Genomic DNA, 72,089 nt, shown 5'->3' on the forward strand with positions numbered 1-72,089 from the left:
AAGTTCCTGCTCTAGTTTGTGATTGTATCTGGCTTATTTTACCCATATTGTGTGAGCTATTTGCCCCATTGGTGTTGGCCCAAGCTCATTTGTATCTAATTATCAGAATTTCTCCTCTTTTGAGCTGAGTTTTGTGTGTGTGTGTGTGTGTGTGTGTGTGTGTGTGTGTGTGGAGTGGGAAAGTGGATAGTCTCTCTCCTCTCGCTCCATCTGTGTGTTTCCTGTCTCGGCCAGGTGGGTTGTTTAAGCCGAGTGGTGCCCCATAGTGTGTGTATGTATCATTCCAAGAGTGTGTGTCGGGTCGTTATAGAGGCGTTGTGTGTGTTTTCATCCCGCTCACAACGCGTATAAAGACTTCTGACACAGATTTGACCCAATTTTGTTTTGGATGTTCCCTACACCCTAAGGAACTCCTAGATACTCTCAGTTTCTGTTTTCACCCCTTTTGGTGTCAGTTATGAACAATTCAAGTTGTTATCTAGTCCAGGTTTGCCTTTTTTGCACTTTCTAGCCCATATGAATTTCAAAAGCAATCAAATTTTGGCTAGGTACTTCTTTTCTGCCTTAGAACACTAGGGAATATTCGTTTGCTCCATTTGAGCCAGATCTGTTCAGTAAGTCTTTATACACGTATAAAGACTTTAGCTGAGTTTTTGGTCAGAATTAGAACACAAGCATCCCCAAGTCTTTAATCACTGGGTTTCAAGCACTTTTATCAATTTTTATGCAAAATATTCTTAGAACCACAAGTTTTTCTCTTTTTCTCGTTTTTGACACTTTGTCTTTTGGATTTTGGGTACTAAGGGTTGGTCAAAACCCTAGTTTCAAGGTGTCCTTAAGGTAAAACCCTCTTTTTGAACACCCTGGTTCAGTCAGAATTGTCAAATTTGGTCTCCAGATGCCCCTTGAGACATTATACGCGTATAAAGTCTCTCCTCACAGAATTTCAAGTTTTCTTCACAGAACTCTTGCAAATGCCCTCTTATATGCACAACAGCAATCAGTCATGAAAAAATGTCGACAAGAACCTGTTTATTGCATTTTTAGCCTCAAAATCAACTTTTCAGATATCGTGAATGCAAACAAACACGTCAGCAAATAAGTAATCGTTGAATAGCTCTAGATCAAAATCAGATCCCTTACCTAAAGCTACTCCTACACATCATGTGGGGTTTTGCATTTATGAGTAGAAAAACGCTTCACTGCCACACACAGACTAGTAATCCCTTTTCTCTCCGATACAACTATTCTAAACTAACTAACTATCAATCACAAAAGACCCAGGCGAGACAGACACTCCCTCGAACCTCTCTTTGATCCTTAGTTCCAATCTAAGATACAAGGAAATTTGGCGAACCAAAGGGGCTTTTACCTCATAGGATTAGTCAAAGGTCACCTACTTAGGGCTCTAGTCCCCGGCAGCGATGGTGCAGCTAAAGTTGGTCGGAGCTAAGTGGTGGTCTGTGTCAGGCAGAGGCAGCATGTGAGTGCAGTGCAGAAGGCCAGGGCAGGTACCAAAGACCTAGGCAGTCAAAGGATAGCGGAGGTGTATGCTCAAAGTGGTTTTCTCAGGCCAAAGGTGTGTTGCAAGGAGCCAAGAAGGTTGATGGCCTGCTGTGCCCAAGATGTGGGTTTTATGTGCTAGAATGTGGTGTTCAGTGTGCTCTAGAAGCCGGTCCAGACGGCTCGTCAAACGGAGCCCTGGTGCTCAAGATATTGCGGTTTAAAGTTGAAGTGTGTAGCAGATCCCCGGCGGATAGGGCAACTGGGGACAGGTGTCCCGGGCTGATGTCAGTGTATATGCGTGTAGTGCTCGAATTGTGGAGCCTGCATGTCTTCTCGGAATGCAAATCGGAGCTCTGGATAGCAAGATATGGTCAGGTGAAGATTTTTCGGGGCCGGGCCGGGAAATGTGCCATCTGGCGTCATTTTAGCCTCGCCAAGATTCTTGGTGGAAGGGTGTACCATGTGGAGTTAGCACGAGTTGACTGCACGTCAATCGGATACTCAGTCCGCAAGATACTGCAGGCCAAAGTTGGGAGCTATCCCTTGAGCAATGATTAAAGGTGTTTTTTGGTGTTTTGTCGGCCTTGTTTGGTGGGCCTGGGAGATTCAGAGTGCGGTGAGAACGGGGGGGTTCGAAGTCGGGAACCAGCTCCATCAATTAAACCTTACGGCCTCGAAGTCCGATTACCGGGTGCAAATTGGCAAGCAGATAAGCAATGTAAAAAAATTGGGTTTTATGGAGTGTTTTCAAAAGCTTTATAAGGCTTTGAAGGCCATGGGCCACAGAGTTGCCACGTGGCGGAGAATTAGCCCACATGCGAGGAGAAGGGCCAAACTGCCGCGCTATATAATGTGGGGTGTGAGCTCCCATTGGTATTCAAAGGGGTGTGGAGAGCTTGGACCGCATGGAGCTATGGCGGATGCCCTGTTGTGGGCGCTGCTGTGGCGGCGGTGTCGCGGGGCAGGCGGCGGTTTTGGCCGGTTGGTGATGTTTGAAGCGGGCGCCCGATGACGGCCCTGCTCGCTGGTGGTGCTGCAGGTTGATGATGTGGCATGCCGAGGGGTCTGGAACCGTTTCCCACTATGTAGGCCTCGGGGTCTCCCCTGCCCAAGTTTTTTGAAGGCAATGTGAGTCCTAGGGGCAACGACGGCGCCGTCGTTGCTCCCTAGAGGGCTTGTATGAGAAGTGGAAAGTGTGAAGGCCTCGGGGTGTTGTGTAAATTGGTCCAAATCAAGTTGAACCTCCTAAGGGGGGTGCCACATGTCGGCAAATCATAAAAAATGCTAAAAAACTCAAAAACGAGCCTGTAAAGGGGCCAAAATTTTTTGTAAGGGGGGTCTTGGTCTTGCTGGACTGTGTACTTAAGAGGAGCAAGCAAGAGTGTGAGAAAGAGAGCTCCATGGAATGGTGTAAGGTTTTTTGAAGCTATCAATGGGCAACCCTCTTGGTCTTTGGCTTTGTGTCGTTCCCCCCTTCCCCTTTTCTCTTCCCCGTCTTGTCTGTTGTCAGCCGCGGTACTGGTGAAGCATGTGTACGCCCAGATCGCTGGTGCTTGCAAAGAGAGAGAGAGAGAGAGAGAGAGAGAGAGAGAGAGAGAGAGAGAGAGAGAGAGAGAGAGAGAGAGAGAGAGAGAGAGAGAGAGAGAGAGAGTAAGTGTATGTGCCGAGGAAGACAGAGCCGGTGCAGTGAGGTGTTGGCTCATTTTGCGGCGGTGGATAGCGTGTGTACGCTTGGAAGCTGAGCAGGTGAAGCGAATTAGGTGTAAATTGTCCTTTTGATGGTGTTTTCGAGTGGATTGGGGTGTTGCGTTGACCCTGGGCTATAGAGTGGCATTTCTGCTCGTGCCGGGTGTCGTCCCCATTCCCCCTCTCCATCTTCTGGTGCCCCCACTGAGGAGCACACTGATTGCTCCTATTTGATCGAAAAGAAGCAGTTTTTGCGTTGGAAGTCATGGCAGGTAGAAGCTATGGACCAATTTTCATAGGAGAAGAGAAGCCGTGATGAGTGGATGTCGGATTTCGAGCTATACATGCTATCATTGCGTATGCCAAACGAGGATAGCAAGATGCAGACTTTTCCTTTGGTGATGCGTGGTAGGGCTAAAGCATGGTACGACGCATTGGAAGGTGAGCCGAAGCAAGCATGGCCGGCTCTACGGACAAGGTTTCTTCACGACTTTCGCAAGGAGACTTCCCCAGTCAAAATGGATGCAAAGCTGAAGGCGCTTAAGAAAGATGTAAGTGAAGAGTTCAATTTGTTTTTGGGACATTTTGAAGAGTGTTGGACAGAGTTGGCGGCAGCCATGCAATTGGCCAATGGAGATTACTTCAAGCTAGACAAATTCATGGCGTCTCTGCATCCCAAGGTGAGAAAAAGTTGATTTCGAGAGCCCAGAGAATTATAATGGTGCAGTAGCCATCGCACGGTCGAAGAGCAGAAAGATAAAGAAGAAGATAGAGCAGGGCGTGTCAGGCTACGAGACGATGGCCCCTGTTCAACCGCAGAGCTCGAGAGAGGCTGGACATGAATAAAATCAGGGAATTCGAGGTGTAGCTGTTGTGCCCCAAAATTGGGTGCGCACGGTGCAAGATTTATCTGAGCAGATGCAAGAGTTGCGGCTCAGTGTCATGGATAGAGGACAACCAAGAGGAGCAAGGGGCAGGGCACGGCCACTGCCTGGTAGGTGTTACAATTGTGGAGAAGAAGGGCATTATGCACCTGATTGTCCTCAACCGTAGAGAGAAAGAGGAGGTATGTACCCGATTTTTGGTAGAGGTCGAAGTCAAGGGCAATACAATGGTCCAAGAGAGCAAGCGGTGGAGAATCCTGTGCAGCCAGCTCACCAAAACGGAGGTGAGGTTCCAAGAGTGAACATCATAGGGGTAGACAAGCAGGATGTCAAAGTTTTAGCCAATAAGAGGGCAAGAGTTGAGAGGGAAACAGAGGTAGAACGGGAAACAAGAGCTCGCAAGGGTAAAGAGAAGGTGTACGAAGGTAGAGAGCAGCCTGAGCCTAGCAAAAGAAGGAGGCGTCGCAAGATCAAACAAGCGGATTTCCAGCTAGGACGAGGCTATCCCGAGTACAATCTGGTGAGTGATGTTCAAAATCAAAAGGCAAATATTACATTTGGTCAGTTGTTGGCTTTAAATCCAAAGTTAAGAAGGCAGTGGTCCACGAGTGTTAGCACCAGGCTGCCAAGAGCTAAGGGAAATGTCCAAGCAGTGCAAAATATGGCTTTGAGAGTGGCTAGCCCCACTGATGTTCTTCCGTTGGTGGATGCGATTATAGAGAAGAGGATGCAGGTACAAGCCTACATAGACGCTAGAGCACAGGTTTGTGTCATGACAGAAGCAGCCATGAAAGAGACAGGAGTCAAGGCAGTAGTCAGGTCAAATGTGCGCATGAGGATGGCTAACCATACTAAAGCCAGGTGTCTGGGTGTGGCGCAGGATGTGAAGGTCAAGGTGATGGGCATAGAGTGCCTGATTGACGTCTTTGTGATGAAAGCAGGGGATAATGCTTACCCTATCATTTTGGGTAGGCCATGGTTGTTGGCAATAGGTGCAAAGCAGGATTGGGAAAGCAAAGTATTCAATTTGCCTGACAAAGAGAAAGGCAGACAAATTGTGCTTGATTTGAAGACCAAGGAGAGCAGTTCTCGTCCCATGGCAGTTAAGGATGAGACTTGCAAATACAACCACAAAATCTACGCACTTCACAAGCTTTCACATATACCTTGGATGTCTACCCAAGGCACACTATTCAAACTATTAAGCAACTTAGCTTCACAGCTTAAGCCAAGAAAGAGAAGGGAAAGCCAACACATTGCATGTTAAAGCTGATGAGTATGTAATTCAAGTTCATACAAACAACATTTTCTAAGTTTGCAGCACACTATACAAATAACATATAAAACCATGAATGCAAACCACTATACAAATAACATGTAAACCCCGACAACATATCAACCCAGGAAATCCGTAAACCTAGACTTATTTGATAGCCGATAATGTAAACCCGGTACACATGTCAACCCAGGCAATCCATAAACCCAGACTTAATTTAACCTGTGAACATGTAACGTGGATAACATGTCAACCCAAAAAATTTGTAACACAAACTTGATTTAACCACCTAGCATAAGCCGAGGAGAGAATGAGAATTTCACATTCCATGTTAGAGCTGATAAGTATGTGAAACAAAGTCATACAAACGACATAGTCACTCAAAACAATCTCAAGCAAGGATGCTTGCAGGTGAAGATAAAATCTCTTGCACCTCATCCTCGTCACTACTAACATCTTGGGCGCCATCCTGCTCACTTACACTCTCACTGTCCCCTTTGCCACTTCCACCGCTATCATCCTCATCATTAGTCCCATCATCCTCACCGTCATCACTGCCACCACTTATGTCACCCCCACCATCGTCATCACCGCCACCACTTATGTCACTCCCACCACTTATGTCATCACCGCCACCACTTATGTCACCCCCACCATCGTCATCACCGCCACCACTTATGTCACTCCCACCAATTATGTCATCACCGCCACCACTTATGTCACTCCCACCATCGTCATCATCGACATCGGGATCATCATCCCCACTCCCATCCTGGTTAGAATCGTCATCCTCATCTCCATCGTCATAACTCCCTCCGCTACTCCCCCTGCTGCTTTCATCCTCGTCACTACGAACAATCAAGGTCCCCACTTTGATCTGGTGCTGCAATAAAACAGATTAATTTAAACTCAGACATAGCATAAACCCGGGCACTTACAAAAACATAAACCCGATTAAAACAGTAAAGTTGGCTTCTATGACCATAGAACTTACTCTAGATTCATAGCCTTGCTCCACATGACTCTTGATCTCCTTTTTCATTGCCTCTTCCCTTTGATCGATCGTTTTCATGTGGTTGGCCACAAACTGCATGATAAAAGTATCTTTCTTCATGGCCGTTTGAGCGTTGCGCGGAAGAACGTCCCAAGTGAGGGCTACCCTATTCTTTGCTCTCTCCTCAATCCTCTTGCGATTTACTGCAAACTTTCGATTCACATCCTTAAAGCGCTGTTGGGCCCGTACCTGATCTCGTATACTTGACTTGGGCACGTTGTTGTTGACACTCCCTCGAGGCCGCCCTCCGAGCCTTTGAGGAATGAAGACATCCAGCCCATGTACTTTCTTTAAGTGTTGAATCATCCGTGATCGCTTCTCCATGAGAGTGTTCCGACTTGCACATGGTGGTTCAGCCCGACAAATCCTCACCAACTTACCCCCATTGATAACCTCAACATAAGGCGTCTACATCCAATACAATACAAAAGGCAAAGCAAGTCAGTGACAGATAAACCCAAGCAATAAAAAATACTAGACAGAGAGAGAGAGAGAGTTGCACACCATGCTGTGACAAATAAACCCCGGCAATAAGAATACTAGACAGAGAGAGTTGCACACCATGCCGTGACAAATAAACCCGGGCAATAAGAATACTAGATAGAGAGAGAGAGTTGCACACCATGCCGTGACAGATAAACCCGGGCAATAAGAATACTATAGAGAGAGAGAGAGAGAGTTACACACCATGCTGTGTGACAGATAAACCTAGGGACTTCTTACCACAGTTGTGGAGGTAGTACAGCTTGCCCCTGATTGTTTTGCTCTCTTTACTTGAAGCTTGGGCCGCTTAGAAGAGCCGACAAGAGCAAGAGCCTTATCCGCCGGCCCTTCATCCTCTTGCCCCTTCTCCACATGCTTTTTAGCCTTATTCTTCACACCATCCCTCTTTAGAGCAATCTTAACCTCCGGCACCTTCTCCAACTGCCCCTTTGCCCGTGTGCCCTTTCACCTTGACCTAACCATTTTATCAAAGAAGAGGAAAACCATAAGATAAAAAGACACAATTCATTGGCTTCTTGCACAACACTTGAGTGGCTTACCTCATCAACAACAAGTTTCCCCTCGATGACCTCACGGACTTCCACCTCTTTCATCCTCTTCAACCTCTTCACATTTTGTTGCTTGGGGACCGCCGTACCTTCTTTCTCTTTCACATCGGCCTTGGCCTTTCTCTTGTTCACCTATGACAAAGCACTCAGACATAAACCCGGGTGCAAGGACCAAAAACACTTGCAAGGCACACTTTCATTGCAATAGTCTGCCTAGGGCCGTTTGTTGCATACATGTGTCTTGGGTGGCTCGGAGCCTGCTGTGCCACTCAACTTCTTTGCTTGACCACTCTTTTGAACCTTCAAGGGACTTGATCCTTCAAGCACAATCATATCCTGCACACATTGACACCCGTGAACACCTTACAGCCGACACAATTTTTTTAAAAAATTCACAATACCCGGACACTGACAGATAAACCCGGGCACAATCCTACATGTTTAGTTTGTTGGTCCTCCTTTGGAGCCCCTGGTTGGGTGCCCGCTGTGCCGCTCACCTTCTTTGACTGGCCGCTTTTTTGAGCCTTCAACGTGCCTGATCCTTTAACCAGATTCAAACCCTGCACATGTTAAACACCTAGGAGCACTTAACAGCTAGCGATACTCGGGCACTGACAGATAAACCCAGGCAACTCGGGCACTGACAGATAAACCCAGGAATTTCTCTTACATGTTTTGTTGGTTGGGCCTCCATTGAGGCCTTTGGGGCCGGGGCCTTCTTCAAACTAGCATCTTGGCATGGCTCCTGAGGTACATCCGATGACAGTGGAGCATCTTGAAGGGCAGGCGTTGCCATCTTCAGACCCTGCACTCCTTAAAACCATACAATAATCGGACAGACAGATAAACTCGGACATTTACATATATAGTCTTACCTGTTTTTCCTCCTTTGGGACCTTTGGGGCCTTCTTCAAAGTAGCACCTTGGCCTTGCTCTCGAGGTACATCCGCCGACAAAGGAGCATCTTGGCCCTCAGACATTGCAATCTTCAAAGGCGTTGCAATCTTCAAACCCTGCACATGTTAAACACCTGTGAACACTTAACAACAAGCACAAATTTCCCTTAAACCACACAAATCTTCGGGGAATGACAGATAAACCCGGGCATCTACAAAAAAAGTCCTACCTGTTTTGTTGGTTGGATCTCCTTTGTGGCCTTTGGGGCCGGGGCCTTCTTCAAACTAGCATCTTGGCATGGCTCCTGAGGTACATCTGATGACAGATGAGCATCTTGACCCTGCACAAATCTTACGTGTTTTGTTGGTTGGGCCTCCTTTGGGGCCTTCTTCAAAACAGAGCCTTGGCCTTGCTCTCGAGGTACATCCGCCAACAAAGGAGCATCTTGGCCCGGTGGCATTGCAATCTTCCAAAGCGTTGCAATCTTTGGGGCCTTTGGAGCCTTCTTTGAAGAAACACCTTGGCACGGCTCTCGAGGTACATCCGTCGACAGAGGAGCATCAATCTTCAAAGGCGTTGCCCTCTTCAAACCCTGCACATGTGAACACTTAACAATAGGCACAAATTTCCCTTAAACCACACAAATCTTCTGGCAATGAAAGATAAACCTAGGCATCTACAGCAAGAGTCCTACTTGTTTTGTTGGTTGGATCTCCTTTGGGGCCTTTGGAGCTTTCTTTGAAGCAGCACCTTGGCATGCCTCTCGAGGTATATCCGCCGACGTTAGAGGAGCATCTTGGCCCTGAGGCGTTGCAATCTTCAAACCCTGCACACGTTGGAACAAGTAAACCCAAACCTCCACAGATAAACCCGGACATTCACAGGTAAACCCGGGAACTATCTTACTTGTTCTGGCTGTTGGGCCTTTAAAGCCCCCTTCTTCCCTTCCTTGGTCACAGCAGTAGGCTTGCACGACTCCAGTTCTACAACCGCCAATGGAGGAACATCGTCATTGTTTGGTCCTTTCCCCGCTTTGTTCTTCCTTTCCCCGGTCACAGCAGCAGTCTTGACGGGCGAAGGCTCCGGAACAACATCGGGCTCAAACACTGCAAGAAGGAGCTTCCCCCCCCCCCACCTCTTTGACCTCCTCAACCAGCGTTGGCCCCACCGTCAACCACGTGGCTCTCATTGCAAGCAGCTTTTTGGCTCCCCTCCCAGCCCTTCCAGCAGACTTCTTTGGCGGAGGTGTAGAGTAGGCGCCCCTCATTCCCTCCCTCCCTCCCTTCTTCGCCTTGCCCACCATCTCTGCGCAATCCTGGACAAAGCTCTCCCTTTCCCGTGATGCCCTTGAAACCCCCTGGAAAGACCTGCGCGATGCCCTGAAACACCCCCTCAAACCCCAAAACACAGTCGGCAATGTTGAACGCTGATCTTGAAAGCTGTACTACCGCGCAAAGTGGAAGCCTCCAGGGCGATGCCACGGATGACCAACAAGCTCCCCTCACCTGCCTGAGGTGAGGTGAGGTGACACACCCCACTTCAAAATCATGGTGGGGATCCCGTCGGATTTCCCCCTCCCCGTCATAATTAATGCCGACGTGGATTTCCGTCACCATGTCACCCCCACCCGGTGGCCACGTCACCCGCCCGGCGCCACGTCGTCCCGCCATTCGTCACTCGGGTTTACCTCCTACCCCGAGCGCCCCCCCGCCACGCGGACGATCCAGATTGTCTCGCCGACCGCGCCTCAGTTCCGTGCCGTCAATCCCATGAACGAGCTTCTTAAATTCACATGTGTATATAGTCCTGAGGATGCACGCCGGAGCAACGTACTTTCGCCATTGGGGGGGGGGGGGGGGGGGGCTGCCCATTTCTCATCTACCATAGACAATAGGACAGACAACCAAATGCTGGTATGATCATACGGAGAATCAAGACAATCAAATAAATCCTTAGCCCTATAATGCCAATTCGATTTTGTAGTGTTTCCTACTGACGTCCTACTATCTCTCAACCTAGCTACATTAATTAAATACAGTTTAGGTGAGCATTGATGGCTTCTTTCTCTCTCTCTCAACTCCATGGATTTGAGAGGTTGTTTCTGAGCGAGAGCACCTCCAATCCTTGCATCAAATTGTGACGATGGAAATGCGACACTGTGCCGAGGAAAAGATCAGGACTTCGTACAAGATCGAGAATACCCTTACGTTGTCTCTTTAAAGCTCCATATATAAAGCAGGGCATTCAATCATGACTCTGTCACCTTTCTGAGCAAGCACAGAAATGTTGGAAAGGCTTGTTAAAAGCTTTCCTCCGACTTCATTTTGTTGGTTCCTAGACATTGCTAGATCAGTTCCTCCTTTCCCTTTGAACTTGCCAGATGAGGCATAATTCAGTTGTTTCCTTCCTCCCTGGCTTCCAGTAAAAGATTTAAAGCTATTACACGCAACTAATGACTGTGTTCAACTGAGAACAACTTCATTCAAGAGCTGTTTTGTGTTAGTTGCAACAGAACTTCTACAGTGAGGAACCGGTTGGAAATTAGCTTCATGCTCAGAACATTTCAACATGGCATCCTATGGGCAGGGATGTGCGGATATTCCTCCCACCATGTGCGGACTTCTGGGCTCCGCATTGCCGAGATCTTAACATGAAGGCTGCCTCCTTCCATGCGAAGATAGATCATGTGAAGATAGGGAGCATGTCCGCATCGGCTTGCCACCACCATATGTTGACATAGGCAACCTGCACCGCTTGTAAGAGCATGGAGAAAGCTTGATAGGTGAAGAATAAGCAGACTCACAGACGAGTCCCTATGACCCAAAATATCGCGGTTCTTTGCAGTGTCGAAAGAACTATGCCTTTCACAGCTCTCCGTTGCTGCAACGTACGCTGATGAGAGCAAGGAAACGCCACTTGGGTGACTCTGCAATGGTGGCAAGCATTCCTGTGGGTGGAAAATTGCCGTCGCCATGTGTGTGTGTGTGTGTGTGTGTGTGTGTGTGTGTGTGTGTGTGTGTGTGTGAGAGAGAGAGAGAGAGAGAGAGAGAGAAGTGTGAAGCGGAATGTGCCTCACATTTCATGAGAGAACACAGAAGTAGGGTACACAGATGGAGAAGCTCTCTTCTGCATGCATGCGTGTGTGTGTGTGTGTGTGTGTGTGTGTGTGTGTGCGCGCGCGCGCGCGCAAAACAAGTGATAAAATCACAAGGCCTGCCTTAACATGAAACAAATGAAGAATTTGAAAGCGAAACAAAAAACTTTAAGCTTGTGAAATAGCACTGACATTACACATTAGAGTATTGGCTATATAGGAGGAGAGAAGATTGTGAGGTTGAGTGTTTCTATGATTATAAGAAGAGTAAATGTGTCGTTACACATTAGAATATTGACTATTAGGAGAAGGAGATGAAGAGAGTTAGAGCTTGAGTGTTTCTATGATTATAAGAGTAAATGTCTCACTTTCAGCAAGGGTAGGCTGAGTAAAGACAAGTGATGATAAATGAGGTGTATTAGTATCAAGGAGAGAGAAAGAAAAAAGCACTCTATTTTTTCCTTTCAAGATTGTACATTTTTCAAGATATTTGAGTTGTGTCATTATAAATAAGTTAGTAGGAATAATAATCATTCATGGATATATTTTATTCAAAATAATTTAATTTTAATCATAAAAAAGGTGAAAAAAATCATCCAAAAAAGAGTGGAAATTTTCAAAAATCATTGTAAAAATTTTGGAATATTATACTCCTACTTTTCAGCACCACTTTGTTTAAAAAGTAAAACTTACATTAGTAAACTCCAACATTAAAGTATAATGACAAGTCAGAGTTCTGTTTTTACCACTAATCCACAAATAACCAACCAGGTGACACGAAGCAAGGACAATGAATAAAATTAAGTTTCACATCATATAAACTCATCCATAAAACCTCCTGCAAAGTTTCAAACATTAGTAGAGTTCGCCATAGCATTAATTAAAAAAAAACAATCTTTTGATCCTTGGCAAAGGATTTAAATTCCACTCCCATTAAAAATTCAAATTTTTCAATCATATAAGCTCAGAAAACAAAACCAAAAAATGGACATGAATCCATAATAGGTATGTATTACTCATCAGAGCTTACACTGAATTCCATATCGCCCAATATCTAAAGCTTTTTCAATCTTCTCTCTTTTCATCTAAGGCATCTAAAGAAGTTCAGGAAACAAATGAAACATCATCCCAATTCTCCCTTGGACACAAGAAACCAAAGCATAGCAAAAAGCTTTATTTTTTTTATTGCCTTCACCAGCAAAACAAATACCGTTGTAGGCACACAAGAAAAAACTTGGCACACAACCAATCGCTTATATCTAACCCGACCCTATTCCACATCAACAAAATATGCAACATAAAGTCCTTTTGCTGCTCATTCTCAGCATATGCGACAAGTCCTAGAATGAAAGCAACAGTTTATATGGGGTGTGGGAGCAAGAAAGATCTTGGAGTCACTACTGCCAAAGATACTCCTCACCATCACCGGCAGAAATGCACCACAAGATCCCGCCTGAGCTCAGCACATACCAACATCGAATGGTTGTCTTCAATCCCTGAACCAGACTACAAACATCAGCCTACAAATTAGTTTCAATAACCTAATGTGCATTCCAATAATATGCAAATGTTATTCAAGCAAATGAAATGGAGAAGTGTTCTTCACTTTCATTGCAAAACAATGCACCACCACGATCAAAGTACTACTTAGTTAACATGCCAAAGCACAAGAGATGAGCAAGAACAAAAATAGCATCGTATACAACATTCACATCATCCACACTGATCTAAATATATGGAAATAATCACAATGTCTCCAAGATAACATTCTCATGCTGCATAAACAAAAAATATTGCCAACTTGACCCTCAATGAGAAGGTTCAATGCCACATCCTACTGTACACACCAATAATCAAACAAATGGGACGAAGGACTAATACCCTGCTATACATAACTGCTCCATGAGTTTGTAGTGTAAGGTTTGCTATATAATATTAATAATGTATAAGGAAATGGGTGTGAAAGACATGGGAGAGCTTCTTCTTCTTTCCACTTAAGAGTACCTGGTAGTGAAAGGATTGCCATCAGAATCGACATCCTTTTCCTCCATTTCCAACGATGAGCAAACTGACAGCGACTCAAAAGAATTATGAGTATTTCACCGACCTTAAGACCCTAGGAATGGAAAGCTTTTCAACTTAGCACAAAAAAAATGTCCCACACACAACCGGCTCACAGCCAAGACCACACCATCTGAGAGGCCAGCACTCAACAGAGCAAAGCACATGGCCAAAAAGTTCCACCATGCAATCTCCAAACAAGGCTGCACAGATTGAGAGAAATTACACTAATTAGCTTGCTTTGAGTTCAAACGAGCTGTATAATCACGAAACTTTAACTGGGCAGTATGAAGGAAATACCCAACCTGCAGGATGTGGAGCCCTATCGCAATGCTTCATGACTTAAGCCTCGCTGTGTCGAGGCTAGGTGCAGATGACGAGATCACCTTGCGCAAGCTGATGATAGAGCGGGGGGTAGGAGGGGGAGGTTTTCTTCAAGCTGTAATGTACTGCCTTGACATCGAGGTGATCTCTCTCCTGCAAGAGATGCAACGCTCCTCCTTCCAACAAGTTGGCCTCCCTTGGCCCTGCACACCACCACCTTGCACACAGCCGAGATCTCTCTCTCTCTCTCTCTCTCTCTCTCTCTCTCTCTCTCTCTCTCTCTCTCTCTCTCTCTCTCTCTCTCTCTCTCTCTCTCTCTGCCCTGCCATGGGTGACTCACGGGCTCCCTCTCTCTCAGCCCCGCCATGGGTGGGTGACTCACGAGATTACTCAACAGCTCCTATGTAGTCCCCAAGGACGGCGCCCTTCCTGTCCAGCCGCGGCCTCCAGTCGACCACCTCATAGAACATCAGCTCGCAACCGTCCCCTTCATGGAGGATATGAAGAACATCACGGGCTCCCTACACACAACCGAGATCTCTCTCTCTCTCTCTCTCTCTCTCTCTCTCTCTCTCTCTCTCTCAGCCCCACCATGGGTGACTCACGGGCTCCCTCAGTAGCTCCTATGTAGTCCCCCCACGGGCAACGCCCTAACCTCTACGTGATGAGTTCAAAGATTGAAAGTAGAAATTATGAGTGGTTTTGTGTAGCCTTTGAAATGGAGAGTGGGTGTAGTATCTTGTGTAGATTTCGTATAAAGAATTGAAGGGAGAGCAAGTAGGATGAAAAATTATGAAAAATGTGAGTTACACACTAAATATGCATTGACATATTCCAAATTGTTGCTATATCAAATTATTTATAGCATCCTTGAAAAGTTTGCATGGCAAGATATTGTTGAAGGTTTCTAAATACGCAATCAAAATGTCCAAAATAATATTTATGCGTAGTACATAGAGATGCAAGCTTTCTACATCCTAAAGTGCAGCCTACGACATGCTCTACCACGGTATCGAACCACCCATGGTCCACGATGTAAGACACATCAACGAATCACTAGGGGGATAGACCCCAAAACAAAAATGCGTAGGGACTAACTACCATGGGTTAGACTTTGAGAAAACACAACATTCATTGGGAGGACTCTTCCTAGCTCTGCAATGGTGATACGTGCTCTGAATCCTCTCTGGATGGAAACTTGGACGTAGCAGAGCAAACTTAGATCATATGAGGCCTCAAAAAATCCCACCAGCAAGAAATGTGGATAATTTTGTAATCTATATCCAATAAAAAATCTATTAGTATAAACAAAATAGAGACAAAATAAAACATGATTACTTTACTACATCAACATTGTTACCTTACTACATCCTAAACCTCGGGTAGATAAATAACCTTCATGGCTCTGATAGGACCCCTCCATAGTAGTGGATCTAAAACATAGTTGGTGATTGTTAGTTTCAAATTCTAGAGAGAGAGAGAGAGAGAGAGAGATAATAGAATCTTTTACCTTGGATGTGCCGAGGCCACCTTCCTAGCGTGTAGGTCACGGAGGCCTTAGGATCTATCTTTATTCATTAAAAAAAAGTAAATGAAAGTCAAAGATTGGTGCTATGTATTTTGAGGAGAGAGAGAGAGAGAGAGAGAGAGAGAGAGAGAAAACACATATCAATTATGGAGATCCCCTATCATATCACTATATAAGGCCTCAAAATGTAATATCCAAAGAAGACACCTCTTGAAATTCATGAGCAAATTGGTAGACCATAAATGTAGGTTTACAAATCTTATAAATGAGATGGGTGAACTTATAAATTATATGTACAAAGCTACTGCGTAATTCAAATCTTGGAAGGTTGAATGGGTCTTTACACTTGCATTTCATTTCATAATGAAGTCAATTGCATCACTTCCTTGTAGAGAATGTTAGAAGTGTATGTCCTTTGGTTCCCCCTTTCCTCACACTTGTGGGGTGACCATCACCAACCACACCCTTGATGGCAGAAGACGATCTCAAGCGAGACATTGCCACATACAATTGACCATGGGTGAAAACAGGTGTTGGCAGATACAATCCAAGCACTCCCAATGTTTGGCCTTGCGCCTTGTTGATTGTCATCCCAAAAGCACATCTCAAGGGAAATTGTCGACGTTTCAACTCAAAATGGAGGCCTTCTCTAGCTCCCATGAGAAAATCAATCCTTGGGATGAACACGACATTTTTTGCATGTGACCCTGTAATGATTTCTGCTTCAATCACTTTGCTGTGGAATTGCTTACAAATCAAGCGTGTCCCATTAGAAAGACCACTTCTTGGATCCAAATTGCGGAGAAACATAATTGGGCATTTTGTTTCAAATGAAAAACATGCGGTGGAAAACCTCCTCCAAGATCTAAACTATTTAAGAACTCAATTGTGAATAAAATGCTATCACAATCTGATTTACACACTAAGTTTGCATTGACATATTCCTTATATGTACCAAGAAATTTTTGCAATACCAAATTGTTTATAGCATCCACATCATTGTTGCGAGGTGCTAAGATTGCCCTGTCCTTGAAAAAGGTTGCATGGAAAGAGAGTGTTTCAAGGTCTCCATATATGCAATCAATAAGTCCTTGCAAAATATTTTGTGGTAGCACCATGCAGGTTGGCAAAGCTACATTACCATGTACCTCCCCATCCCAAACATTGCCATTGCCAATATCAAGTGTCCACTGCACAAATACTGTTTCTCTAACATTATTGCAACAATTGACCACTCGCATGTTCTCTGTTAGACGCATAATTTCTGTACAACACCAAATGTATGAGAGGCACAAAGATGCATCAACAATGTCTGCCCTTCCTCCTCTATGTACAACAGGCAAGATCTGTCTAAAATCACCACCAAGGAGAAAAAACTTTTCGCCAAACAACATGTTATTATGCATGACATCTCTTAGTGTCTTGTCAAGAGCCTCAAAAGCATGTCTATGAGTCATGGGAGATTCATCCCATATGATCAATGAAGCCATTCGCAACAACGCAGCAAGCTGGCTATTTACTTTAATATTGAATGTCGAGTCATAAGTTATATCAATAGGGATCTTAAATCTAGAGTGTGTGGTCCTTCCATTGTCGAGAAGTTTTGCCGCAATACCAGACGATGCGCATGCCAAAGTAACTTTGCTCTCTCCACATATACGAGAGAGCAAGGAATTATAAAGATAGGTCTTTCCTGTTCCACTTGACCCATCCAAGAAGAACACAATCCTGTCAATGGCTTGTAAAACCCAATTCTAAGCTTCCCTTTGTCCAACATTCAAAGATGATTCCATTCGAGCAGACATACCTCTTTGTCCCTCTTCATTATACATCAACTCTTCAGCAAGAACTCCATGATCACTCATAACTTGCAATGTGCGATCCACTTGGGGCATTCCAGAGTAATCTGAGAGCCTCTTTCCATACTGTTGAAGCATTGTCTCTAAGTTTGACAATGCTTGGTTTTGTGCCATGCGTTCACAGACACTAAGATTGGTTGTGCAAGTCCTCATGTGATATACATGTTCCTCGAAAAGCTCCTTACAGAAGTGATTCCATAATGCACCAAGACATATCGGCTCACAAAAAACCAAAATGACTACAAATAGTAGCCGTAATTGTTTTCCTATTTGTTGAAATGAAGCTTCTTCTAAACAAAGAAACCATTCATCATCAACTTGCAATAATCCCCGTGCCCTACATGCTTCTTTAAACGTTTCATATACTTGTCCATTGAAGGTTCGAATAGCCTCAAAAGACCTACATCCTTTACACTTGTTGAGTAACATGCGCAAATAGTACAACTCTCCAACAGTGGGAACGATGTTGTACATTCTTCCAATCACGTCTCCTTTCTGTCTTGGATTCCATGTTCTACTTGCTAACTTCCAAACCCACTTTGTTGGGAAGTCTATGTACAACAAATCATTGGCCTCTGGATATCTTTGATTTGCAACAAACCACTCAGTGAGCGTAGTCTTTCTGTTGGCCTCACTCTCCACCAGACTCTGTATAGTTGCTTTGTCATTAAAGAATACTTGATTTTGATGAGGTAAATGAACATGGGGGCGTTGTATGTCAGGTTTCTCTTGATGCAATTCAAACCCAAATATCCGCCAGATAGCCTCAAATGATGATACATATCGTGCATTAAGATAGTTTGTAGCTTCATCTAAAATCCCTTCAGTGTCTTGTAGAGCAATAGTTACCCTGTCATGTCCCTTATACACATACTTGTAGAGATATTTCACAGTAGATATAGTTGAGCAAACCTCCACATTGATATGCGCACTGTACCTTATTGAAAAAAATGGATTGTATGGAACAATCCATTCATTATTCATTTGCACATTCTTATAAACAGTGCGATTTCCATCATCCCTCCTCATGTATGTTGGGTATCCTTCCCTATCCACAGTAGTCGATCCATTGAAGCCTCGAGGGTATTTAAACCTGCACTTTCCCACTACCATACATGGAGCATTTTTATTCAAGTTTCCACATGGACCATGTACATTACACCAACTGATAATGTCACACAATTGTGGAAACATCACCTTATTAGGAAGATCGGCACACACCATCTTATCATGATGGGATGTCTCTGTTGGTTTGTGCTCGGGAGAAATTATCAATAGAATGTGGGCATAAGGAAGCCTCTCTTTTGGAACTCAATCATAGAAATGTGTCCAATCACCTCACCAAAAATCTCCCCCTTAATCAGCAAGCCCATCAAATCCTTGAATTTATGATAGAAAACACGTGCAGTAAGGTCAAGCCGATCGTTGGAGATTTGTCCAGGAAATAATGCGTCCTCTATCTCCTTCCATCCAGGATTGCATGTGAATGTTATGAAGAGATCATGCTTCCCTCTTTTGCATACAATTTCCATGGCATCCTGATAGAGTTGGTGCATATAGCTTGGACTACCAACATATGTTGAAGGCAATACCACCCTCCTGGCAACATTAGCACCCAATATGGGTTCTCTGTCACCCCTTGTTCCATCTCTTGCTCTGATCATGTCAGCCAAACCTTGATACACCTCACTGCGTAGATCACTTTGATGATTGCGAACCAATAAAAGCCTCAACTCCTCCATACAACTGTATGCATCAACAATATATTGTTGCAATAGCCTACCACCACGTAGAAGACATTGTGTCATGTCATCCCTGATTTGCAATCTATGTAGAAATCCATTGTAGAAATATACCTTGTATTCCTTCCCCCTTGCTCTCTGTTTTCTCGTGGCCTGTCTAATGCCTGTATGTAGGGATTCCAACCTTCTTCACCACTTGGAAATCGAAACACATATAAGAGAGGTATGTACGACCTGTGGCAATTTGAGATTCTTTTTAGACCACCACCAGAAAGATTCAACACAATATCACGATGGCCAATGTTTCTCTCATCACCTTGACTAGGCATGATTGCAGCAACTTCCGCACCTATTGGAGCAAGGTACTGCCAACCATTTGTACGTTTCTCAGTGATGACCATCCTTATGTCAGGAATATTGGAAGTTTGAACCATTGATGCAAACTGCCTGAAAGCATGAACGTAAGGATTTACGCGATGCATCATTGATTGCACAATTTTCAAAACATCTGGCTTGAGTTTAAAAACATGGTGCATCCTATTTTTCAACTCATTCTTAGTGTAAAAAAAATACAATTGAGCAAAGCGAGGGATTTGATCTGGCTGTTCTTCAGGCATCAGTGGACCAATTTTATGATAGATAGATCCATGCACTTTGAAGGTATAGATTCCTTTTCTTTGATAGAGAGATTCATCTATATGAGCTCCTAAAGAAGAAAATTCCAACACACTATTGTATGCTCTAATATGTTTTAGGAATTCTTGCTTTTAATATTACCTCCGTGCATTAATTCTCTTAATTCTAAAGGAGGTTCACATAATGGTGGCAAAGAAACACTCCCTGATTTGCAACAACTTTTCCCCAAAAATGTGCGAATGGTCTTTGCTTCTAACTTCCAAACAAAAGCACCACAAAGGGAACATGAAAAATCCAAGCTGCCTATGTTGTGAAGTGTAGACTTTTTGTGAAAATGTGACAACATAGAGTTATGCATCAAGGGTGTGTTTTCAGGATATATGTAGGTGATGGATAGGCAATGCTTTCAACTTTGGAGTAATCTCCCTCTCTAGAGACAACTATGGGCTCCCCATGAACATCTCCATTATTGGCTTCCAAATTGCTTCTCAATTCAATCTCCTCTCAATTTTGCAGAAGCATTGGATCAATATCTACATCCGTTCCAGCCCTTCCCTGAGAGAAATTATTGCATTGATCCACATTTATCAACTATTGGCAATCTTCCAAGCGAGCTACATTAATCCCCCCTAGAGAACGTCAAACTCTCTCTCTTGCTGCCTCACATCGCGTAGCTCGAGAGGCTTGACAGATCCTACTACGTCTTGCATGTCCAGGAGACAACACCTTTGGACCAATAGCCATCTGTCCCAAAATGAACTCTTATAAGTAACCTTCAATGTGGATAATTAAGGAGAGAGTGGATCTTCTCTCTATCTCCATCTCTAACATTTCATGTACGAAAACTATGAGAGAGAGAGAGAGAGAGAGAGAGATGTATTTATACCTATACACCTTAAAAGGAGTGAGATTACAAAGGAGGAGGAGCTTGTGCACCAAATTAGCATGACCATATTGAGAGAGAGAGAGAGAGAGAGAGAGAGAGAGAGAGTCGGTGCATAACACAACTTTGGAGAGCACTTCATTCAACATGTTATGGACACAATTTTATAGAAAGAGAGAGAGAGAGAGAGGGAGGGGGATACTTATTTCACAAAACCACTCTTGAAAGTAGCTAGATAGATAGATCCATGCACTTTGAAGGTATAGATTCCTTTTCTTTGACAGAGAGATTCTCCTCTTCTCTCTCTATCCCCTATCCCTCCTTTTCTCTCCACCTATCTCTCGATTTTTTTCACCACCACTCTCTTTTTCTCTGTGCCTATCTCTTGATTTCCCTCTTTCTCTCCCTATCCCTATCTATGCCATCCCACCGTTCATTCAACACCATTCAACATGTTATTGCCACAAATTTATAGAGAGAGAGAGGGAGGGTGATACTTCTTTCATAAAGACCACTCCGGAAAGTAGCTGAGAGAGAGAGAGAGAGAGAGAGAGAGTTGACCTGCCAATCAACCGCATCCGAAATCCCATTTTTCTTGTACTATTCACACGATGAGCTTAAATGTAATTAATTCTTTAGGCTCAAGATAATTTTCGGAACATATGTCATTGTATTTGCTACTCAACAACACCCCTGATAGGAAGTAGAATTCATTTTGATGAGATGACACCTCCAAGGCTAAGGTATAAAAGCGAATCTTTTGTAAACCTAAGGGGTCTTTTAATCATTTTTGGGGATTTTATCTGAACGTACGGTGACTGCGTACTGTGTGTGAGAGTGAGAGAGGTCTTCTTCCCTTCCCCTTGCATCCTATGACTACTACATTGTGGAAGTGACTACGCCATCGTGTTAGCAACGGCGAGAGCTACGCTTCGATGCCAAGCTTGAGCGGTTTCAGTCTCTTCACGAAGAGCTCTTCCGTGAGCTTCCGATTGAGTTTTCTCTCTATCTGTGTGTCCGTTTTGTGATTGCTTTATGTCATTGAGTTCACGGCAAGTAGAACTACACTTTAGGACTAAACATTTCCAGATTCGACGACCTGTAAATTTCGGCTTGTCTTTATACGCGATTTCTGCACCATATGTTTACGGGTTGTGGATTAGGTTAGAAACTTCAGGGAAGTGTCCTCTGGGTGTGTAGAGTAGGATCCTTGAGTTTTGTGACGAATCGACAATGTTTGACCATGTTTCGGTGAACGGAAGTGTTGTAGGAAAGATTGCAGTTCAGTATGATTAGAGTGCTTTAGAGTGATTTCCTTTGGTACTGATTGTCTAGAGAAGGTCGAATAGTTGAGTGAAAATCAACTATTTGTTTCCATGCTCCTGCGGATCAACTTCGTCCTAGGTTGACACCTTGTTGTTGGCTTGGTTCTCATTGTATTAGCGTCTGCAAGCAGTGTTTCTGCATGACAACATTGGTGCCGTTGGAGAGGGGGAATGGGGACGACACCCGGCACAAACAGAAATGCCACTCTATAGCCCAGGGTCAACGCAACACCCCAATCCACTCGAAAAAACCTTCAAAAGGACAATTTACACCTAATCCGCTTCACCTGATCAGCTTCCAAGCGTACACGCACTATCCACGGCCGCAAAATGAGCCAACACCTCACTGCACCTGCTTTGTCTTCCTCTGCACATACCTTTACTCTCTCTCTCTCTCTCTCTCTCTCTCTCTCTCTCTCTCTCTCTCTCTCTCTCTCTCTCTCTCTCTCTCTCTCTCTCTCTCTCTCTCTCTCTCTCTCTCTCTCTCTCTCTCTCTCTCTCTCTCTCTCTCTCTCTCTTTGCAAGCACCAGCGATCTGGGCGTACACACGCTTCACCAGCACCGCGGCTGACAACAGACGAGACGGGGAAGAGAAAAGGGGAAGGGGGGAACGACACGAAGCCAAAGACCAAGAGGGTTGCCCATTGATAGCTTCAAAAAACCTTACACCATTCCATGGAGCTCTCTCTCTCACACTCTTGCTTGCTCCTCTTGAGTACACAGTCCAGCAAGACCAAGAACCCCCTTACAAAAAAATTTGGCCCCTTTACAGGCTCGTTTTTGAGTTTTTTAGCATTTTTTATGATTTGCCGACATGTGGCACCCCCCTTAGGAGGTTCAACTTGATTTTGACCAATTTACACAACACCCCGAGGCCTTCACACTTTCCACTTCTCATACAAGCCCTCTAGGGAGCAACGACGGCACCGTCGTTGCCCCTAGGACTCACATTGCCTTCAAAAAACTTGGGCGGGGGAGACCCCGAGGCCTACATAGTGGGAAACGGTCCCAGACCCCTCGGCATGCCACATCATCAACCTGCAGCACCACCAGCGAGCAGGGCCGCCATCGGGCGCCCGCTTCAAACATCACCAACCGACCAAAACCGCCGCCTGCCCCGCGACACCACCGCCACAGCAGCGCCCACAACAAGGCATCCGCCATAGCTCCATGCGCTCCAAGCTCTCTACACCCCTTTGAATACCAATGGGAGCTCACGCCCCACATTATATAGCGTGGCAGTTTGGCCCTTCTCCTCGCATGTGGGCTAATTCTCCGCCATGTGGCAACTCTTTGTCCCATGGCCTTCAAAGCCTTATAAAGCTTTTGAAAACACTCCATAAAACCCAATTTTTTTACATTGCTTATCTGCTTGCCAATTTGCACCCGGTAATCGGACTTCGGGGCCGTAAGGTTTAATTGATGGAGCTGGTTCCCGACTTCGAACCCCCCCGTTCTCACCGCACTCTGAATCTCCCAGGCCCACCAAACAAGGCCGACAAAACACCAAAAAACACCTGTAATCATTGCTCAAGGGATAGCTCCCAACTTTGGCCTGCAGTATCTTGCGGACCGAGTATCCGATTGACGTGCAGTCAACTCGTGCTAACTCCACACGGTACACCCTTCCACCGAAAATCTTGGTGAGGCTAAAATGACGCCAGATGGCACATTTCCCAATGCGGTCCAGTGGGCTCAGACCCGGTCCCCAAAAAATCTTCACCTGACCATATCTTGCTATCCAGAGCTCCGATTTGCATTCCGAGAAGACAGGCACGCTCCACAATTCGAGCACTACACGCATATACACTGACATCAGCCCGGGCCACCTGTCCCCAGTTGCCCTATCCGCCGGGGATCTGCTACACACTTCAACTTTAAACCACAATATCTTGAGCACCAGGGCTCCGTTTGACAAGCCGTCTGGACCGGCTTCTAGAGCACACTGAACACCTCATTCTAGCACATAAAACCCACATCTCGGGCACAACAAGCCATCAACCTGCTTGGCTCCTTGCAACACACCTTTGTCCTGAAAAAACCACTTTGAGCATACACCTCCGCTATCCTTTGGTTGCCTAGGTCTTTGGTACCTGCCCTAGCCTTCTGCACTGCACTCACATGCTGCCTCTGCCTGGCACAGACCACTACTTAGCTCCGACCAACTTTAGCTGCACCATCATTGCCCAACCCCCTCGTCGAACATTTATGTTCGACCAAAAGCATATGTACAAACTTTAAAACTGGCACACCAAACTAATGATTAAAAGCATTGACAAAAGCACAACTATATGTACAGGCTATGTACAAAAGCTTCATCTCCTTTCCCTCGCACCCCGCATGCTTTTAGGTGGGTTGTCCACCCCCCTTGACCATAATCTGCTGTACTTCAGGCACTAAATCCCTCTCGAAATATAATTTGAGCCGCACACCATTCACCCTGTTCCTGAGAAGCTTTCCATTTTCCCTTACCAGTTGATACGTCCCATTTGGAAAGGCCTTCTTCACTTTATATGGACCCGTCCACTTCTTCTTGAACTTCTTCTGGTATGTGAAATCTAGGTAGCTCTCGTACTTCATGACCAAGTCTGCTTCCTCTATCTTCTTGTCCGATAGGTTTTGATTGAACTTGGCAACCCGCTTCTCTCTCTGCTTCACATAATAATCTGCCGCTGCCTCTCTGTCCATCTGCAAAGCTTCTAAGTTGGCTATTCAATCCTGTAGAACTTCTTGTTGAGTGGCACTGACACGCCACATACCCTTCAATGCACCTAGTTGTGCATGCACTGGCAAAACCGCCTCTTTACCATAAACCAAATCAAATGGAGTGAAGTTTGTGGCTACTTTGTAAGATGTGCGGTAGGCCCACAAACACTTCTCTAAGTTCACCTCCCACTCTTTCGCCTGCTTGTAAACATATTTGGTCAACATCTTCACAATCTGCCCATTGGCACTCTCTACCAGACCATTGCACTGCGGGTGATATGGCGAAGAAAAGTGGTGTTGGATACCCAGCTTTCCCACTAAAGCTCGCATCAATTTGCTTCGAAATCCTTGGCCTCTGTCCGAGATCAGCACCCATGGAACACCAAAACGACAACAAATGTTGTCAAACACGAACTGAGCTACCACATTTGCATTTACCTCTTTGACAGCCTTGGCCTCAACCCACCTGGTAAGGTAGTCAATCGCCACTATAATGTATTTTTTACCGCTTGCCGACTTCGGGAGTGGACCAATGGCATCCAAACCCCACTTCTCAAAAGCATCTTGGGCAATGATAGCTCCTTGCGATTCGGCTATCAGCCTCCTCTCGCCCATAGTCTGACATTCATGGCAGGTTTTGCACCAATAGTGCACATCCTTCACAATGGAAGGCCACCAAAAGCCTGCTCTAAGCACTCGAAACAGAACCTGATCCTTGCCCTGATGTCCGCTCTCTTCATGGCATTGCTCCAGCACCATTCCTATCTCCTCTTTGTACAACACCCTTCTAAGCACTCCGTCACGCCCGTAATTCATGAGATCTTCACCTACCAGTGTGAATTTGCGGGCCACTCTTCTCTTTTGCAGCTTGGATAAACCTTCTGAACATTGCCCTGTATTCAAAAAGCCTTCAATCTCCTTTAGAGTCTCCCTACCTGCATAAGTGGCTAGGGCCACATATAGACCTGCAGCATGTACATGTACTTTGCTGCTAGCTAGTCGATTTGCCTCTTGATTCTGCTCTCTCCTCACATGCTTGAATTGGACTTCTTCAAAATACTTCAACATCTTCTTGATGGAAAAGAACCGATGCTTCAAAGAATCGCACTTTACCTGCCATTGGCCTAACAGTTGCTTGATGACTAGCAATGCATCTCCCTTCACCACCAACCTTGAAATGCCAAACTCTGTGCACTGTTTTAAACCCAAATGCAGAGCGAGATATTCTACCTCGTTGTTGGTGTGGACATCCTCTAAATCATACGCCTTTTAAAATATTGTTTTGCCGTGTGGGTCGTGTATCACCACACCTCCTCCTGCTTTCTGCACTACCCTTCGATATGCTCCATCGAACCACATAGTAAAAGCATCCTCCAAGTCGGGTTCCTCCTTAGCTTCATCTCGCACCACTCTCGGATAAGTCGGAAAATCGATAGCCTTGCTGACAAGAATGTCTTCCAGGTGAGACCGACTTGTGTGATCTACTTTGAACTCAAACTCAAACTCCTGTAGCTCCAATACCCACTTCATAATCCTCCTTCCTGGCTTCAAATGTAGCACTACCTCTGGCAATAGATTGTTAGCCGTTAATACAAAAAACTTACGCACAAACAAATGGACTTTGAACTTCCTGCAAGCGAAGACTAGAGCCATCACCCACTGCTCCGCCTCAGTGTAGGTAGCCTCTCCTGGGTTAATAACCATGCTCTCAAAGTATATCGGCTTGTAGCTTCTCCCTACCTTTTGCAAAAGAACTGCTCCAATAGAAACTGTGCCCACTGTCATAGACACATAAAAGTTGTCCTCTCGATTGGGAGGACACACCGCTGGCAACTGGCATAGAATCTCCTTGACTCTATCAAAAGCCTCCTGAGATTCTCCATCCCATTCATAACCATGTACTTGTTGAGCCCTCTTTTGAAGAGGATGCACATATTGCGACAACATCCAAAAGAAACGTGACAAATACTTCAACTTATGAACAAATGAAGCCAAACCTTGAGCATCTGATGGCGGCTCCATCAACACCAATGCCTTCACCTTTTCAGGATCTGCCTCTATACCGTTTTGTGACACCACATGACCTAACAGCTACGCTCGAGGCTGTGCTAGCTTACACTTTTTGGGATTTAACTGGCCTCCTTCTTCATCAAGCCTTTGAAAGCATAGTTGGAGCTTCGATAGGTGCTCCAACCTTGAACTGTAGCAGCCGATATCATCCATGAAGACCCTAATAAAACGGCCCAAGTATGGACCAAATACCTTGTTCATCCAACCTTGGAAGGTAGCGTATGCATTCACCAGTCCGAACGGCATCCTACGGTAAGCAAAACAGCCCCATGGAGATATGAATGTGGTCTTCAGCTGGCCTTCAAGTGCAATCCCTATCTGAAAGTACCCCGAAAATCCATCCATAATCGAGTACCTTTCATGCCCAGCCACCTGGTTTAAGATTTCGTCTTGAAACGGCAAGGGGTAGTGATTCCTCTTGGTCGCGGCATTCAATGGCTTGTAGTCGACACACACTCTCCATTTCCCATTCTTCTTAGGGGTTATGACCACTGGCGAGTTGTAGTTGCAAGTTGTGTTGTTTGGTGTCATGGCAAATGTCACCATATGGTTTGAAAGCCTCTCTCTCTCTCTCTCTCTCTCTCTCTCTCTCTCTCTCTCTCTCTCTCTCTCTCTCTCTCTCACACACACACACACACACACACACACACACACACACACACACACACACACACGAAAACTCATCCAATGGTAGATTTACATTGATTTCTAACCTTTTTTAGGCTGGTTCACTTGCCTCTCTCCTCATTTCATATGCCTCAAATCAAACATTGTTTTATGAGGCCTCATCGTGTTTTATGTTTTGGTGCGTTAGTCATGCATTTGGTTTTCCTTGGACAAGTTTCAAAAAAAACATTGACATTGCCATTGTGCCTAAGCAATCTCTATCAAAGTTGAGAAAAACTATACACCTAATAGTACAAATAACCAAACATGGGATACAGATAAACCCGACCAAAACAGCAACACAAGAGGAAGATGTTTACTGCTCAGTTTTACAAAAGTACAATTCGACGAGCTGATGCCAATACTCCATGCATGGTTTCCCCATCATTGAACTTCAGATCAAACAAACTCTCATCGTCATTGTTTGGTTCACATACCACGAACGTAACAAGGAATTCATAAGCATTAGACCCATGAAACAACAAGGCTTGTCGGCCTATCAATGCTCCTAGCTTTTCTTGAGCTCTTAGCCGTGGAGTCATAGGTAACAATGCATTGCAAGTGTGGCATGTATCGACCCCCTCGTCCACCAAGAAAGTCTTTGTGCAACAATGATGACAGTAAACCCGCCTTTGTGAAGCAAACCAAACTCGCTTACGACCCCTTTGATGCTTATGTCGCAAGGCACCCGTTTGCCTAGCAGGCCGTGTGGGCACCGTGATTTGCATATTTACTCCTTCTGGCCTAGGTTGGCCATGCCCAAGTTGAGTGGCAGTTACATGTGCCTGTACTTGTGTTACACTTCCCTTCTTTGGCAAATAGATCTCCATGGGTGCTCTTGAGCAAAGAGGCCAACATATGCTGCTCGCACTTGCCCCACCAATGACAAGATCTTTGAGTCACTATATGATGGAATGCCCTCTTCCATGTTGTGCAAGAGTGATTTTAGCTTGTCAATGCATTGGGTCAAAACTTGTGTTGGAGGAGGCCCTTGCCCATCTGCATCTCGTGTGGGCTCTACATCGATGGTAGTATCCTCAAACTGTTCAGGATCGTGCTCCATGACTAGCTCTCTGGCTGTGTCAATGATGGGTAGAATATGGCTAATATGAGAAAATAAGTCCCTTAAGATGAGTCGCATTCCATACAAATGCTTGCAGTTGCTAAACCAATCTGGGCAGTCACAATATGCCGACTGTATACTAACTTGATACCATGTCCCTGTGGATGACATGCTCAAGACCTTAAATAAGAGTGCAACTTCATCGATAACTTGAATCGTCGATGGGTCATTTGCATCTCCTTAAGATTTCTTCACCTCGTGCAAGTCTTGTGGTCTGCAGCCGATCATTTCCATAAATGTTGTGCTTTCCAGATTCAACTACACAAAATATACAGTGATCAGCTTCAGAATGCAATCTAGACACAGATAAACCCGGGCAACCATATAAACCTATACCATACTATAAACCTAGGCACAAATGCAAGTCTTCATGCAAACGAATAATCCTACTAGGCAGTCATAGAAAAACCCATTGCCTTTGCTTTGATTAATATGAAAAGAAAATATTATACCAATCTCTTGCTTCTGACGAAAGAACTCGATAGCAGTGCCACCCATTTGTGTCCCGGTGTTGGAGTCACCCACCAGGGCATGCAATAGATCCAAGGCTGATCGATTGATCCTTGCATCTAGAAGCGTGTATTTCACATACTGCCATAGTCTCTCGACCAAATTGGTAGTGTCCACATGCCCATGTGGAAATAAACGACCATATTTTGGCCACATTTGTTGCCAGATGCATGTCTTTGCGACCCAACCATTGCAGATATACCTTACAATATTAGGGTGGCCTTCACATTCTATCAACAACTGGGCATATCGAGCCTCAAAGTTGTCCTCTGTACCACATTGCATTAGATTTTCCATTGATGCATATAGGGTTTCACGCATCTCCTTAGGAGCCTACAAAAAAAGTGGGTAGGCATATCAAGAAACATATACGAGATAATCTATAGTTCACCCATATCAGCACAGGCACACACAGATAAGCTCTGTCACACACAAAAAAACCAAGGCATTGACAAATAAACCCAGTCACTGACAGATAAGCCCAGTCACTGACAAATAAACCCAGGCATTGAAAAATAAACCCAGTCATTTATAAATAAACCCAGGCACTACCAAAAAAACCCAGGCACTAACAAATAAATCCAGGCATTGACAGATAAACCCAGCCATTTATAAATAAACGCATGCACTACCAAAAAACCCCAGGCACTAACAAATAAACCTAGGCACTAATAGATAAACCCAAGCACTAACAGATAAACCTCTGTGACACGCAGATAAACCCATGTACACCTATACAAAACCATATTACAAACCTGCGGAAGCAACTGCTCCACCCATGCTTTCTTGGTATGGAACCAACATAGCAAGATAGTACATGCAACTTGTTGAGTTGTCCCATCTTTGTCCACCTCCCAACAAGATTGATCAGCATGAACAACTTTATTGATGGCCAATAATGAAGTCATACACTTGTCAATCACCAATGCTCGAGGGCGAATGTTGTACATTCTGTGGAACACAAGCCTTAGTGTCACTTGCAAAGCAATGCTTTCTTGAGATGTTCCTACATCATGTGTGCACAACATAAACCACAAGGGTAAACCAATTCTATTTTGATTTGGCAATACGGATGCATATAGTGGCATCCCAAAAACATTTGTTTTGAATGTGGAGTCTATTGCCCAAGCATTGTTTGTTGAGAAACGCAAGCACATGCGGAGCATCCAATCATCCTGAATTATGAGTATGAATGGCCTTTCCATCTCATCAAAGGCATCCAGGTTGTAGGGTTGACAATAGAGAACTTTGTTTTGCTCTTTTAATTTTAGAGCCTCCTGGTACATTGAAGACCAGTCATCGCTTCCTAGCCTCCCTAAACAAAAGCAGTCAATTAAACTCAAGTCTTAAATGAATCTGACAGATAAACGCAGATAGCATTATGTAGGCCAAAGTGAACTTTCACCTTGTTTTGACTCCTCAATAGTTGCGTCTTTGATCATCAATAAACAAAGGAGTATTGTGCAAGGCATGTGCCTTAGGGTTGTCTCTATCTTCAATCTTGCAAAAAGCATTGTCTTCCATGTGTAGGGTCCTGCCTATATGTTCCTAAAATTTTCCAACATAACATTATTGACGAGTTAACATTATTAACTAAAATTCCCTTTGAGGTAGGATGCCACTTACAAACCTTGGAAGCTTTTGTAAGTTTGCCTCCCAAAAAGGAGGTGTCAAGCTATGAAGAAAGGAGAAAACTCCATGGGTATCTCGTCCCCCAAAGAACTATCAAACTTGATCCTCTGGCCACCCAAAAACTATCAAACATGATGATCTAGCCACCAAAAGACTATCAAACTTGATCCTCTCATGACTAATGTGCTTATCTCATAGGGAGGACATGCTTTTCATCGAAACTAGAGTTGCTCAATTCTGGCATTCAAAGAAGGGAAGATCCATCGTGTCAAGTGCAGCTCAGCTCAGTTTATAGAATATCTTCCTCTTCCAAATTTAAGTCTAAATAGAACTTGAAGAGGGAGAGCAATTGCCTAAGTCTCAAAAATACGTCCGTGCTATGAATCCATGCCTCTACAGAGACTCCTTTCCGCATCTGTTTGATTTTGGAAATTGAGGCTGGGTTCGGTGGAAGAGGGAAGATTGTGAGGAAGGCCATTCATTTAAAAGGAGTGGAAGGCTAAATGCTTTTTTCCATGTCAGCACCAAAAGTGTGGAGGGTCCTTTAACCCCTCCCTTTTCATCTTCTGACGTGGGACTCAGAGCGTGAGCTAGAGTGCAAGTCAGAGTGTGAGGGTTAATGCCATGTGGACTTTAAAGCTTGGGATTTATCCATACGCAAGATGTGTTTGAATGTGAAAGGGTTGTTTTCCATTGGTGTGCACCTCTTGGCAATTTGAATGAAGCATATGGGAACTAAGAGCTAAGTCGTGTCTCACGCTAGTGGTAGTGGGGGCAGCAGGGTATTAATACGTTCAAAGAAACCTAGGTATTAAGCTATTCTTTCGGTAGATGTGCACTCCCCTCATTTCATGGGGTAGGGAATGGACACTAAGTGTCCATTCCTCATAATATCTGTGACCCCTTGGCGACCGGCGGAGGCCGGGAGCCATGGGGGAGCGGGAGCAGGTATTATGAGTGAATGGACACTAAGTGTCCATTCCCGACCGTCAAGGGTCGTTGGGAGGCGGGCCAAGCTCCTTGCATGCTAAAGGACATTTGCAGAGCCGCACACTAGTTCTGAATTGATGCTTCGCTTGCTGATGCACCTCAATGTGTGTTGAACAACCTGCAACAGTGTTTAATTTCAGAGGACACACACAGACGAGGTTCATAGATTACGGGTGCTAACGGGCCATAAAATTATTGGCGATGATCGAAAAGAGATTGATGATTAATTACGGCCGCTAATGGGGCATATAATCATTCGCAATGATTGGGAGGTTGATGATGATTAATTACGGCTGTTGAACTGTCGTCAATCCGTCGATTGCTGCAGTGATTCCGCTCCAGAATTGACACTTGATGCACGGCCAGGATCGCCTGCCCGCCAACCAGCAACCTTGACGGAGGGTTCTCTCTAATCAATATTTACAAGTCTACAATGAAATCAAATCATCACTTATTCCCTCCCCATTTCTTGTGTGCAGCGCAACTAGTAGTGTGCTTCATAAACCTCACTACCCCTATTGCGGCTAGGTGTGACTCGGCTCTAAGAGCTACATCCCACCTTATGACTAGAGGGGCTGCAACGCCATGTCTTGGCAACCCTCATGCTCTTAGAGGGGCTATAGTCCCTAGAGCACACATGTGCTGGAAGTGTCAAGAAATAGTCACGTAAATTGTTGTGCATACTATGTGCTGCAAGCCTATTTATGGGTAGATTATCAAGAAGGTCACTAAAGGATGCTAGCCTTCCAACCTTTTTAAAGTGTTTAGCCCATTGACAGGCTGGACAATAGCTAACATTTTGTAGTGCTTGCAGCGTAATAGCAAAGCGTTGGGAGAGCTGCAGCCACTTCGTGGAACCCCTTGTGAAGACGGCATTGAGGGATTTGGGCCCCTTGAACCACTGAGTGGGATGCAGTTCTCATTTTCATGCAGTGGGGATTTTGAGCCCTTATTTAACCATGTGGTGGTAAGGGGCTCTAACTCTATGTCGACTTCAAAACTGGTCCTTAACAACACTGTAACTATAGTTTGCATGATTGGAGGGGGGGACTGTTGAACCACAGCACGCACCAATTTTAATAGCATTGGGTGCAAGGAGAGAGAGGTCTTTGGCTGCTTGAGAGAGAGAGAGAGAGAGAGAGAGAGAGAGAGAGAGAGACCCCTTTTGGTCTATGCACATGCACGTGCGCACACACACACACCTTTTGGTCTACGCACACACACATGCACGTGCGCACGCGCGCGCGCGCGCACACACACACACACAAGCAATTTTCCTTGTTGACAGAGGTCGACCTTTGCGAACAACGAAAAGTGCTTCTCTCTCTCTCTCTCTCTCTCTCGTACAGACATGTATATCTTTCCCTGTCTGTCAAGCTCCCTTTACCTCTCTCTTTCTCATACCCATAGGTGGATGCTTCTCTCTCCACACACACACACACACCTCCTTGTGTATCTCATATAACTTGCTACTTGACATCTCAATAATAGAGCAGCTTATGTTTCAAATTTAACACAAGCTTATGTTTTGAATTATGAGACTGTGAGTCTGTTTCAAAAGCTCATGTTTTAAATTTTGAGACTTTGTGTGACAGAGATTGAATACTCCCACCACTATTCTCTTTCTTTCAACATGCATGCGTGCACACAAAAAATACGTAATAAAACTTAACATTGTAATCTATTGTTGTCCAGCAGAGATTATGAATGTGAAATCACACACTTAGTTATTGGAATGTTAGTTTGGCATCTCAAGGGACTAATCCTTAAGATTCTAAAAAATGTAATAGAGAGCACAGCAGTAGGCCCGGCCAATTTTGTTTCAGTGCTTCATTAAAGGGTATCTGACGAGATGCTCTTGTGCTATTTGAGGTGAAAAAACCGGGAGCTGCCATGTGGAACACACACACACACACACACACACAAACAAAGAGAGACATATGGGGCATGTGCGAGCAAAGGCAGGCAGAGAGGGAGGGATTTTTTTTATCTCCACGATTGCGAGGGCAGCTTGGTCGCAACTTTGGTGAGGGCAGGGTAAATGCAGCCGATTTTTTCTTCTGGCTTGAGCTTGTTGGATGTCTGAGGAGTCTTGTCCTCTTACTGTACAATTAGCAGTGGTGGGTGTGCGCGCGCGCGCGCGCGTGTGTGTGTGTGTGTGTGTGTGTGTGTGTGTGTGTGTGTGTGTGTGTGTGTGTGTGTGTGTGTGTGTGTGTGTGTGTGTTAGACAGACGTGCAAGTAGGAGATGGCGATGACCTATTGTGTTGGGAGAACTCAGAGAAGGAGGATGGGGATGTGGCGAGGCAGGGATGGCCGGAGCCCGTCACTTGAAGGGGAGGAAGAGCAACTCGCATGGAGGGAGAGAGAGAGAGAGAGAGAGAGAGAGAGAGAGACCCAAAGGGTCTTAGCTAAGGAGACGAGGGCGTACTGCAGCACTGAGTCAGTGTGTGGCTATTGGAATATTCTGAGGGCGTGCATGAATAAACGATCCGGGTTCTCTTGCGTTGTGCACGAAGGGTAGGCATTGATTGTGGATGGCGATGGCGCAGATGCAATGATGGACGCATACCATTTGTTTTTTGTGCTTGGAGATTTCTTGATTCCTTGGATTCCTTCTGAATCTAAGTGGAAAATTAATTAGTTCCATGATCGTAGACCCAGTAGTAGGTGTACTTACTTGTGGAAAACTTCACATTTGAGTGGTCTATGTGACTTGACAAAACCGAGACATCGTGACTTGAGAAAACCCAGACATCGTGACATGTGCAAACACTAGCGAGCATATCCCCATATGGAGAGCTACAAAGATAGAGAATCAACACTCAAGCATGAGAAGATCGAACTCATTTCTTAATGATACTTACAATGGCGGCTAGGAGATGACACCAACATCCAAGAAGAGAGAGAGAGAGAGAGAGAGAGAGAGAGAGCTCATAATGAGAGGTGTACATAGTGGAACGTGGATAGACATATGGTGCATGGAAATCTCCAAAGTTAGCAGGTTAGTGGATTAGCGACAAGATTAGTATAGGAAACATCATGACAATGGGGACATCGGTAGCATCATGAGCAATGACAAGTGCTAGGAGTGCCCAAGAGTAGAATGGAGTCATTGCATGTTGCCATAGAGTGCTCATGGTGCTTGCAAGTGCTTGCCTACTACCTTAGTGCATGATTTTTTTGTGAATGCATGTGGTGTGTGTGGTCGTACATCCCACTATGTTGCCATGCTTCCTCTCTCGTGTATCATATCATGCATGGTGTCGTTGTGGTGGTGTCTTCTTTGGTGATGTCTCTCTCTCAAAGTGGTAGTGTGATGATGATGGTGTGTATCTGATGATCTCTTGGATAGTGACCTCTAACCCTCCTTATATAGGTGGAGAGGAGGAATCTTCCACAATTTTTAATGCCAGACAATGACGCATGGCTCAACCCCGCTAGGAAGACCATTTCCCTGGTGTTATTTAGGGATGATGATGCATGCTAGATGCCCTCTAGTGTGTGGATGGTCACCCCTAGAGAGAGGAGGAGAATATACAATGAATGTTTGGTTTTAAAATTACAATAAAAAGTTAAGCATGATGATAGATACAGTAAAAAACAAGAAATCTTCAAGTGGTTGTGCCATTGAAGACGATGCAAAATGCATGTGTGAGCTGGTTGCAATACGCCCGTTGATGCTTGATTTGGTAATGCGATGCTTGTCCAAGTACGCCTCTAGCTTCGTTGTGTTATCTGCAGCCGTAGTAGCGTGCTTCAGTTGATGTCATCATGGTCATTGTCGTTCTTGTGGAGACCTTTGTCAAGGAGTGTGTATGCATGTGAGTGCCTCAGTTGCTGTCGTCACGGGCATTGTTGTTCTTGTCGAAACCTTTGTCAAGGAGTGTGTATGCATGCAAGTGGGTGCAAGTATACAAATGAGAGATGACTGAGAATCTAATTTTTCTTACTAATGGGCTGATCTGGGAGGTTTTTGGAGGTGATTATGCGAGAAAAAAATGTGTAGGTGTGTGTAGGTGGTGTGTGCCCATGTGTATGCAAGTATGTATGGTTCAAAAACAACTTTTTTCAACTAATGTGATCCAAGACGGAGGGGAGGGGGAGAGGGAGAGAGAGAGAGAGAGAGAGAGAGAGAGAGAGAGAGTGGGTAATTGGCCTGAGGGAGAGGAAGAGAGAGCTCACCATTGTGGGAGAGAAACTGGGAGAAATGTGTGTGTATGTGAGAGAGAGGAAAAACAGAGAGAATCATTGTTTTTTGAAAGGAAGAAAGAGAGAGATAATTTTCAGCCATGGAGAGCATGGGGAAGACATGAGAGTGAGAGAGAAGTGTGTGTGTGTGTGTGTGTGTGTGTGTGTGTGTGTGTGTGTGTGTGTTTGTGTGTGTGCATGCGCGCGCGTTCTGTGTGTGAGTGTGTATGTGCTAAAAATTGATTGTTTTCAACTGTGTGTGTGTGTGTGTGTGTGTGTGTGTGTGTGTGTGTGTGTGTGTGTGTGTGTGTGTGTGTGTGTGTGTGTGTGTGTGTGTGTGTGAAGGAGGGAGATAGAGCTTTTTGTTGGTCAAAGAAAGAGAGAGAGAAGGGACGAGCTGAGAGAGAGAGAGAGAGAGAGAGAGAGAGAGAGAGAGAGTGGGGTGAGGGAGAGAGGTGGTGGGGTGACAAGGAGGCCCCTCTCTCCTCCTTTGTTGACTTTGGCTTCATTATTGGCCACCCCATTTTCAAAGTATAGATATTGTGTTGCTTAAATAAATTAGGAGTGGAGCCCCATGGGAAGAAAAGCATGGGAAAGTAAGATTCTCTTGGCCCGACTATTGCTTGACCATAATGCATCCTCTTGACCATCCATCCCATGGAAAGCTCTCGTGATAGATTTTACTCCAAGCTTCAAGTCTTCAAATGATCATTCATCTGCAATGCCTGGAAGCCTTGCCGTTGAGTGCATACCAAGAGAGAGGACCAAAAAGTTCAAAAGTGATCCTCATTAGCCCTCCGTCTTTAGCTAGAGGCATTTATACCTCTAGCTTTGTACTTGATTCTTTTCGGTTGAGGTGGAGGAGTTTCCCTCCTCATGAATATCCATCATTGGTGCTTGATCAAACATGTATTGTTGCAGCCTCCATCCATTGGCGCCTGTTTTGTGAAGCCTACCATCTACACCATTAGTCAGTAACTACCATTATTGTAGCGCATTCTAATGATGAATGGCCCCTCCCATCTAGGTAAAAACTTCTTATCCTTCTTAGTGTCAAATATGTTGTCATATCTTAGAATCAACATACCTTTCTTGAGACCTTTTGCCTTAAGCCCCTTGTTGAAGATAATGCATCGGTGCTCTACCTGTGCTACGTAGTAGTTGATAAAATCTTCTTTGTCTAGTTGAAGCCTCTTCAAATCAATAATGTGGTTGCAAAGATGAGTATTAGGGAAATTCATTTTCCTAGCTAACACTCTAAGACTAGCTAATTGAACTTCGATGGGTAAAATGGCCTCCTCGCCATACACTAAGCGATATGGTGTGAATCCCAGAGTGATGTCTTGAGTGATGTGTGATAGGCCCAAAGAGTAGCCATAAGGTGCTTGTCCAATCCCTTGCATGATTATTTACCTTCTTAGTGATGATTTTGCAAACCATACCATTTAGCTTTTCCACCAAGCCATTGCATTGTGGATAGTAGGGAGTTGAGTGTCGGTGTGAGATGTCCAGCTTCTCCATTAGCTCTCCTACTAGGTCCCCTCTAAAACCTGGTCCCCTATTAAACATTATCTCAAGAAGAGTGCCAAAATGGCGAAAAAAAATCAAATATAGACTTTCCGATTTCCTTACTATAATCCGAGTGGTAGCTACGGCTTCAGCCCATCTGGTCATGTAGTCCACATCCATTATAATGTACAATTTACTTGGTTGGGTCCTTGGCAAAGGCCCAATAGCATCAATTTCCCATTTCTCAAATGGTCCTTAAGAGATCATAGGAGTTTGTGGCTCGTAGGTGAGCCTCCTATCGCCAACCTTCTAACACTCTTTGCATGTTTTGCACCAGTGGTGAACATCTCTTTGCAAACTAGGCCACACAAATCCAGCTTGTAGAATTTTCCTACTAGTGATGTCCAATGCAAAGTTCCCTCCACCACAAGCACCATTATGGAAATTTAAATTTATTTATGTGATCTTTTTAGAGAGAGGTACTCGCCTAAGAATTTGATCCTTACCCTTGTAGTAGAGGTTGTCATTGATAAGGCTGTATTTTTTTGTCTTATGCACAAGCCATTACTTTTGGCCCTTGGTAAGTTCTTTAGGACACTCTCCTATGTCCAGGAAACTCATAATGTTAGGCATAGCATCAATACCTTAGAAGGGAGGTAGTTTTAATTTGACTGCTCCCACTGGAACATCTTGTATCTTTTTTTTAGCCAAAGCATCTGCCTCTTCATTTTCAGCTCTAGGTACATGATGTAATTGCATAGTTTGAAAATTTCCTAGAATCTCCTTAGTTGGGTGTAGATGGCTTAGCAAGCTATGATTTTTACAAGCCCAAGTTCCTTCTACTTGTTTTATTAAAATAATGGCATCACCAAATACATTTAACCATTGAATACCTTGTGTCCTCCTTGTGTCACACATCACTCTAACCCAAGAGTTATACATATTCTCTCTCATTGTTGGAGTGGGAATCCAAGAGATGCCCAATGGAGAATACCTTTTCCCCTTGCTCGTTGAAGACGACAACGCCAACTCCAAATTTTTCCATTGTCCTCTTATAGGCTCCATCAAAGAAAAGAGAGTGATCCCCTCTATCTTAGGGACTTCTAACACAGGTGTAACTTCTTTATCATTTGTCTTGACCTTCAGATTCTTTTCATAGTGGCGATGAGTGAGAATGCCTCCCAAATTGGCTCTTGTGGAGCTCTCTACTTGCATTGTGTAGTCAAAATCTTGCCACCTTGTGAGCCATTTGGAGATCCTAGAAGAAACATCTATGTGCTGCATTACATAAGAAAACACTCCTTCCATGGTTAAAATGATGAATGGTCTAGATAGTAAATAAGAGTGAAACTTGGTACTAGCAAACATTAATGCAAGCACCATGTGCTCCAATATCGTGTATCCCTTCTATGATGGATTCATCATGTGACTAGAGAAGTAGATAGGATGCATGAAAGAAGTTTGAGGATCCTTTTGCATCAAAATAGTCCCAAGTGTATCATCGCCCACACTAGGATTTACATAAAATGGCTCGTCCCACTTTGGAGGTGCAATGGTGGGGAGTGGGGATATAATTTGTTTTGCCTCATTGAACTGTTGCTCATTTTCTTCACTCCAAGTGAAGATCTCTTGATGGGTAACTTGCTATAAAGGGAGAACTACTTGAGAGAGTAGGTGAATGAACCTACTCAAATACCTCACCTTTTGAAGAAAAGAGACCAACTTCTTTGTTGTGGTAGGAGAGGTCAAAGACACCAAAGCTTGAACCTTACTTGGGTCAGCTTCAATTCCCTTGGCAGAGATTACATGGCCAAGGAGACTAAACCTTGCTTTCACCAATGTGGTATTTCTCCACGTTGAGTTGGCCACCCAAATCCTACAACCTAGCTAGACCTGCATAGACTTTCTCCAAACGAAGAGAGCGGGAGCTATAGATACAAAAGTCATCAATAAAAACACGAATTGACTTTCCAAAGAATGGCTGGAAAAAAAATGTCACATATCAATGAAAAATGGCTAGAGTATTAGGGAGACCAAAAGGCATAACTCTGTAAGCAAAACATCCCCGTGGTGTGATGAAGGTTGTCTTCTTTTGATCCTCTTCAATGATGGTAATTTGAAAGTAGCTTGAGTAGCCATCACATACCATGTAGCACTCATGTCTTGCTACCTCATTGAGAATTTCATCTTGGAAAGGAAGAGGAAAATGGTCCCTCTTTGTGACTGCATTAAGAGGCTTGCTATCAACACAAACCCTACACTTACCATTCTTCTTTGGTGTGTGACTACCACTAGAGAAACCCACTTTCAGTCTTCAATAGGGCAGATGAAACCTGCTTCTAATAGTTTCCTTACCTCTCTGAGCAAGGCCTCTTGTTGAATTACTCCCAACCGCCTGATTTTTTCAACTACAAGTTTACTTCCCTCCTTGAGCTTAATGTGATGTTGAACTACTATGATGCCAGTGATTTTATCATACTCGTCAATAAAAAATATGGTAAAATTACTTAGCATCAAGATATAATCTTCATGCTCTTTGTCACACAACTCACTAGAGAGCATCTGATGTAGCTTACTTGCTTCTACCAAAGATTGTATACTTGGTGGCTCCCTTGGGTTGATGATGATGTATCAGGTTGCTCCATCCCCATCACTTCAATTCTATTTTCACTTCTTTCAGTCATTGTTTACTCCTCCTCTAAAGTGGTTGAAGAGTTGCTACTGGGAAACTCATCCTTAGAGGTTTCTAAATCCATGTCACGTTGCCAGCCTCTCTTCATTTGATAGAGTAGTGGCTTTCCTTTGGCATCCTTCATTCGGATTATTTCAGTTTCCCAATCATGCTTAGATTTCATATCCATAAATGATAAGCCAAGGCTTCCTTAGAATGGTATCATATCCCTCCCCCTTGTGTGGAATGACAAAGATTTCTACATCCACTTCGATGTTGAACGCCTTTACCCCAGTTGTATTTACAATGCCAACACATCAAGCTTTGACATTATTTACCATCTTGGTTTGGCATGGTGCCGGCCTACTGATGTATAAGCCCAAACGCTGCATCATTTTCTCACTCATGACACATATTTATGTGGCACCATCAACGTAGACATTGGAGATGTGTTGCCTTTTGATGTGAACATCCATCATTGGTAGTATTCCATCTAGATTCCCCCCAGAGATATCCCCAATTTCTTTGTCTTTGTTCATCTTGTGCTAACCATCTTTGTCCATTGTCTCCTCACCCTAGGTGCAAGGTGAAAAAATTGGGGCCAGGTGATTTTAGGACCCTGCACAGAAACACTTGAACCAAATCATATGGTTTATAATATTCACCCAGAGAAAAATCTACAATGTCAATTTTACTTCGTGACTTGGACGGTTTTTTGCTAGATTCTCCCTTGGTTTTCATCTTTTCTTCCTTTTGGGAAATTTCACCATGCCTAGCATGATTTACTCCCATGGCATACACCTCTTCTACCTTGGTCTCACCTCTTGCCACTTCTTTGATGTTTTCCTCCACTTTTACTTTTCCCTTACCTTCAAGATTGATAACACTCATTGCCTGGTTTGCCAATTAGTGTTGGGGGTAAGGATGGAATGAGAGGTTGCAGTGGTGGTGGATATGGTTGAACGGTGGTTGTAGGATTTGCATGGGTGGTGCTTGTTGAGGTGGTCTTGCTGGTGGTGGTCTTGCTCTTTGTGGTGAGAGTTGGTTTTTTCTTGTTACTCTGTTGAAATTTTTCCTCCTTAGGTGTGGACAATAATACATAACATGGTCATGTTCTCCACCATTGTAGCAGTGGTATTCTTGGTTCTACCTTTGTTGTCCTCTCCCTTGCTCTTGATTGCGGTTTTGTGCATGCCCTTGTTGCACCAAGTGCACAGACATATTCTCCAGTTGAGTAATGTGTAAGGCTTGTACCATTGAATTTTTAGTATTTCAGAGCTATGGTCTTCTTGCCCAAAATATGGCTTTGTGTCCTTTTTGCCACGATCTTTTTAGGCCAATTTGATGCTGATGATTCCTACTTATCCTACTCCTATGTGCTGAGAAGAAACATGCAAAAAAATAGATTAAAAAATAACGCAAATAAAGGTCGTAACAAAAAATGAAACATCACTCTCAAAGCAATTATAAAATTCAAAGAATGAAATACTTTTGGTTGTCTCACTCACAACTCTTTTTACCTCTCAAGAATAGATCTAGCCAGTCCCTCAACTCTAGAATTTATCATGTACTAAACCCACGTCTAGCTGCTTTTCTGTTAATGTGTATGCAATAGATGAAAATTATTTGGATAACGAAAACTCTAAATACACACTACATCACTCAACACCTAAGGATCATTCCCTGGTAACGGTGCCAATGTAAGCAAATTGTTGTTCTGATGTCCATAGCATAGCCTTATGGCACTAGCAAACTCTAGTCAATACTCAGGGAAGTGACTCGGATGGGGCACAAAGACTCTTTAAGGGTGTCAACCTCAAGAAGTGAACCTAGCAAGCAAGGATGTCATTCTCTATAAGCTAATCAACAACTCAAAGACCAAAATATATGTATATGTCCTTTCTCACCGCTCTTGGTCATCATGCACTTCAATGACTAAACAAATTTAGATATGCACAAAACTTTAGGGGAAGGTATATTAGGTCTAAGGAGACAAGTCTACAAAATTTGGCAACATTCCGATAAGGTACAAAAATCACGATCCATCATGAACTAGGTCATCCTCATCAAAACTACAATAGAAATATCCAAACATGTTGCCCTAAGGTCTAATAACATCTTCCTATAGTCAAAATGACATAAAATGAAGTTTTAAGCACTCAAAAGTGAAGATATGACTCACAAAAACTTAGTCACAAACCATCAACTTGATATGATTACAGTTGAAAGAGAGAGCAAGAGAAGAAGAACACAATGCAAGTTTGTAAATTTGAAATAGTTTTGTTAATTACAAAGTAGAGCTGAGAAGTAGCTTGACAGTATGTACAACGAGAGCTCTTTTGTTATCCTAAAAGTTGTGCTTTCAAACTAGAGCTATTGTCTTATATACCTCGGGCTTTAAAAAATGGCCATTGTCTGGCTACTTTGGGCATACATACATAATAAGACATTTACAACTCAAAAATTTGTAGCTCTAGGATCAAAATTACATCAACTCATGTACATATCTCTCAAAAAAATAAAGTAAATGTATAAAAAATGTGGCTTTAAAATCTGTGTCCGGCTAGGAGGGTGCCCATAAGCTATAATGGCCAAACAGCTTTGAAGGCAAGGGTGGTAGAGAAAAATTTCCAAGTAAAAAGAATGAATGAAATTTTCAAGATCAAATTATATGGAGAACATAATCATGTGAATATGTACAAGGTTCAAATTTGCAAAGAGCCAAATATATGCGTGGATTTTCAAGATCGTATAGTACATAAGCAATCATATCTTTCATGTAAGCACAATTCGCAATTTAGGAGTAGCCTGCACATAAAAATCTAGCAAACTTAGAACGTTGCATTTTTTCCAAAATGCACCATCCACATACATGTTTCAATGGCTCGGCAATGTAGCAACCATATCATGTTCTGCAAAAGCATTAAACTAGTAAAATTTAGATGGCCAAAATGTGCTTGCCAATGTTTTGCATCTAAAACGACCTTTGAATAAAAAATTGTACACGATGAAACTTCCATACATTTATTGTAAGAATTGACCTAATGAAGTCCTCAAAACAAAGTGCTAGATGCACAATAGTACCAAAATTGAGATTATGTGCAATGCACCTATCATCCATAAAGGCCCTGACCACAAGGCCAAGCTTTGAAAGTGAAAATATAGACAAAAGTTATCTCTTGATCCCACATCCATATAAAGCATCAACAAGTGGGAAAGGATAGCCACCCATAGTAGTAAGCACAATCTTTGCAATTCTGCTAACCATATCTTTTTATTTTTAAAAGTGAATTGGGTTTTGGGCCTTTTAAGCCTCTAGATATTCTATGTAATATTCCATATAGACCAATGGGAGAAAGGCTTCTATAACAAGCCTTTTAAGGTTCTTTCTAGTGGGAATTCCATAATTTTTGCATATAAACTCCAAACTTGTCAAACTTTGGCATGTTTGAATCCTCGTATTGAGATCCTTCCAATGATATGTTACATGTTATAGTTCTGAGCAACCCAAAGGGTAGTTATCCACAATCCCCGTTTGTGAATAGTTTGATGACTAGGAATTTCTTACAATGCCCAAATTTTAGTCTAAATTTTTCCTAATGTAAGAGACATTGTTGGTACATGTGACAATATTCATGTTAGGGACAATCTCAAAAGAAGTGAACAAATCACGATGAGACATATTCTTTTTTGGACTATTATCAAATGACCATACATGATCCATAGATTCTTCCATACATGCATCATAAACGGATGAGTTTTATTGACACTACACATTCAAAAGCCCATTCTGCATCTTGCACAACATTTTTCAAATTTGCATGAAGAAGTATTTGCAATGGCTTCATTTTCCTCTTTCTTATGAGTATTTTTAGCCTTAAGATTAGGACATTTCTTAAAGAGATTATCATTTTCCTTACAATAATGATGGAAACAATGTAATCTTATTTTGTTATGTGGCCACGAATGCATGTTAATAGCACAAAGCTTGGCCCTATTTTTTCTACATTACAAATATGACAAAGCATCAAGATTATCTGCACAAGAGAATTGTTAGGAATGATCTCACCAATTGGTAATTATTAACTCATTGAGATCTCTAATCTTTACAAGAAATACATTCATATCATCCTCCTTATGCATATCCTTTGACTTTAACTCCTTGCACATGTTGGCAATTTTAGCCAAATTAGGACCTACATACAAAGAAACTAGTCTATCCTATGCCTAGTTTTTTGTTTGTGCTCAATGAATGCATGGAATAATGGAATGCTTAGAAAAAATCCCAATTAATGCATGAGCTTGCATAAATTGATCATCCCAATGTGCCTACTCAAGAATTGGCAATACAACTCTAAAAACATAACCACTAGAATGTGCACCACATTCAAAGAACTCGATCTTGGATCATAACCATGCACAATGTTCCAAACTTTGTATACAATAAGGAGATGTTGCATGATTTATACCCAAAGAAGGTAGTTGTCCCTATCCAGATTGTCCTCAAAAGAAACAATCATGGCCGATGAATACACCTCATGCAAAACTTTCCATTGTAGAGGTAAAGTTGCAGAAAACATGTGCTATATAGCACAAGCCACAAAAGACTAGAAAGTTCTTATTTCTCATGTTTTGTAAAAACATTGTACTATCAAAACATGCACGAAAGGAAAAATTGCCTACACAATACTGCAAATAATGGAAACAAAGACTGAAATGAGCCCAAATCAAAATTTTCATGATACCAATATCTATGAGCAACCTTAAAGGCTATATTTTCATACAAATGCTTACCAAAAATCATCTCAATCCTAGTAGAGTGTTGGTGCTACTACCCAAGATGTTGAAGCCTGCTCTAATATTAAGTTTTGAAAATATGACTACAAAAGTGCACGCAAAGGCAGAAAATATGAAGGAGAAGATCAAGAGCACACAAGAATAGAAGTAGTGTTACTCATTGTGCCAATGGGAAGGTAAGGATTGTTCCTATAATGATCGGAGAATATACAAGGTGGGCATAAAACCCTCCTAGTGCAGGAAAAAAGTGCCCCGCTAGTTGTAAGTGTGTTTTCACACACCACTACCATAATATGGTAATATCAATGACTCAATTTTGCATTGCTCAAGATGGATAAACTTTGTTTTTGCAAACCGGCATCAAGTTCTCCATGCCATTCTTTTTAAGACAGAGAACATTGCACCCCTATATGCCCCATCTTCCACTAAAAGCATGTACCCTATCATTCATTGAGTTAGTCACACTGAGGTTACATCTTTTGGTTTGCAAATACATTAGAGACTACTTATTGTCAAACTTTATTAAAGTCATCCTAGTCTTTGGTGATATTTTTTATATTTCTTCTATAGATTGGGATTAGACACTACCTTGAGCAAAGGTAAGAGCTTTCTACCAATCACCTTCACTATGGCAAAGAAAGGGTTAATCAAGTTCAGGCATATGAATCTTCGTGCATGGAAGGTAAAGACAAGGGGATTTCTTGTAGCTATGGAGTGTTGTCTTGAAACAAATGATCCAAATGTAGAACATCCAAAGTAGGTCCTTTACTATAAATTTTTAGCTGAAGGATGAACATGCCTAGGATTCTCTTGATTGCCTTAGACAGCAAGTTCATCCCACCTATGGATGACTCCTTCTATAGCTTGGAAGCATGGAAAAGGCTTGAGAGGCTCTTTAAAGGTGGACGAAGAACTCTAAAATCTCCTTGAAAGTTTCTTTCTTTGGTCCTATGATACAAGAAGGACAATGTTTCGCTAGCCTTATCAATAACCTCAAATATATAAGCACCAAAGGGCTTTAAATATTGTACTAGCCCTAATGATGTCGAAGGTTGCTATCTTATTGAAGGCTCTTGTAGATCATGAATATTTTTAGAAAAGTATCATTGTGCTGAAGGAGAAGAAACTTGTATCAAGTTTTGAGAATATCATTAACTTTTTACAAGAAAAGAGGAAAAATTTGGAAAAAAACTCTCAAGGACAACAATCTCTTAGTGAAGAAGACAACAAGGAAAACAAGGCTTGCCAAGAATTTTCCCTAGAAGACTACCATGAAGAAGGCTTATCTTGTTTAGCTTATTTTTTCCCTTCAAAGGGAAGAATTGCCATGCCATATGGGCAAAATTGGACATTTTGTAGAATATTGCTTCACAAAGAATCCTTGCCCTCGTTGTGGCAAGACTAATTACCCGGCTTCCAAATGCTATTTCAAGGTTGACAGGGGTAAACGCAGAATCCATGTGGTAGAAGATTCCACTTCCAACTTTGTGTATGGGAGTGATGTGTCTACCTCTCATTAATTCTACTATACCTCTCATTATTGTTTGGGTAGTCTTGATTAGTTTTGTTCTTGTTGTAGTCTATGTTTGCTAGTCCCCATGCTACCACTACAAAACGTATAAAGTGCACATGTAAGTACTTGTTAAAAAATTTCAATGGGGAGGCATGTTGTGTCACTAAGTATGGTCAATTGTTGTTGTTGTTGTAGATATTCCAAACAGAGTGAGCCCTCTTTTGTTCATGCCCATGTTTATGGAGAAATCCTCCTAATGTGTTTTTTGCCACATGTCATGTTATATGTATTTTTTCAAAAACTATGATAGGCACTATATTAAAACAAAAATTTATAAGAAACAGTGCAAGATTTTCCTTACCCTTCCTATTTTTTATGGTTGTAAAAGGAACCATTGACCATCCAGCTAATTGTGGAAACCACATCATTCTTTTAAGTCTAAGGTTAAGTTCTGTGTTTAACTGATCAATTATTGGTAAAAGGACCATGTAGAATACTTTTATTTTCACGTATGCATTCTACATGATTTCTACCTTGAGTCCATGTGCATGTGCAGAGAATGTGAAAATCTTATTTAGGCATATTCCTAAATTATTATAAGTCTTCCACCTTCATAGAAAAGAAAAATGTATTTTGTTCCTATTTAAAAATATTAGGTTCAAAAATTGGTAAATCCTTATTGTGAAAGTAGTCCCTCTTCGTATTTTTAGAATCCTAAGCAAAACATTTCTTCAGCTAAGAATTTTGTGAATCGGTATCGAACATAATAGATTCCTGAATCACCCTCCAAAGTTTACATGGTTCTTTTAAATAAATAAGTAATTGGAGAACTTAGTAGATATTATAACACATGGCTTAGATAAGGTGTCATATGACCCTAACCACATGGGCTTTTATTCCTAGTTATAGCAAGGAATGCAACCAAGATAGCATGGCTTCATCGGGGTAGGTATTGGGGAGTGATAGCAGATCATGTGTCGCTTAAATTTCCATGGTAATTTTTATAAATTTTAATCTTTTACCTAATGATTAAGTATTATTTTAAAAAATATCAAAAAAGAATAGTAGATATTGTTCTGAAAAGGAGGCGTTCGCGTTTCCATTTGGAGGAGGAGGTCACTTCGAAGAAAGCCACTGCCCCACATGAACATGAGGCCAGTTCGAGGAGTGTTTCTACCAACGAAATCATTCTTGCACTAATGTTGCAGCAAATTTCCGGTATTAGTTTTTAGAAATTTTGCATTTAATGTAAAACTCTCTAAAGTTGTAACATTGCATCTTCTATACAACATATAAATACCTTAGAAATGATAAAATTGGCTAAAAACAAAAGGGTAACTTCCAAGAGAAATTAGGAAAGAATTGCTTTAAAAAATCTGAATGGGCTAGGAAGGAATTGCTTTTCTTATTCCTCGTTACATTTTTCTCCTCGAGTTAAAAGTGGTAGTCGGCTAGAGGCCCCTACTGATGCCACCAACCCCATGGATGTTGAGCCTTTGCTTAGTTCATGTTTATGTTTCTACAAATGTTAAAATATTGTTTTTATTATAGGAGAGTCAACAGGTTGTATAGGGAAGAAGTAGGGTGTATGGATGCTCAAATTCTTTGGGTAATATCTTCTTCCATCCCGGTTTTTAAACAAAGGAATGGATCTCATTTTTCACCCCCTCTATAGGTGTTTTAAAACAAGTTAAGTATTGATCATTGTTACTTTCATTGACAGTATCTTGTTTTAAGTTTAAAAATGCATGTCAGAGAAAGAATAATTGCAATTATGTTTTCAAAGGCTGCTTCAAAGAAACTCCATTATGGGAATAAAGAATGAGTCATTATTTTACGTGTCGAAAAGAGTGTGATAGTAATAGAAAATGAAAGATCATGTGTGAGTGACGAGTGGAAAGTGATAGGGAGGCTAGGGTGGATGGTGGCAAGAGAAAGGCATGGCAAAGAGTACGTGGGGAGAGAGAGAGAGAGAGAGTGCGAAAAGAACAAGCTATATTTTGATTAATTTGAAACCATTACATATATGTAAAACTTTCCATGCAAGAAACTATACTTAAACTGTGTCCTTCCCTGCATGCTATAGAGTGTGTACCCACGGTGGAGGTGGAAACCCTGACACCACTTGGGATTTGAAACCCATTACCCCCCCCCCCCCCCCCCCCCCCCCCCCCCCAAAGTCCAAACTATTGACAATGGACTTGGTGTAGACCATGGCAGAGTTCAATCACCTAAAACTATGAGTAGAAGCCCGCCCGTTGACAACAACATAGGTGTGTGTGTGTGTGTGTGTGTGTCCACTTCCCTCAGACATCTATCACAATGAGACAACCACAACTCAGAATCAAACATAAATGGATGGTATTACCACTTATATGTGGCAGTGTCTATAACCCGTACAATTTATTGACAAATGACTGACATAAAAAGCAACATAAAAACAAATTGAAAACTACAGGACATCACTATCTATGAGAAGCATTGGTGCTTCACCATCATCATCACTGTCAACCATGTTGAGTTGTTGTTTATTCTTTTTAAAACACTTATCCGAAGGATGATTTGCCTTTCCATAGTGGATGGAAGGATTTATGCTGAAACAATTCTTGTTTTGATGATTGTTGCGGCCACAGATCGCACAAGGTCTAGTGCTGGTAGTAGGTCTGGTTGAAGTTGTATTCAAAGTGCAACCACGGGCTACATATGCAGTAGGTATGGCAGAACTAACACGTGGTACTCGTTTCTCTTCTTCCTACACGGGCTACATATGCAGTAGGTATACCTACATATGCAGTAGGTATGGCAGAACTAACACGTGGTACTCGTTTCTCTTCTTCCTACAATAAATTAATGATGCCTTCCAAAGAAGGCAGTGGATCCTTCTCCTTTAGAATAGTTACAATCTGACAAAATTCTGCAGGTAGGCTATTAAGGAAAACAGCTATAAGATCTTCATATGGTACAGGGGCTTCAACATAAATTAACTGAGTGCGGATGCTTTTCAATCTGTTAGCTAAAGCTCCAATATTCTCGTCATCACGAATGGAAATAGAATACAACTCCATTTTAAGGCTCATTTTGGAGTACTTGACTTTAGGACCAAAAACTTTCTCTAATTCCATCCAAGCAGCATTTGAAGATTGCACGTCATCCAAATAATGAATAAAGTCATCTTTGAGAGATGGAAAAATAATACTAATGCTTGCTTGTCCGTGCGTTGTTGCTCGGTAGACAGCGCTCTCGTAACTACAGCGGATGTGCCAGCTTTGTCGGCTGATAGAGGCTTGACCACGCTCCACAGATTCTTTTGCATCAAATAGCCTTTCACGTTAATTTGTCAAGTATGAAAACTGAAACCATTGAATTTATCAACCTTTGAAGCCATAATACATTGGCAAAAGAGTTTGATCTTGAAGACCACTGTCAAATACGATTGGGTTGGCCACACCACCATTAGTAAAAATACAAGTCATTTTAAGATACCTTTTGATTTGATGTCGTTCGAATTATGGCTTTTAAATTCTAATCCAAGGCTTGTTGATTTTTTGCAAATCTGGAGCTCAAGATTACTTGTTAATCTAGGATTTAACACCGAGCATCGAGCACCAAACCGAGGGTTGTGAATGGGCTCTTGAAGGGTTTAAATAAGGTTGGACAATTGAATAAATAGTGTGAAATAAAAAAACTCTGTAATGTGCATATGATACCAGACAACGTCGATGGCGAATTTGCCCGCAGCGAGCTATAGAGGGCGATGCCGCAGAAGGTGTTGTATTGACAGATCAATAGCATCCCAAGGTGAACTGTTTGCGGGTAGCTATGAGAGAATCACAAGGTTGATGGACATCTTCTCTCCTCTGCAGGCGGCGGTTCCCGCAAAGCTCTTCGAGCACAGGCCCTTAAGGTGATTGAGCTTTGATACCAGTTGATAGGGAGGCTAGGGTGGATGGTAGTGAGAGAAATCCATGGCAAAGAGGACGTGAAAAGAGAGAAATGAAATGAAATGAAATGTTACATTAACATCTTCAAAAGGCCAAAATGACCTATGAGACCAAACTGTTACAAAATTGTGAATCTGATACCATGTCTCGAAACAAAAAGACTAGAACAAAAATACTACTACTACTAGAATCCATCCTCATCTGCACTCTGGATGTCAAGAGAGTATGGCTCGAATCCTTTGCTACAGTCTCCATCGATGTTGTGTAGCCCCTCTCCTCAATCGTGGGGCTGTCTGTATCTTTGTAGCTCTAGTGCTTGATCGATGAGAGTGCCGCTAGTGGTCGAATGAGTGTGGGTCGAGCTTTGCAGTGATGGATGCTCCTCTGGTTGTCCCATATCTAGTGAAAAGAAATATGTAATTCGTCTCTGGGTCCGTCTCTCTCTAGCTCTCCCCAGTAAAGTGTCTCTATATCTGTGTAACTCAAGTAGATATAGCCCAAGACATCTCTGATCCTCATAAGTCATGACCCTAGAGAAAGGACCGAAACCCTCTCTGGATAAGCAGTGGAAATGGCCCCGAATCTCATAGTACACTGTGCAATGACATATGTAATGTAGCTCTGTCTCTGGCTCTAGCTGGCATAAGCGGTACATCCTGTTGTTTGCTAGTATCCCTCTGAATCTACCATTCTCAATCTCCAGGCGCTGATGTGAGGATGTGCGTATCTGACCAATGGCACACCACAAACCATGAGACATATGTGTATCCATGTAGCTGGGTCAAATCACAAACCCATCTCCTGTGAGGTGGAGAAGATGCTCTCTATAGAAATCCATCTTCAGGCCCAACTGCAGTGGGTGGCTCTATCCATGTCCTCATGGTATCCAGCTGGATCAGGTCCTGACGAATGAGTCTAGTAATCTCCACCCGTGTAAGAGACATCGAGGGTGCCTAAAGAGAGTACTGGAAAGGGGGCAGCCTGTCCATGGTGAAGCCATGCATCTGAAACCATGTCGTCATCTGTGCATACCAGCATGAAGTGTCCCCCTGAAGAGCTAACTGTCTGGAAGACTTAAGGGCCAATCTAGCATATCTGTCTCTAGTAGTATCCCACAAGGTGTGCACAAAGGAGATTGACCTAGTAAGCGCCTCAATCTCCATAGGAGGGGCAGCTAGCTCTGCTCGAATGATAGCGTGGGGTACGGAGGCCTTGGCTCTGATCAGTCGAGAGATCATAGATATCAAGGGCCTCTCCATACATCTCCAACCATCTTGGCCTGCAGAAGGTCCCCATATCTACACCGCATACAACATAGTTGAGTCTACTAAAGTATCAAAGAGCCATAACTTTGTCCGAGGTTCCTGCAATTGAACCCGCGAACACATCCTCTCCAAGCCTCCCAAGGCCGCATAAGCTCTAGTCAGTCTAGTCTCTGCTGCTCTCCCCAAAGAAAACCTCAGCCCAGTGAAGACAACCCCAAGGTAAGTGTATGCATCTGTATACTCTACAATCTCCTGACCATATGTGAAAGTCGGTGTTGATTCCTGATCCAATGTGGTGTGGTGTTAAACACCATAACCTTGGTTTTACCAAGGTTTACAGACAATCCACTATCCTCTGCAAAATTGCGTAATGCATCCAACTGTCGATGCATACCCTCTGGTGAGTCAAAGATCAACACAATATCATCATCATATAACAACAATGGGATCCACGTCCCTGCCAGCTGGGCACCTCTATCACCCTCTCTGTCAATGTAATCAGACACCTCATCAACATACATACCAAATAGAGTAGGAGACAATGTGCAACCCTGTTTCACCCCAATGGTGGAGTGAACTAAATCAAATATCCCCTTCAGGGTGCGTACATGTCCCATCACTGATCTACCATAATCCCCCAAACCAACATTATGGGCACCCCCATCTCCTGCAGTCTGTGCATCAATCGAGCTCTCAGTACCATGTCAAATGCTTTGCGGAAATCCACAAAGCTACAATAAATCCGTCTCCCATGTGACCTGGCCTCCTCAATGATGGCTCTAAGTTTCAGAATGTGATCAAGAGTGGAGAAACCCCTCCTAAAACCGGCATGGCCCTTTGCTCGTACACCCTCACCCTCTGCCCAATTACTCAGCTCCTGCTCAAGAATGGATGCATACAACTGTGCCAATGTGTGCCCAACCATAATAGTGCGGTAATTCCCAAACTCTGTAGGATCACCTGCCTTGAAGATAGGCACAATAGTAGACAACCTCCAAGTCTTAGGTAACCCCTCACACATGGCACGATTGAACAACACTGCAAGAACCTCTACTAGCATATCTCTAGCATGTATAAAGTTCTCTGCTACTAGACCATCATGATCATATGCCCTACCGGTCCTCATCCTGTCAATGGCTCTCTTTACCATCTTAGTGGTAAAGAAGGTGCTGGTAGGTGGGCATGGCTCTGTAGGATCTGGAAGGGGGTCCTGTCAAGGGACTATATATAACGATGTCGCATACTGGCCCCACACATCAGGAGAAGTAATCATTGGGGGAGGGAAGTGCTCATGAAAGAATCTCCATGCCTCTCCTGAGTCTCTACTCAAGAATAATCGATACAAGTCTCCCTCCATCTGGGCCAAATAAGCTCGTTTCTTCCGTCGCACAAGGCGGCGGGAAGCAATTTGAAAGTATCTGTAAGTGATGACTCCTAAAAGAAGATCTTTCTGGATCTGGGCTCTCATGTCTCTGCACTCCTCATCATACCAACTATTCTAAGGCATGATCCCAGAATGTCGCCTCCGACTCGGTTGAGTGTGTGGGTATGCCTCTGATGTTGCACCATGCAGTGTCTCAGTCAATAAAGTAGTGCACTCCTCCACTGAGAGACCAGGACTAGTTGTGCATAGACGGCTATAGATCTCCTCTATATAAACTGAGTCAGTCTCTGGTGTAAATGTATAACGGGTCTGTGACTTGCCTCCTGATGTCTGGGTTGTACTATACTGAAATGAGACAGACAATGTCAAAAGAGCGTGATCCACTGCTACACCCATTGGTTTGGCTCCCGCTATGAATTCCTGAATACAAGGAATAAAGCTTGGATGTGCCATAACATAGTCCATTGTACTGGCCCCGTGTCTGTGTGGAAAGCATGTGAAACTGGCTGCTCCAGGAAATCTCTGTAAGCCATGAAGTATGGCTAACCCATGTGTGGTCGCTATCTCCGTGAGCTATCTCCCATACTCCGTATGCTCTCTATCCTGTGAGCATTTGTCAAGCCCCAAGTCACCCACAGCCAACTCTCTAAGCATCTCATCGGAAGTGTCATAGAAGACTGTTTCTGAGAGTTGCCCGTTCGGGCATTGAAGTCCCCTAGGAAGATGATATCACCATCCCTAGAAAACTCCCATATATCATCATCTAGTATAGAGAAAGGCGATTGTCCTTTGGGTATAGCATATACTGACATACTAGGGGGGAAGTAACATATGGCAATGTATAGGAATCGGCATGTGTCAGCTCTCAACCTCACCCACATGTATCTAGCATGATCATCTCTCAGTACAATTTGTAGTAGTGGTTGCAACTCCTCCCTAAATAGCATTGCTACTCCTCCTGAACCTCTACTTCCATGCTCAGATCTCGTGACTGTCCTATGGGCTGTCTCCCATCTGTATCCCACCACATGTGGCATAAGCTGTCCAGGGGCCTGATGAGTCTCTGAGAAGAAAACAACATCCCTCTCTCTGAAATTGTCCTCAAAGGCACCAACACCCAACCTCATAGATCCATTACAATTCCAAGTAGCCATCTTCAATGTGGTCCCATAGGTCTCACACAGTGCCGCTCTAAAATCACCACCCGACCATCTCTGTGAAAGTCCGTCTTTCCCTTCTCCCTTGCAACCGTAATCTCTGGCATTACCTCTCTCATATGTGCAAGCTGTGAGAGAGTGAGATCATCACCGAGGAAAATACTTGTCTTCTTGAGAGTGGAAGCATAGTATGAGAGCTCTCTCTTTTGAAGATTCTCCCGGGCCACCACTCTTCTTGCCCACTCTCCATGCCTTTGTGTGTGAAGGCTTGTCCAACCCCATCATGGATGTGAGGATTGTGACCTCTTTTTCCACATTGTTTATGTCTTTGAGGCCGGTTACCCTCACATGCAGAGCCCACATCCTCCTCCTTTGTTCCTCTTTGAGGGACATGCTAATAAGAGAGAGAGAGAAAGAGAGAGAGAGAGCTCAGCACAGTGCAAAAAGAACAAGCTATATTTTGATTAATTTGAAACCATTACATATATGTAAAACTTTCCATGCAAGAAACTCTACTTAAACTATGTCCTTCCCTACATGCTATAGAGTGTGTACACCACATGGGCTTGAAAACCCAGACTTCCCCATTGGAAGCAAAGGAGAGCCCATCGACGGCTATAAGGAGAAAAATCCGTTGGAAGAGGATTCCTTGGCCCCCATGCGAAGGTCATAGAGCCAAAAAAAAGTTACTTTTTTGAGATTTTTGTCTTGTTTTCACTAGCGAAACAAAACTAAGTCGTTTTTCTAGGGTTTTGGACTCAATCCATTGTTAATGACGAGAGCCTGTTTCTAGATTTTTCCTTCTTTTAACTCTGTTTCCATTAGGTACAGAGACCTGCCAAGGACCCCATCACGGCTTTTGCATCAGTAGGTTGGGGACTTCACAATTATCAGGGCCTCCTACTAAGCAAAGGCCCTTAAGAATCAAAAAGCTTGTATGCAACCCGCCTCGCACCAGTTGGTCACTATTAACATTCAAGTGTCCTTGTACAAATATTTGCTCGTTATTTAGTGGCATAATTCGACATCGAGATTATAGTTCAAAACTATCTTCTTATCAGAAAATGGAACTTAACAAAAATTTATTCTTATGTGTTTGTGATATGCTTCCATCACAGTTACCACATTTTCTTCCTATATAAGGCCTTAATAGCATGGAGCTCTTGGAAGAAATTGGGGAGAAAGCTTGTCGATCACTACCACCTGGTAAATTGATGGCAACAATTACATTCTTTCTATTTCTTATAAGAGAGGCATTATCGGATGTAGGCCATTGTGGCATATGCTTGACACTTGTCTGGATGGCTGCAACTTATTTAAGACTCTACTTAAGATAATAGAAAACTATTTGACCACCAATGTACTTGTTTTACTAACCCTTTATAGCATATTTCTTGAGATATTCAGTTACTAAAATCCAAAAGTCCAATGAATTAGAGATTAAATAGCTTTTTTGGCCTAGTATACATGTGTTTGGAACTAAGCTCAAATATATACATCACAATGAATTATATATGCTCAATGAAAAACCTGGCTCATCACATATATACATCAACATAGAAAGCAAGAAAAGCATAAAGATTATCACTTTAAGGGCACTTGGGACGATACAATACTAAAATTATCTACATTTCAGAATTATCAATCTTGTATAGAATTAGCTTGGTTTCAGTAAAGTTAAAGAACAATTTGAATGTCCCAAATAGAGGAAAAATGGTGTTGCACTATCAAGTCCATGTATAATATGCCTAACTTAATAGTAAGTTTCCCTACGATACAAAATTTACCATTAAATAGACAAAGGTTAATATTTATATGGAAACCCCGTAATATGTAATTGAAACAAAAGTGTGGAAACATGTAGTAATTGGCATTATAAAGCACCCTTTAAAATGGCCTCTATTGATAATTCATGGAGAAAACGCACCATTTGTTTTTGCTAGTTTAGGTTAAGGTTACTTAGTTAAGAGGGCATAAAAATTTGAACTAAGGCTTTTGGAGCCAATTATGCATTAAAGGAAAAAAGTGGTGGTATTTTCATAAATGAATGAGTGACACACACACACACACACAAGAAGAAGAAGAAGAGAAATTAACGTCGTAGGAAGCTATCCCAAGGAACCTAAAAAATATATCCGATGAATGTTGAACTGAAGACCTGTTATTCAAGAGGGTAATTGTATAACCAATCTACCACACTTGGGTGATAGATTGGAGAGGAGAGGGGGGGGGGGGGGGGGGGGGGGGGGGGGGGGCTACTATTGATCCTAGTGACCACCATCTCGAGAGACTTTATCACAAATTTTCTTGCAATAGGTGCCTCAATGCATCTTAATTGAAGAAATCTCCAAAAGTGAATTGATGAAAGGTTTGGAAGGAAAGTAATAAGTGGAAAGGTTGAGATCTTGAAAAGGTTGAACTACAGCCTTCTATATTCAATGTATGAAATGATCGGATTCCCGCATGCACACCCGTGCTCAAAAAAAACTTTTTTCCAAAAACTTGGCAAACCTACATATGTGAAACAACATAGGTAAATTGACAAAATTTGAAGGTTTTTTACACCAAATTACACTAATTTTTTCAAAATTTTGTAGGTTTTCTCACCTTCAAAAATAAAATTTAGAGGTAGATTTCAAAACTTGTAGGTGGGATAAACCTAGGTTTTTTTCGAGCACTGATGCACACACATGCATGCAAGAGATTCCGGGCACATACCCCAACTACACATGCCTGTAAGAATGGTCTAATTGCCATGTCAAGAATTATCAATATCAAGAATTAAATTGTTTTAATGTCAAGTTTATAATTAATTTTGCTGCCATGAATCTCACCTAAATGTGGGGCTTGGGACAACAATTATAGCTAAAATTTGTGGTACAAGACAAATTCATCGGTGTCTTTGTAACAGAGATGGAGGGAGCCTTCTCAGGAAGCTCCTTTAGCTTCTCTCAATACTTACGTTTGTTGGGTTGGCATGCATGTTTACTGGGCTTCATTGCTGTTATTCAAAATTTAATTTCTTCATGGATTGTTTCACGATGGCGGCTCTGTTTAAAGCAACGTGGTTAGACGGCTCATTCCCTGTCTAGATTGCTGAATGCATGACATTCCTCACTAAGACTACCACACTTGCTTCATGAATTCCGAGTCTGGGAATTCTCCTTTTGTAGGAATCAAGCTTAACTACTTGTCATTTGCTGGCTTCTTGACATCCACAATCTTGATAACGGAGCTTGCTCCAATCCTGTGCAATGCCACAATGGCATCTCCGTGTTTGCAAAGACCTCTTTCAAGGATGTGAGAGATGGCAAAGCTCAAAATCTCGTCGGAGGTATCGGTTTCCTTTCCCTGTGATGATGCCTCAGCTAAAAGTGGGATGATGCCACGGCATATTAGGCTATGCCGGTACGGACATTCTTCTCCAAAACTCCAAGTCAAATTGTTGGTTTTAATTACAGGCACCACAACAGAGACAATGGGTACCGAAGGCCTATACTTGGCAACAAGCTTTGCAGTGACTCCTACAAACAAAAAGCAATCAAGCTTCTTAGTGCAAGTGAGCAATTTGACAATTTTTGAAGAGAACATGCAAGTAAAACTTTTAAGAAGAGGATAGCCAGTCCTCTCTGTTTGAAAATCTCTCTCTCTCTCTCTCTCTCTCTCTCTCTCTCTCTCTCTCTCTCAAACACACGCACACACACACACGAGGTAAGCCAATTTGCTTTCCCAAGTAACAATGCAGGTTGGGAAAATCAAGCTAGAAAAACTAACAATCAACAGAAAGACAAGCTTGATCACAGGAAAAATTAGAACCATTTGTACGTGTGAGCACCATGCTCAAAAGAAAGCAAAGCTTGACCATAAAGAACATGAAAACTACCTGTATGTGTAAGCACCATGATCAAAGATGCTCGTACCGTCCATGCAGCCCTGACCGCAGAAGAAGCCAAGCTTTCAAGAGGACTCAGGGGCATCTCTGCAGACCTCATTCGCTGCTTGAATATTCTCTCATAGTCAAGAGAGGCTTCTGCCTCTACACAAAGATGAGCCATTACCCTCACAGCATCCTCTGGGAAAGCCCCAGCTGCAGTTTCCCCGCTCAGCATGACTGCATCAGTTCCATCTAAGACGGCATTTGCGACATCTGTCGCCTCCGCTCTGTAGAATTTCAGGAGTCAGCATGCATGCAGGTGATCAACGTTACATAAGCAAAAAAATATAAGCATGTATGGTACACATGTGCACATGCAAGTGCAGATGTGGGTGTATGTACATGTTTGGTTTTTGATGTGTGCGCGTGCACCCGTGCGCATGCATGCATGTGGGTGGTGGTGGTTTCTTTTTTTTTTTTTTTGGGGGGGGGGGGGGGGGGGGGGGATTGAATGTTGGAGGGTGCAAGAGGAAGGGCAAAGGTAATCCACCTTGAGGGCCTTGGAAACTTGATCATGGATTCCAACATCTGAGTGGCCGTCACGACAGGTTTGCCAATAGCATTGCATTTGTAGATCATCATCTTTTGTGCAAGAAAAATCTTTTCGATGGGTATCTCCATGCCCAAGTCACCCCTCGCCACCATCACGCCATCTGTTTCCCTCAAGATTTCATCGAAATTCAGTAGGCCCTCCTGATTCTCAATCTGATCCATAAACGCACATGTCCATCAAATTTACATGCACCTCGCACTTGAACCTACCTGTTGCACAAGATTTTTCACCTGTACCTAGCAAAAATAATCTCTTCTCGTAGGTCGAACAAAGATGCTTTGGTTAATTTTTTGTTGACTAAATAAGTCCAAGCAGCAAACATGCATTGAATGAGATGGGCAATTTTTTAATGCACACAGACACCAATGAATGCTTTATTAATGGACAGTCATCCAACAAAGCCAACAGTAGCAAGGCGTCATATTTGAACTAGACATGTAAGAGCACCAGGCCATAAATGCAGCATTTTCTACATGTAATAGTCAATACCTTGGAGATAATCTGTATGGTCTTTGCATGCTTTCCAAGTAGGTTCTTAATGTTGATAACATCCTGCCCCTTACGAACAAAGGAGGCAGCAATAAAATCAATCTTGTTGGGGACACCCCATTTGAGGATGTCCTCTTTATCCTTGTCAGTGATGGTGGGCAAGTCCACAATAACCCCAGGTAAATTCACATTCTTTTTCTCACCCAGAAGAGCAGTATTTTCACACCGACACTTGATAATGCCGCGTCCCATATCACACTCCAGCACTGTCAATGTGATAGTTCCATCCGAACACAGAATTATGTTACCAGGTATTACTGCTGATGGCAGCTGCTTGTAGCTCATGCTTATCATGTTGCTGTCACCCTTTACGCTGTAGTCATTTGTGACCACTATCACCTGCCCTTCTGTCAGTTGTATTGGCTTGCCGTCCTTCAACAACCCAGTCCTTATTTCGGGCCCCTGTCAATTAAATGCCAACTTGAAAAGAATAATGTCAAGCTTGCATCTTCCCCTTCCATCCATAACATAAACAAACAGCAAGAACAAGAGAACTTTTTACAAACAGCAAGAGCTGAATGTTTAAAACGATGACAGGGATACCTAGAACTCAAAAAAAGCATGCAAGCCCTTTCTGGTCCACTTACTGCACTTGCTCACAGAGAGTGAAAGTGCATGGTCAGATACGTACACAAAATGAAAAGGCTCTCTCCATATGCAAACAATCATAAGCACAGAAATATGACAAAGCTGATCAGGAGTACTATTCAGGTTTGAGCCCAGGCTTTTAATCAGCATTATCCATAGAGGTATGAAACTGCCTCTGATAGAAACCTTCTATTTCACAAATGTCTGACGATTGATGTTTTTAGTTATGAATCATTGATGGGCTTATTTATATCAATCCTTTAAGCATGTTAGCCATGATGCTAGCTCAGACCCCTGCACAAATAAGGAAAACTAGGTCTTCCAACCTATTGATTGGCCCCATTCTTTGAATGAGGCTAACCTCTTCGAGGAAACTCTGATAAGCCAGTATAGTATCCCTTCATGGGCCTAAGGCACGGTGTAGGCTCCTCTTGAGAGCTCCCTTTGTACCCTAGGAGGGATGTCTTTCCACACCACACGATTCAAGATAAACTCACCTAGAGAATCGAGGATCAGACTATTGAACCTTGAGTCCAATTCATTGTGACAAAATGTGCACTAGATACAAAGATATGTTGCCTATACAGCACAACTTTATCCGTGTGTTTCAATGTGTCACATTTGAGGATACCCAAACAAATCTGTGTACTTGATCAGCAAAAGTCAGCTACTTCTATCTCTATCCTGCAACAGAAGATTGCATGCATGGTTCCCAATAGTTCCTCACAAGCATGAGACTATGGTTTAGTTACATGCACGTACATTTCAGCAACCACAATCAGGGCTGTTCATGTTGTGAGGGGCAATGGCAACCACAAAGTACATGGCACACACATGAAAAATGACATGCATACATAATATGGACCTTGGTGTCGAGCATGACGGCACACATTAGCTGTGTATTCTGCATGGCAGTCTGGAGATTTTCGAGAGTCTCTTGGTGGTATTCATACGAGCCATGTGAGAAATTGAAACGGGCAACGTTCATGCCAGCAGTGAGGAGGCGTTCCAGCATGGCAATGTCGCGGGAGCGGGGGCCAAGAGTGCAGACGATTTTGGTCTTGCGGCAGCGAAGAGCATAAGCGACCTCCTCATCTTCCGCTTGTTTTTTCTCATCTGTGGGAGATTCACATTTGCGAGCAAGCTTCTTCATGTCTATACCTGCTGCTGCCGCCATTGTCAGTTCACTTACCTGCAACCTAGTCAAGTGACATCCTGATCTGCTTCTCGCAGATTCCTGCCCTCCTCGTGTACGCCTTGAACAGACGCGAAGAGCAAGCAATCGGTGTTTGTTCGTAATGAAGCATATTAATCGCCCCCAGCGCACATGCGCCGCTTCCGATGGTTCAAAATGTGAGAAACAGAGACCGACCGGTCATCACTTGAAATTGAACTTTGAGGGTATTTGAACCTATTTGAATGGTCGTGGAAATGATTCCACAACATTTTGCTTGTTTGTTTAAAGATATGCTAATGAATTCGCGAACATTTTTCAACTGTAATTGTATACATTTTTGTCAAGTACGAAAAGACATGAGGTTTTTGTTTAGCTGAAAGTTTAGCTTTATTTTGATTGATAGCTTTTCTTCATGTTCACCAATAATGTTGCACTTAATCTTCTCAGGATTTCTTTCTGTACTACTGACTAATCTTACTACGGTGGTGTCTTTGAGTTGAACTTTTTCTACATTTTACCGGCTTTGACCACCTGCTTCAGTCGATGTTGCTTGTTTGGTTGTGATACTGCACATTTTGCTTGCAACTCTTGCGCATTATTTGCTTGCATTTGAGTAATTTTTTCCACTGTATTTTTTGATAAAATTTGTCTCTTTGGAGGAGATTTTGGTGTTGATCTTTCTGTAGCTTTTTCAGCTTTTACTTCCATCAATTTTGAGCTTTTTGTCACTTGTTCTGGCAGTTGGAGGTTCTGCATCATCTCATGGAAATCTTTGACTTCGGTCTTGCTATCTGAAGGGGTTTGTACAAGTCCACAGACTTACTAACACTCATTGTCGTCTTCATCTCGATATGTCTAAAAGACCTACCCCACGAGTTGTTGGAGGTCCCATCGTTGCAATAGCTTCAATGACCAACAAAATTATCAATCCGGAGGGATGAGCTACCCGGCTATGGCATGGAAACACTCACACGGTTAGTAAGCTAATCGTGGCAACACAAATGGTTAACTCTACGAGGTGAGCTTCTCGGCCTATGGAGGAGCTAAGCTGCAATGAAGGGAAATCTCCACATCCACTTCTCTTCACCTCTAATCAACCCAAATACACACACTACGATTGCAAGACGCACACAACACTAATCCTCATGCAACACACTAATCGCAAGCACACACACATAGATCTATCGAGTACCACACTCCAATCAAACCTACATGCACACACAAGCAAAAGAGGACAATGACACAAGATTAGAGAGAGATTAACCACTAATTAGTTAAGATCTAGTTAATCTAAGCATCATAGACAATCATAAGTAAGAGAGACGCATAATGAGAGAGAATGAATCATTGATTAGTGTTAATCAAGTCTCATGAGCAAGGAGAAGCTCAAAGACTCCATAGCCACACACTTCAAGAGCTCTCACCAAAGAGTGCTCTCAACAAATGAGCTTGAGAACTCTAATTTCTTTTACACACTGCCTTATATACCTAGGTTAAAAATATGCAATGTCCGGGCGCCCAAGGCCTTTAGGGCTCCACTACTTAGTGAATCTGCACTCTAGGCACAGTAATTGGCCTATTCTTTACAGCTTGGATGTCAGGCCAAGGGCCAAACCAAGGGGTCACGGACTCGGCCAAGGGCCGGCTGCCAGTGGGAAGGGGTCCGAAAGGGGCTAGGAGCCTATTAAAGGGAGGCTGGGCGGATGGACCAGGCATGGCAGTCCCTTGGTGCTTACACTGGTATCAGAGCTTCAGGCTATTTTGGGACTGAGGCACATTTTTGGAATGCATGTTGCATGCAATCTCTAGTGGAGGGGAAAGAAGCCGAAGCCGAAGAGCTAGGGCGCGTGCAGTAACCCTTTGTCGGGGCCGAGGCTACGCGGACGACCTGCACCGAATTGGGTGTAGCTGGGCTCAGTAGGAGCGCAAGGGGAAGGGCTGCAAACCTCGTCACTGGCCTGGCCTCAGCAAGCATCGCCATCGCGAGGTAGAGCTTCAAGAAGCAAGGCGTAGGCGGCCGTCGTCTGCAGCAGAGAACTCCACGATTTTTTTTATAAAAAAAACCCTTAAGGGTAGGCGGTTCACACCCGGCAAACCCTAGAGGGTTTTCAACAAGGGCCATCCCTTGCTAAGTCTGTTGCTCCAAGGGAGTTGTCTCCGCATCGATGGGCATACACAGCACACAAAGGCTATGGTACTGCATATTTTATAGCCCGCATCTGCTGCAACTCGGTTTTTCAAATTTTGACACGCCAAAGCTTGGTCGCATATATTCCCGGTTTTGGTTTTTGCGTACGATGTACGTCAACTTGGTGGTGAAGGTACATTGCTTCGTGTTCACGACCTTCTCATCGGCTGCACCAGTTGTAGGAAAATTTCAAGTTCCTTTGGCGTAGTGCATACGATGCAACCACGCTCGTTGGCAACGCCAACTTGATCAAGGCTTTCAAGACCATCATCGGCTGCAAACTTGATCATTATTTTCAAGTTATTCTTCGTTTTGGATTGCCGTTCGCTTTCGGATTCAGCATTTTTTCCCATCCAAGGCGTAATTATCCGATTATTTATAGCAACCTGCTACAAGCTCATTGGAATTCAGGTACTCTTCTTTCTTTTCTCGCACAGTACGTCCACAGCATGGATTCGGACATAGATATGCATCATGCATTTGATTTCGAGCAATCCGCACTCGTTTCGTCTGCCGATGCCACACGGACGGTTCCTCTCATGGAGAGTAATCGTGCCCCAATGGCAACAGACGATACGTATGAGTTGCTGGACATGCAAGATTTCCGTGCATTGCAAACACGCATGACTGTGCTTGAAACGAATTTTTCACAATTAAATCAGAATGTCACAGCATTATCCGATTTGATTAAGTTGCATATGCGGCAGAAGGCCACGGGCCCTGCTACTCAGCCAATTCAGGAGCACGGCTCCACACTAGGCCAAGGGCCAGCTGCTGGGCAAGGCCCTCCTTCGGGTCCGTTGCACTCTCTGACCCAAAAAGAGGTGGACAATTTGTTGAAAAATACAAAGCCACCAATTTTTCGGGGAGAAGAGCGTGAGCAAAACAAGGACACCGTGAATATTTTTCTCGGTAAGTGGGATGGTATTCATGACCTTAGACGTACCCCGGATGCAGCCAAGGCACTACAGACAAGTCTGACTTTGGACGGCAAGGCCTACAAATGGTGGATGTCTCTCAAGCAGAAGGGCATGCTACCACAGACTTGGGCAGCTTTTGAGACTGTCTTCAGGAAGGAATTTCTACCTACCAATGAGAAGGATAGAAATTGGACCGCCTGGGACGAATGTTCTATGCGCCAGCATAAAACATTATTGGAATATATTTCCCATTATCGGGATGTGATCCTCAAGCTGGAAGGGATGGATACCTTTTAGCAGGTGCGTGGGTTCATCCGTGGGTTAACTCCCGAGCTTAAGAAGCACGTTAAAACCCAGGATCCACAAACACTTGAGGACGCAATAGTGCAAGCTCACATCCATGATGATCCCGATGATCGGGCATTGCATAGTTTGCATGTGCACGGCACTACACCTGTTTTAATACGTCTACAACATGTGCATCATAAAAGAAAAAATGTCTCTACTCCATCAGAGACATCCAAAAAGCCCAAGGGGTCTAGAGGTCCTCTCTCAACGGAAGAGTTTGAGAAAGCCAAAAAAGAAAAGTTGTGCTTTAAATGTTTGGGAACTGGACATAGCAAAAAGGATTGTCCCAAGGGGAAATCTTCTACTCAAGACAAGGGGAAGGAAAAAGCAGTACACATGGTGCAGTTTTTACCTCTTGAGTCATCTTCCCAGTTTGCTAATGTGGAAGTAACACACACCGAGGCGGTGCATGAGTGCTGTATCACGGTCTCCATGTGGCAGCAAACTTTCGTACCACATGAGTTGGTGCATATGCATGGCTCTATCCAAGGGCACAGGGTGCGGATCTTGGTAGACGATGGTGCATCGCACAATTTCATTAATTACAAATTGGTGAAACGACTCAAATTGCCCCAAACCCCGAGTTCCCATCGCTACAAGGTAGCAATGATTAACGGTCATGATGCTGAGATATGGGAAACTCAGGTTAGAGATGTACCTCTGGAAATTCAAGGATACCGTACCTCTTTGGATTTCCAAGTCATGAATATGGAGAGGGTGGATGTGGTTCTTAGTCGTGAATGGTTGCATAGTTTAGGATCATCACTTAGACGTAGCTATGAGCATAATAGTCTAATGTTCGAATCCAATGGTGTGCACGTACTGCTGTTGGGGGAGAAGGATGTACCTTCCTCACCACTTATTTGTACAGTTGAGCTTATGAAGCTCGCTTCTGATGATGCAATAGAAGAACTCTTTTTGTGTTATTCACTGTGCCATTTTATTTCCAATGTGGATGATGTTTTTAATGATGCTAAAGTTTTGAATCAAACTTCCTCAACGCTGCATTCTTCTCTCTCTCCTCTTCCAGCTATGTCTACTAATTCAAAACAAGCAAATGTTGCTAATGAATTGAAGGAACTTTTAAGGGAATTCAAGGATGTGTTCCCAGATGATTTGCCACCAGGGCTACCGCCGACACGTTATGTGCAACATGGCATAGACGTGGTTGCAGGCAGTAAGCTAGTGAGTAAACCGCCTTACCGAATGAGTCATTCGGAGGCTGCTGAGGTGGAACGTCAGCTTGCTGACTATCTCAGTAGAGGGTTTATTCAACCGAGTTCTTCACCATGGGCCTCTCCCATTCTCTTGGTGAAGAAAAAGGACGGTAGTATGCGCATGTGCGTAGATTACCGTGGATTAAATGCGGTTACTGTTAAGAACAAGTACCCATTGCCACGAGTAGATGAGTTGTTTGATACGCTCACCCACGCTCGTATATTTTCAAAGATTGATTTAAGATCTGGGTATCATCAAGTATGCATCAGGTTTGCGGATATACCCAAAACAGCGTTCCGAACAAGGTTTGGACATTATGAGTTTTTGGTAATGCCCTTTGGGTTAACCAATGCTCCAGCTACGTTCATGACACTCATGGATAGTGTCTTGAGACCATACTTGGAAAAGTTTGTTATCGTTTTCCTCGATGACATTCTTGCATATAGAGCATCTGAGGAAGAGCACTTAGTACATTTGAAACAAGTGTTTCATTTATTACGCCAAAATCAGTTATATGCCAAGGAATACAAATGTGATTTCCTCAAGGAGGAAATTCACTACTTGGGGCATGTTATTTCGGCTGCAGGGTTACACATGGATCAATCCAAGGTGGATGCCATTCGGAGGTGGCCCTCTCCCAAAAATTTGGAAGAGCTTTAGATTTTTTAAGGCTTTGCACGTTTTTATCGACGATTCGTTAAAAACTATGCCCATATTGTTGTTCCCATGACAGATCAGCTAAAAGCCAAGGGCAAGACTTTTCAGTGGGGATTGGAACAACAGCAAATTTTTGACAAACTTAAGGACACATTAGCCACAGCTCCTGTTTTGGCTATTGTGGATCGCTTAAAGCCATTCGTTTTGGAAACGGATGCTAGTAATCATGCGATTGAATCAGTCCTTCTACAGGAGGAAAGGCCGATTGCATTTGAAAGCAAGAAGCTGGATTCAGCACAGCAGAATTACTTTGCTTACAAACGAGAGCTCTATGCAATAGTGTCTGCTTTAAAGACATGGAGACATTATTTGTATGGTGCACAGTTCGAGATTGTGTTTAACCATGAAAGCATCAAGTGGTTTACACAACAAAGTGATTTGAAGGGTCGCAAGGCCAGGTGGGCTGAGCTTCTTCAGGAGTATGACGCCAAGCTAAGATATCGTAAAGGGCGGTACAATGTAGTGGTTGATGCTCTCAGCCGAATGCCAGAGATCAACTCTCTCCTTTTCACGGAATTGCGGAGTGAGTTTTTGGAATCTCTCAAAGGTAAGTGCGAGCATGATACTACATACTCCAAGGTGTGGAGCTATCTTAGAAAGAGGGATCCTTCTCACTCCAGTGTTGGTAGTGGTTTTGTTTCCTCCACACCCAGTTCTCCTCGTTCGAGTGATGAACTGCAGAGATGGATGAATTTTTCCATAGATGATGGGTACCTACTCCACAAGGGAAGAGTGTGTGTACTGACGGACGCGGACATTCGGCGCCAAATTCTTTATGAATGTCACGATAGTCCAAGTGCAGGGCACCCGGGAATTAAGAAAACTTATGCACTCGTAAGACGACAGTTTTACTGGCCAGGTTTGCATGGGTATGTTCAAGACTATGTCTTGCATTGCCAAAAATGTCAAGTTAATAAAGCAGAGCGCCTGAAAGCAGGAGGACTCTTACATCCTTTAGAGATTCCCAACGGTAAATGGGAAAGTATCTCCATAGATTTTATTGTGGGTTTACCAACCACTATTTGAGGACATGACTCGGTATGGGTGGTCGTAGACCGGTTGACTAAACTTTGTCAGTTTATTCCAACAAAGTCAACCATTAAGACCCCAGACTTGGCTAAGTTATTTGTGGACAATCTTTACCGGTTGTATGGATTGCCAAGTAACATTGTGAGTGATCGTGATCCCAAGTTTAACAGTCATTTTTGGAGGGCTGTTTTTAAACGATTGGGTACACAACTTAATTTAAGTACGGCTGATCACCCTGGAACAGATGGTCAGACGGAATGAGTCAACCAAGTGCTAGAGGATATGCTATGAGCATACGTTAGCAAGAAGCAATCAGATTGGGAAGATTATCTTTCTATTCTTAAGTTTTCATATAATAGTGTTAAGCATGTTACAACTGGTTTTAGTCCATTCATGCTTATGTATGGTTTTCAACCTAGATCACCAGTGACGGTGGGGTTGGCAACTGAGAAGCTCCAACAGGTCAAGGAGTTTCTCCAAGATCATATGGAAATGCTGAGACTTGCTCGTCAAAATGTTCGACAAGCACAAGATCGGTATAAGAAGTATGCTGATGAGAAACGTCGGCAAGTTACCTTCACGGAAGGTGAAGAGGTATTTTTGCGTGTGCCAGAGCATTCAGAAAGTCTGAAGACTAGACCGACGCCCAAATTATCTCCCCGTTATTGCGGGCCATTCAAGATACTCAAGCGAGTTGGTGATAGGGCCTACAAACTTGAGTTACCTACGCACTCGCGTGTCCATCCGGTATTTCATGTAAGTCGTTTACGTAAACGCTTGCATGGGGACGACAATGTTATCGGCCAGCAGATATTGGTTGATTTCACTAAACCTCCCACTCAACCGCATGAACCTGAACGCATTTTAGATTTTCATGAACTCCGTACTCCTCATCATGTACGTAGTCAATCTTTAGTCAAGTGGAAAGATCGCCCTGAAGAGGGTGCCACTTGGGAAAACATAAGTGTTCTTAAGAAGAAATTCCCCACTTTTGTTTTCAAGGACGGAAACGCTTCTCCAAGGGGGGAGTAATGTCAGGCCAAGGGCCAAACCAAGGGGTCACGGACTCGGCCAAGGGCCGGCTGCCAGTGGGAAGGGGTCCGAAAGGGGCTAGGAGCCTATTAAAGGGAGGCTGGGCGGATGGATCAGGCATGGCAGTCCCTTGGTGCTTACATTGGAACTCCCATTGAGCCCGTAACACATTAAAATATTACAATGGCTTGAAATAATTCGGGAATTTACAGTACGTGATCATTTTGGAAAAATGTGAAAAATGTGTAACTCCAATCTTTACTGCTTCTTCATGTTGACCTTCAATGTGTATCCGTACGTCTTCGGTCTTTAGCAGCTTCTGTTAACTGACGTTGACTCAGTTAACATTCCCCCCTTCCTATTTTAGTGTCCGTCCTCGGGCACTGTTGAAAAGTGTCCGTGGAGGCTGTGGAAGGTATTTGATTGGTTGTTGATGGACTGATTGTCTTCATTTGTCGTTGAATTTTTTGATGAGGTTCAATTTGCTGCAGCATCTTCATTGGTCCGAATATGTCTGATGTGAGAGATGATGTTGCATTTGTGCATTGTAATAGCATAATAATGAGCCTGATGTTTATTTATGAAAAGTATGTACAAGGGAAGTAGAATGATGGGGTTCTAAATTAGGGTCTAATACCTCGATGACCAAATGAAAAAAATCCAGTGGGAAAAAAGTGCCTTTAGGATACACACATTATTGGGGTACTTATTAGCATTGAAAATATTAATAAAGTACTCAAGGGATTATTTGCTGATAGATATGAAATTAAAAAGGCAGCAAATATGAGAGGGTAGCATAATGGAACATTGGTTTTGCCTATTGTAGTCCACTCAAGGTGCATAGGTGGAAGCAAAAAAAGAGTGTCTAATGCATATGTCCAATGATGGGACATCCTATTTATGCATACATAGAAATGCATGGAAACAATATGCTGTGCAAGAAGGATTTTGAGGGGTTCTTCATAAAGATGGTGTAGCTATAAAAGCATATGACATGGCTTTGCAAGCTGGCACCCCTTTAAGAATGGTTTTCGTTGACGAGGATATGTACTCTCATCTTAGTGTGCAATGTGCGTGGGTGTTGGACTCTACGACACTCCACCAATTGTAAGTTAATAGACTTCGACTCTTATGCTCATCATATCAGCATGAGCAACATTACTTTAGATATGCTCAACTCTTTCAGCTTGAGCATAAGCCTAATAACTACGACTCTTAGCACAGAGTTTAATATGACTTGAAGCTTTGGGACTAATGCTTTGCTCATTTTATGGCTCAGCAGCCCGACTCTGACTATGCCAAAGAGTGTTTTTTGCACCCTGGCGACTTGACTTTTTACGTTCTTGAGCTTACTACAAACATTTCTTCAGGTAAAAGTAAGCTTGAATCCTCAAAAAGAGGATTAGTGAAGGACCAAGTTGGCATCGAAGGTTTCTTTTGCCATACCTGTTTTATCTTCTTTGAATCTGCATTCGCCTTGGGTGGTTCATCCTTCTTTGACTGTGAAGACTCCATTATCTGTTTGATTTTCCAAATAGGCCAATTGATAGGATTCTTTGATGTTGTTGTAGGCCTCTGTTGATTGTCGGCATATGGCTTTTGACGAGGAGCATTGGAAGACTTAGGAATCCAAATCTCTTGATGGCTTTTGTATCTCCTTTGTTGACTTTGCTTCGTTCTAGGTCTTGTTGAGTTATTGAGAGCTTCATGTAGGTCTGGTGTAGTTGTAGCTGGCTTTCGGTTGATTGGTATCCAAATCTTTGTATAGCCTGTGTAGAATCCTTGTCCAAGAGGAAGATTCTTTGAGATCCATCTCTGCTCAGTATCCTCTTGAGAGTTGTGATAGACTTCAGCATTTTTCGATTTTGCTTTGTCGTATACCTGTTGCTTAGGTATTCTAGAATATTGTCAAGGTTGATACCTTGTGGGCCTTCCTTCTTGGGAGGGATTTGAAGTTACTTCATATGCCCTAAATTGTGGTTTTGGTACCCATATGTGTCTGTTACCTTCATAGTACTCCTGTTCTTTTAAGCTCCATTGTGATGCTATCCATCCCATGTGTTTGTCTTTCTGTGTTGATTTCCTGTCTTTAATCCAAACCGGATCATTGACTTTGACTAAACTGCTCGGAACAAACACTTGCTTGACTTTCCTTTGCTTTTTTGAGTACTTTGGCTGAAATATCTTTGCTTTTCTGGGTGTCTCCTTAGAGGTTTGAGTTGGGTCAACAATTGACTTGAAGTTTTGAAAGCCTGACTTGCTTGAAGAAGCTGATCCATGAGGGTTCTTTGATGTAGAGTCATATGCTATCACAACTTCTTTGCTAATCGGTGGAAGTTCCACTTTAGCTTTACCTTTGTCTGCACGATTTGTCTTTGATTCTTGTGACTCTTGCAACTCTGAATCTAGTTTTTTTGGTTCTATTGAAGATCTTTGTCTTGATTTTGCCATGGTCTCATCTTGATCTAGCTGTGTCTCTATGGAGGGTGCCTTGAGACTCTGTTTTCCACTTTGACTTACATCAGCTGATTTAGCTGGCAATGAGTGATTGATCTTTGGACTTCCTATTGCTTCTTGGTTGTCTGCAACTTTGTTCTTCTCAACTTTTGGCTTTGATGGCATTCTCTGCTCAGTAGCTTGCATGGTTGCGCTTTGCTTTGTTTGATCTGCACTTGCTATTGCCTGGTTTGCTTTACACTCCTCTGATCACATGAAATTGAGCTTTGATGATCTGTGAACTTACTTCAATGGTGGTGGAGATGATTCCCCAGAATTCTACTCGTTTGTCTCCTGATATGCTCACAAATTCAGTAGCATCTTCCAGTTGTGGTTGGCCACATCTTTTCCAAGTCCGAAAAGACATGAGGTTCTTGTCTAACTTGAAATCTAGCTTTACTTCTTTTGACAACTTTTCTTTGTTTTCACCAACAATGTTGCACTTGATTGTCTCCGGATCTTTTTCTGTATTGAATGCTTTTGTTGTGGCAACGTCCTTTCATTGAGCTTTATCTGCATTTTCTTTGCTTGGATCACCTGCTTCAATTGATGTTGATTCCATTGGCTGTAATATTGCACTTTTTTGTAATTGTTGAGCATTGTCCTCCTGCATCTGAGTAACCCTTGATCTTAAAAGATCCATTGTACTTTCTGACAGAATCTGTCTCTTCGGAGGAGATTTCGGTGGTGACCTTTGTGTAGCTTTCTGGACTTTAGCTTTTGTTGACTTTGACTTTTTTGTCACCTGTTCTGGTAGCTTGAGGCTTTGCACCATCTTCAGATAGTCTTTGACTTCATATGGGCCATCCGTAGGGGTATGTACAAGGTCATATCTTGCTGATATTCGTTACCATGTGCATCGTGATATGCATATGTGAGCTTAATCACATGTAACTGCTTGAACACTATTGTACTTGTCGGCTTTTGACTTTGACTTGTGGAGATCAGCTGAAACTTTTGTCCCTGATAATCTTCATAGAAGCATTTGTCTGTAGACTTCGATGGAATCTGGCTCAATTGGAAACTTCCAACAACCATATGATCTTTCAATGGTTTCTGCTTTGAAGAGGTCTGTTGGCTAGAAGCTCTAGGGCTTCTAAACTGGTGTAGCATTTCCTGGTACATAAGTTGAGATTGATGGATTTACAGCTCCCCCCTTCCTAGGTGATCACTATAGCCTGTTTCATTGTAGGAGTTCAAAATTGTTTGGCTCTGGTTTAGTCTCACCTTTTGGGACTGTGAAGGTACACTTTGGGTAGCACTGTTGCTATTTGGCATCTGTAATCCTTTTGCATAGTTTCCTATGTATCTTCGTGAAACATGACAAATTATTTCCCAAGTCAAGCTATAGATGGCATCATCTTTGCCCTGATATTTTCTATCCCATGGATCTCTTATGATATGAGCTTC

At 43.1% G+C, this 72,089-nt stretch overlaps 2 protein-coding genes and 4 pseudogenes across 2 annotated transcripts; all 6 read right to left on the reverse strand.

Annotated features, from left to right (window-relative positions):
- Positions 1–5,743: 5,743 nt before the first annotated feature.
- Positions 5,744–9,904, reverse strand: LOC147459358 (uncharacterized; annotated as a pseudogene).
- A 198-nt stretch (positions 9,905–10,102) lies between these two features.
- LOC147459359 (uncharacterized) lies at positions 10,103–11,329 on the reverse strand (annotated as a pseudogene).
- A 2,005-nt stretch (positions 11,330–13,334) lies between these two features.
- Positions 13,335–18,250, reverse strand: LOC147459360 (uncharacterized; annotated as a pseudogene).
- A 242-nt stretch (positions 18,251–18,492) lies between these two features.
- LOC147459361 (uncharacterized) lies at positions 18,493–19,580 on the reverse strand. Its single transcript, XM_086511586.1, has 2 exons — positions 19,078–19,580; positions 18,493–19,036 (listed from the first exon to the last, which is right to left on the reverse strand). The coding sequence occupies exons 1-2, from the start codon at positions 19,578–19,580 to the stop codon at positions 18,493–18,495; spliced, it is 1,047 nt and encodes a 348-aa protein (XP_086367712.1).
- A 30,821-nt stretch (positions 19,581–50,401) lies between these two features.
- Positions 50,402–50,962, reverse strand: LOC147459362 (uncharacterized; annotated as a pseudogene).
- A 5,713-nt stretch (positions 50,963–56,675) lies between these two features.
- LOC147459363 (pyruvate kinase, cytosolic isozyme-like) lies at positions 56,676–60,858 on the reverse strand. Its single transcript, XM_086509815.1, has 5 exons — positions 60,420–60,858; positions 58,907–59,368; positions 58,355–58,569; positions 57,814–58,091; positions 56,676–57,454 (listed from the first exon to the last, which is right to left on the reverse strand). Exons 1-5 carry the CDS (start codon positions 60,729–60,731, stop codon positions 57,117–57,119), a joined length of 1,605 nt encoding a protein of 534 aa, XP_086365941.1. The 5' UTR covers positions 60,732–60,858; the 3' UTR covers positions 56,676–57,116.
- Between the last annotated feature and the right edge of the window lie 11,231 nt (positions 60,859–72,089).

This window comes from Adiantum capillus-veneris, chromosome 4 (genome assembly GCF_014529385.1).
Source record: "Adiantum capillus-veneris isolate H3 chromosome 4, ASM1452938v2, whole genome shotgun sequence".
Classification (NCBI taxonomy): domain Eukaryota; kingdom Viridiplantae; phylum Streptophyta; class Polypodiopsida; order Polypodiales; family Pteridaceae; genus Adiantum; species Adiantum capillus-veneris.

Bases quoted from the DNA above. Each gene is read 5' to 3' on its own strand.
- LOC147459361 (XM_086511586.1), bottom strand. From the start codon at position 19,580: ATGCCTGAAGAACAGCCAGATCAAATCCCTCGCTTTGCTCAATTGTAT. The intron at 19,037-19,077 runs GTATATTTCTAC...ATTGCAAATCAG, and splicing joins CAAGGGGGAAGGAATACAAG to GGATGACATGACACAATGTC.
- LOC147459363 (XM_086509815.1), bottom strand. From the start codon at position 60,731: ATGGCGGCAGCAGCAGGTATAGACATGAAGAAGCTTGCTCGCAAATGT. The intron at 58,092-58,354 runs GTGGATTACCTT...GAAATTCTACAG, and splicing joins AAGTTTCCAAGGCCCTCAAG to AGCGGAGGCGACAGATGTCG. The intron at 57,455-57,813 runs GTAGTTTTCATG...TTTTGTTTGTAG, and splicing joins CATGGTGCTTACACATACAG to GAGTCACTGCAAAGCTTGTT.